This window comes from Ischnura elegans, chromosome 1 (genome assembly GCF_921293095.1).
Source record: "Ischnura elegans chromosome 1, ioIscEleg1.1, whole genome shotgun sequence".
In the NCBI taxonomy this organism is placed as follows: domain Eukaryota; kingdom Metazoa; phylum Arthropoda; class Insecta; order Odonata; family Coenagrionidae; genus Ischnura; species Ischnura elegans.
In genome coordinates, this window is record NC_060246.1 from 40,693,502 (window position 1) to 40,765,590 (window position 72,089).

At 40.6% G+C, this 72,089-nt stretch overlaps 1 protein-coding gene across 2 annotated transcripts; it reads right to left on the reverse strand.

Moving 5' to 3' along the window:
- Window positions 1–22,658: 22,658 nt before the first annotated feature.
- On the reverse strand, window positions 22,659–53,015 carry LOC124159295 (extensin-like). 2 transcript variants are annotated; one of them, XM_046535018.1, is made up of 2 exons: window positions 52,056–53,015; window positions 22,659–33,138 (listed from the first exon to the last, which is right to left on the reverse strand). In XM_046535018.1, the coding sequence occupies exons 1-2, from the start codon at window positions 52,291–52,293 to the stop codon at window positions 31,025–31,027; spliced, it is 2,352 nt and encodes a 783-aa protein (XP_046390974.1). In that variant the 5' UTR covers window positions 52,294–53,015; the 3' UTR covers window positions 22,659–31,024. The 2 variants fall into 2 exon arrangements, with proteins under 2 accessions (XP_046390974.1, XP_046390984.1); XM_046535028.1 differs by lacking the exon at window positions 52,056–53,015 and adding an exon at window positions 46,298–46,713.
- Window positions 53,016–72,089: the final 19,074 nt, after the last annotated feature.

Sequence of the window (72,089 nt, forward strand, 5' to 3'; positions counted from 1 at the left end):
ATCCGTACGTAACAATCTTTCAACCAGTCTCAATTTTTTAAGACCATTGCTTGGAATATTTTATTAAAAATCTCAAAAAACTGGCGCCTTTAGGATCAGTCTACATGATCCATTATTTCAAGCTCTCAGTCTTCAAGATTACGCTTTTACCTAGGGATGTATATCTGATCTGTTTTACAACTTTCAAACGGAAGAAAACTTACGTATATATAAAGTGGTTGTCGATTAGTAAAATGGTGTTTGTCTGCTTGATATTTTGATCTTGTATGATGATAAATCAACCTTCATAGTTGTATTATTGCCAAAAAAACGCAGCGTAAAATGTTTTTTTAATTACAAATTTTTCATTACTGGAAGGAAGATAATATGAAAAAAGTATAGAACTGTTTTTTTTGCCAATTTTTATGCTCGTACTGCAATTCTTACATTTTATCTCAGGTTTATAAATTTGAAATATGGAAAATTAAGAATCTTATGAAAGATGGCATTCATTATATATTCATTTATGAATGGCGGTTTTTAGTGGTGTTCCGTGTTCCCCTAGTATTTTTGAATAGCGTAAAGTACTCAGATATTGTCTCTTCAATGAGCGCTCAGAATTCCCTCATCACAATCTGCCTCTAGCTTCTGGGTGACTTACTTTCAAGACTTGGCGGTTACCATCAAGACCTTACATGGCGGAAGCATTTTACTACGAAGGATACGCAACAGCTTCATTTTGCTTGTCTCCGTTGGAACGTAGCCTCCAGCCTCGGGTTCCTCAGGTTCCTCAATTGTCCGTCCACAACTTTGAAATAGCATCCGTGGCTTCCTCGTAACAATTTATGCATGGTCTTTCGAGTTATTTGGTTGTGTCTTTGGGTAGACGGGTTGTGGGTCCCGAGCTGCATGAGATTGCCGTGGTGACGATTCAACTTTTGACGTCGGGAATGCATAACAGGATGAAAATACATGAGAGGGCTGTGCTGACTGATGGGAGTTTATGTAAGGAGTAAGGATGACTAAGTGAGCAATGTGCTGGAGGAAGATTGTAGCGAAAGGTTATGGGATAGTGACGGCCGGTAATACTGAGATCCTTAAAATTTTAATGCCTACCTTTACAACCCTGACCGATCTTCTCAGTCCAATGCCATGGTACCGAACGTTCGTGTCTATTTAAACGCAATGAGCTTATATAGTTTGGTGCTTCCTTGAGAAATAGAATGACTGTTGCTACCCGTAAATCTAGGAGAATTATTTCGAGCCTAATTATCTAATATAAAACGTGGGGAATATAATGTATGTAGGGAAGTAGAAGTAGTAATAATTTGCCTTTATTCTTTGGCCCTGTAATAACACTTCATACATTTATCCTTGACACTTTTGATGAATTTTCTTGAAGATTTTTTCGGGGTTTTAGTCTAAAGTAAATCAAAATGATGCTAACACATGACAATCATAAAGTTAAAAATAAGCTATAATTATTACGATTATTCAACTTGGGTTAGAAAAGTTGCATGTAATAAATGCTCAAAATTCGTCATTGTATCTCTTTCCAAGGAAGAAAACCTGGGAAAATGAATGCGCATTTAAATGCTAATTGAGGCATCGGTTACTAAGTTCAAAAGAATAATGCCTGGTATTGGAGGTTAAATTTCAGCTTAGATAACTACTAAATTCTCCTCAGGAATTAATAACATGAGCATAATCAGATTATTCAAAAGTTGGTTCCTGATTATATTGATAAATGAAGCTCATGGTCAGAGGCGGATCCAGGATTTCTTTCTGGGGGGGGCACAAGCTAGGTCGTATGCAGGATTTTATTCTGGGGGGCACAAGGATACCTCATAATACTAAACGAACGCAATGATAATGGGGCAATATTAAAAATCTTACATATTATTTGAGAGTCTGGGGGGGGGGGCACGTGCCCCCGTACCCCCCAGGTCCCCCCCACCTAGATCCGCCTATGCCCATGGTGTTTTACTGGTATTTGACTTCATTTGATAAATTTTCACTAAATTTTCAGTGTGATGCAATACCTGAAACTGGAAATGGGAATCATAGTTATATCCAAGCCTTATTGTCGCTCGTGTTATTCAATGAATGGATACACGAGTAGCAATCTCTAATAGACTTTCGAAATCATTGATTTTATGTAAAAGTTCTTCAAACGACTTAGTTATCTGAAAACTATTTGTTCTAGATCTCGATCATTCTTTGAAATAAACCGTTTCATGGGCGCGTGAGTGCTGGAAAAGACGATAAGCTCAATCCTGAGGCAGTATTGTCTTTCAGTATAGCATGCAATTTTGTTCCGTGGTTTTGTGTTTTATGGCTGATGTTAATAATTAACTTTCTTTTACCATCCGCAATAATTTTTTCATTGTATACAAGTCAATATTTTAGAAAAGGTATGATGATGGTACTAAGTGCCAACGAATCATAAAAATTTCATTTTTTTTTAATTCTAGCGCTTGAAATTGTAGACTTATCGCCGCCTGTTATCCGTTTTGGGAAGAAATTTTTCTGTCCACTTTAGTGCTACATAATTAATAAGTGGCATTGATATTATTTGCGGCCATGGGTGTATTAAAAGTACTCACTTACGAACTTGATTGTTTATTGTTATCTTATAAATAGCGGCAAATTTTTATTTATTTATTTTATGTTTTTCCAACTATATTAAAATTACTTACATTTTTGATGTTGATAAATCAAAATGGAATTGCTGATGTTGATCCAATAAATGCCAAATAGCCTGGCAGCCGAGGAGATCTGACATTGCACTATTCGGTCGAAAATTCGCAAGGTGGATTCAAAAACTATAAATAATTTGATGGGATGCTTTAAGGGTTGCGAGAATCATCGTGAAGACTGTGAACGGAGAGAGAGAAAGAAGGACGCAAAGGAAAGGTTTGCGAAAGGGTAACTCAAGGAAATGGAGGAGGATGGAAGGGAAGAGAAAAAGGTTTTGTGTACTGGAGTTTGAGAAATTGTCTTGCCCCCGGATTAGGGAGCTTCTAATGCGGCACGGACAGCTGTACGCGTTCCGTGGGGGGTTGGCCGGGAGGTTATGGAGGGGGTTGTGGCTGTAGGGTGGTGGTGGGGTACGTTGGGAGGGTGGAGGTTTTGGAGTGAGTAGAATGAGTTGGTCTCTCCTGGTAACTGGATGTGGAGTAAGAGAGTGCGTTGTGCATTTACGTGCGATGGGGAGGTGGGAAGAGAAATTCGGCCGTTTTAAGCGTGTGGCGTTTAGTTTAGAGGGGAAAAAAACGATAACGAGGGAGTATTTGCATTCTAGACGGACCAAATGTGTGAAACTGCCACTCGGTCGTGTGGGGGGGTCAGGGTGGGGTGGGGGAGGGTGGGAGCAGTCAGGGTGCAATTCCCTGCCCCACACTCCTCCCGCACGGGCTCTCCTTCATCTGCTTACCCCTCCTCATCAGCCTCTCCTCCCACCCACCCCGACGCCATCGCATGTGCTGGGGTAGCCATGGTTTTTCGGGTGTGAGGATTCTCAAATGATCGGGCGTGCAATGCGTGGTGGCTGAATGCACGGAAAGGGTTTTTCGTGAGCGTAAAAGAGGTTCTCGAGGTGGAAAAGAGGGTGTGCTGGGGCTGTTTTTTTTATACACGGCCCCGGAGGTGAGTGGTAAGGGGTGTCTGTGGGGAGAAAAAGTGCAGGGATGTTGCATTAATGTGGCAGAAGGAGAAGTTTTGGAGTTAAAGAGGGTGGTGGGTTGGTCGTAATGGGTGGAATTGTGTGGTGGAGTGGGAATTGGTACTCAGCGCGGCTGTTTTCAGAGCCTCTAATTAGGGCTAATAAGCCGGGTGTGTCCACTGGCGCACGGTTTTTCGCCTAAGCCTTTGACCTTATGCTGCTGCCACTTGTGTGTTTCCCAAATTCACCTCTTCACGCTTAATCCCTTCCCTTCCTCCCTCTCTCGCTTTATGCACACAGTCTGCTTTTTCGTCCGAAGTGCATCTTTCCCCAGCTCTACCTCGAAGTAGCCCCCAACCTGATCCCTCTCCCATGCACTCCCGAGTCGCCAGTAGTATGTGTATAAATTTAAATGATGAACTTCTAATGCTGGCGTATGATTAAATATATTTATGGCATACACTCAGTGGCGGAGGGGGGACCGGAGGGTCCGGACCCCCCCTGAGATATAAAAGCAAAATTATTTTCCTTCATAAAAGAAAAAAAATTAGAAAAACAATGAATTTACAAAATATTTCTTTAACAAGTGACGTTATTTCGACTATGAAAAGTGTTCAAATTAGTTTAAAACCCTCTACTTAGTATCCTGTTTTTCAAAAAATTTCCCCCTGGTTTTGGACCCCCCACGAACGAAATACCTGGCTAAGAACTAGCTTTAGTGCTTGGATTTATGTGAAATGCGTCTCCCTCTCGAATCCTGTTCTAGCCCAAGATAGCTTTAAAAAACATCTGTTTATGTTGATGGAGACTTTCGCGGGGTGGTGCAGCATGCGTAGCAAGGTTTTCGGGTTGACCTCCGCGTCGCTTCATCTTCATGACGACAGTTTCGCCGGCGTTGCAGCTGGCGTCTTCAGGTTCGAAGTGTTTGATGCAGGATTTTGCCCGTCTTATATAGGCCTTGGTTTGGGCTAGGTTCGTTCTGATCGGTCCGTTTGGGTAAGAGTCTCTTCCAGGTGTTTGAGAGCGAATAGCTGTCCTCCCTGTTGAATGTGGATGTTTTCGCTATTTCGATAGCCTCTCGCATGAGTTGGGGAAAGTAATGATTTTCTCTAGCGATGCTTTTTGCATTTTCAAAGTCCATATTGTGTGTTGGTCCTTCCCATACGTGCTCGGCGATGGCGGATAACCAAAACTGTCTATTTTTCGTGGTCCTTAGGTGTTCTAGCATTCAGCATTTCAGCAAACACTTCGCACCTGAAGACGCCAGCTGCAACGCCGGCGAAACTGTCGTCATGAAGATGAAGCGACACGGAGGTCAACCCGAAAACCTTGCTACGCATGCCGCAGCTGTTTATGCTGTTATTGCTTATAGTAAAGAAAAGAGTTTGAAACCGTTTTCCTATTTAACTTTGACCACTGGCTTAAATAAACATATTTTATTTATTATACTGCGTCAAATCAATATTTGTTAAGTAAAATTCGTTAGTTAACTAGAAGGAATGAAATCAAAATTAGCTATAAGATGTAGCATACATGCTGTCAAATTAAGAGTAGTCACTTGGTGCCATCGGTTGCTTTAAATTTTGTTTATGAATGCATATTCATAAAATAAATTTGTTTTAGTCCACAAAACTAAATTACAAGCACCGGCCTGAGTTTCAAAAGTTAGTGCCATCTACTGGTTCGAGACGTAGTAATTAATTGGCACTTACAATTATTGCTGAAGCCTGAGTCGGTGTCTGTAAGAATTTTGTGTGGACTAATTCGAAATTATTTTAATTACGAATATCAAAAACTTACCCAAGGTTAATCCTGAACTAATTACTCATACTTGAATGCGCTAATATTTGAGAATCCTTTCATCTATTTTTATCGTTATCCATCCCTATTTTGGGTGTATTGGTGCCATAATGGAGTTTTTAAAATGATTTAAATTGGATAGTATTTTATTTTTTAAGGCATGAGAAACCTTATTATAATTTTTTATGTCGTTTCCATGTTATCTGTGCTCATTTAATAGAAAATCAGCCAAGTATTTTATTAATTTGGTTGATATTTTCAAAACTACTACGTGAAAAGAAAGTCGAGGGCAGTGCCATGTATTTGAGTTATGAAGTATCTAGTTTGATCTCATAGGAGTAACGCCATTGCGTTTATCATTAGCGGGGAAATTCTAGAATTTAATCCTGAAATGTTACCTATAAAGAAGGGAAAATTTAAATTTGACTTAATTATTAGAAAAAATCTGTCCCCCATATAAAATACGGGCCCAGCATAATTTGTACGAAATGTGACCCTCAGCAACGCGTCGCATGGCTAATTAACGCTGTGGGCACATGCCGATCTACGCTGCTGACGAGTCCGGGTGTTCGCTGGTATGAGAGTTGGCCTCCCACCCAGGTATGGCAAGTGAAACGAAACGAAAATGTTTCGTTTTTACCCGGAGCGAAACGAAAGTGCGAGGCATGGTTTTAGTTTCGTTCCCGCACGAAATTGAAGTCACCAAGGAATTTAGTTTCGACCCGAGACGAATCCTTACTCACGGAAACGGAACTATATTAATGGAGAATCCGCTGCTCATAATTAAGTTTCGATCTCAGAAGTTGAGTGGAGGAGGATAAGAGGGAATGGTTTCGACCCATTACGTTTGACGTGCGTGTAGAGAGGTTAAATCATTGAGCGTAAAAATCGAATGGCCGGTTTGCGTTCACCATTCTCCTGCTAGCGGAAAAGTATGAGTGTCCCATGCATCTATTGGCGGCAGACCGAGCCTCTACTTCATCCAAACACACTTCGTACTCGGTGAATGGGTCGAAACTAAACTATTTGAAGGTAAAGCACGTGGTCCCTCCGGTGCGAAACTTTATCTGTGTTTCGATTTGTCCCAGAGTTTTATTTAAGTTTCGACCAGAAGTAGTTTTGACTCCGATTTCGTTTCGACCCTGAGTTTTGCTCCCCGGGTTTGAACCCATTTCGTATCGTTTCTACATTTCGCTCCCGGGAACGAAACTATTAAAATTTTACTGGTTTTGACTTGAGTTTCTATTGCCATCCCTACTCCCACCCCATTGGCCGGCCGGCAGCGGAAGACTTTTCAGGGACTCCCCTATCGAATCGATACTTGCTTCAATACTTTGTGGAGGGTACTTCGATTACAGTACTCCGTCCGCACAGTGGGGCCAAACCCCACTTTAGACGGACAAAAGTAAAATACTTTTACTAACAACCCTAAAATATTCATGTATATGTTTTAGAGACCGCTTTAATGAAATTCAATATACAGTTTTCAATATATTCGATTTTTTTGATTTTTTTCAATTTTATTACTTTTAGAATTTTAAAATTAACTTGATTAGTTGTAAAAATATGTTATATAAAAAATTGAAATAATAAAATAAAAAAGGTTCACGTCAATAATTCTAGTGGTCTGAAAAAAATCTGATATAAAATTTGCAAAATTATTTTAGCAATATCTTTGAAAAAACCTTCATGCCTTATAGAAAAATAAAGATTTGCTCTTAAGCTTGCATGTACCATTTTCCAATACACAAAGAAAGAAAATACTGCATAGAAGAGGTAGTTTTAACTTTCAAAAATAAAATACAATAGAATATGGTTATTGCGCGTAGAGAGTGAAAAAGTACTAAATTGGCATTCCGGAATCGTACACCTCAGTTGAATGGAAATAACCTTTTCGAGCACTTCATTCACGAAAGGGTGGGAGCCTCGGGAATGGCCTCTCTACATTTCAAAAATCTCAGCCCTTGTGTAGAAAACTTCACCGCTTGCATCTATGAGTAGACAAAATATATAATGCAGGCAAATTTGATTAATCACAAAATAACAATATCTTAATGAACACTGTTTACATAATAGTTTACCCGTTGCTATGCGGCCATAGCGGCCGGATGGATTCCCTTTCGGCTTGTCATGCATAGCTAATCTTTTATCATAAAACTCTTTTTGTAACTCGATGGCAGTTGATTTCTTTTATATTATTTAGTTCATTCTTCAATTAATAATATATCTAAAAATCACGTTACGATTCCGTCCGATTATATAACTTTTCTCTAATTAAATAAAACTTTTCATCGTGAAAAACCAATTACGTTCCATTCATGATAATTAATTTCTCCTCGGCTATTTTCTCCAAAATATAAATAGTAAAAGCAAACTTATATTTCCCATACTTATTCCAATTGAATGCAAGTTAAAAAAAATAAAATCAAAAGGGCCAGTGTACTGCAATCATAATTTAAAATCGACCGTCCATTGAGGCGTCTGCGACTCCGGGACGAGTGCTTCGCTCTCCTCTCACTTTGACACTTATTTCTACGCGAATGTGCACAATTACAAACCTGTAAAATACACTGTTATGCATTTCAAGCATCCTATTACCCAACCTAATATTTTAAAAAACCCATTTCAAACTTTCATTTTTGGACTTTTGTCCACATAAAGTGGGGTTTGGCCCCACTGTGGCGTCCGTCGGATGGGTGTTAAACCGTGGTCCTCATGGTGACTTTCGATTAGGGCAGGTCAATGCCGATGTCGGGTTTCTATTCACTCTTCCCTCCCTATCCTTCCCAATGGCGCAAACGATCTAATCTGCCTCACTCACTTCCAGGGCCACGTATGTCCTAGCTGACATTTAGCTGTACCAAAAATTTCCCTCCATTCCTTTCCGCCCGTTGCTTCCTGTTCCGGAGCTCCAACCTCCAACCAAATCCGATTTTAGTTGGTCCCACCATCTTTTTCTTGGCCTTCCTCACGGTCTCCGTCCATATGGATTCGCTTTTAGAACTTCCTTCATCTTTCTTCCGTCTTCTTTTCTCAGTACATGGCCAAACCATCTCACTCTTCTGCCCCTAATTTCACCAATAATATCATTACTACTATAGAGTTCTCTGATTTCCCTCTGGAATTTTCTTCTCCACCTCCCATGTTCATAAGTGGGTTCATAAATCTTTCATATAACCTTGTGTTTGAATACTATCGATGATTTATCCTCTTTCTTGCTAAGTATCAACCTCTCTAACCCATAGATGAGTATTGGGCATATTACTGTTTGTTTTATATTCTTATTTTTGCTATATAGGAGGGGGATTTCAAAGAGAACAGTATGATTTGCTTGTAGGGATTCTATTTGCCAAGTTCAGTCTATTTTGTACCTCAGTTTCTTCCCAGTTACCTAGCCACCCTAATTTCTAGTATTGCGTTCATGTTTTCAGGAGAGGAAAATTAGGGTGTTACTCCAGCTTTTCTGCCGGTTCAATGCTTACTGGCCATAATTTGATAGTACCTACGGCAGGTCGTTCAACGATATCATGAACCTTTGATATATATTGGACGGAAAATGAAAGATCAGCGACGGAAGTCGTGTTGTGACTAGAACTCCGTTTTATAAAAGCGGTAGATTTTTGGCGTATGGCGGCGTACGGGTAAGGTCCCGGTATCGGATTAGGGTCTCGTTTTCAGAGGAGCGAGGAGGGCAGGTGCTGGCAGAGTCGGCCTTTACGGACCTCAAATAGGATCAAAGCCGAATTCATGCTTTGACGGAGAAGGGGAGAGGTTGGCAAGGGAAAATTGCTTAAAACTTTGCCCTGCAGGCTTTATTGTCAGGAGATTGGAGAGATAGCCGAGTGTGAAGCTCAGCTCAGGCGTGAAGATTGTAAGACAATGGGTCGATTGAGAGTTGAGGTGACGTACTGATTGAGGTTTCCCAACGGTTTGAAAACAATTACGGAAGTGCACATGGTTTTATTTCTACCAATGGCTCGGATATGCTCATTGAGCTCTATGTAATTTATTAATTCACTTTGATTTAAATTTTTTGTGAATTTATTTAGTCGCCTTGTCACATAGTGCAGTGCTTAGGAGGAAAATGGTCCATGTGCGTTTCATTGACAAATTCATGGCATTGATTTTTCCAATTTAGTAGTTTTTATTCTTATAAATCCATGTTTACTCTGTTCGTGGTATTTTTGCGTTGTGCTTTACCTAAAGTTGGTTTAATTACTCTATTTAATTCATATGAGAGTATTTAGACTATTTTTAATGCTTTAAGATAAGATTTTGGATTGTTTCAGGGGAGTTGTGTACTTTTGATAATAAGTTAAGTGCCAAACTAATCCATTCGAGACGGAAGATAATGATGAAATTCTTGTAATAAGAAGGTTATGACCAGAACTTTTGTTGTAGTTTAGTTTGATTGAGACGGTACCAGGAATTCTCTCTTAAATTCGAACAAAATTATTTCATATACCGAAGTACACAAAAATAAATTTACGAATATCCTTAGACGCATAATAAAATAAGTTCCTACCTCTCCCGTGGAATTATTTTCAGCTTAATATATTCTTGTGCTATGAAGGAACCAGCTATCTACCAAAGAGGAAGTCATCTCGATAGCTATTTTATAATAGTGATGTCTGTCTGTGCTTCACGACTCATGCATTCGCAGTTTTCGGTCGGGTCAATAGCCTTAAAAGGCTAACTAAGAAATAAGGACTCACTGGTGATGGAGTGCAGCCGGCTATGGAAATTAAAACGCATGGAAAGCTTTGAAAACAACGGGAACACCTTTATCAGCTTCTGGCTTCGCTCAGCATCCATTCTAAAACCTTCCTAAATCGAGAGCGACGGATGTTTTGCCCCTGTAGGCCTAGACCATATCTTGGTTTCTCCTACTTCGGTAGAAAAGAGATTACTGAAGTCTGCTTCTCGTTTATCCCGGTAACATTCAGTGACAGATAAAATGTTTCTACCGACTGGAATGTGCTATTTAACGGAGAAACTTGAAGCTACCGGTAGGGGCGCATCGAAGCATTGAGAAAGAGGAATGACCAAAGTTGTTTTCTTCACATTTGTCTCCAATTGGGCGCCGTAATTGCTTATTTTTATTTTCAAAGTTACTAAAATCAAATTGGTAAAAGTTTCCCGGTAATATCTGAATGAACAAAATGTTAGTATTTTTACGTTATTTCCCTCTTGCTCACGGAAGCCTTCAATTTCCACGGGATGGCAATGGTGCCGGCCGATGAGTGGTTAACTCTCGTGAAATATTTTACATATATATAATTATGTATTGGGAAGTACCAAGTCGTCATTTATGGAAACTTTGGACGTTTAACGTGTTGACAATTCCCTGTAAAATTATAGCTGAAAAAATAATTACATCTGAGTCATTTTCTAGCACAATTGATACAATATTTTATAATTACCCGATTAATTAACATTAGTCGAGGAGCATTGCTCACTTTTACTTTCATCTGTTAAACAGTGCTCAACATATTCAAGAACCAAGGAAGCTATTAGTGTCATCAGTATTCAACGACAGTGCATAAACGCTATAGAACCGGCTCCTTTATTTTTTTGTCTTCGCGTGCTTTCCAGCATATAAGATGTAAAGAGCATTTTACCGACAATTTGACTTGTAATAACCATCATAAAACTTTGAACGACGTTTTTTTATGAGATAGTTTAGCTGTTTCGTGCAATTTATATTGATAATGATCGTGATATGATTGGTAAGAATATCTTTTTTTAATTGATCGACGAAATAGAAAACGTAGGTTTCATATCTGCGTTTCACTATCGTGATTCTACTCGGATTTCAGGTTTCTCAGTAACATCTAGAGATCTCATTCCTCTATGACGAGAGTGAAATGGTGCGATGTAAATATTCCTTCATACATTGCCTCAATTCTATTTTGAAAATTCTTCGGAAAGTTGCAATGGAAAGTTAGCCTTGCTAAACATGCTCAATGAAATTTTATGCTATTGTATTCGATTAATGGAGGTTTCACGTGTTTATGTTATACTTATGCAAAAAAAATTTACTTGATTTCTTCGTTTTATGCTTTACTTATTTGTACGTTTTTTTACCGAGGTAATGTACGTGCTGTTATTATGTAGTTCTTATTCTCAGTGGGTTTAGGCATAATATAGGCATAATATTATGGCAGTGAAATCATAGTGAAATAGTTTTATCACGGTATCTTGTCCTTTACGTCCGCAAACATCATGGCAGGGTCAGTATTTTTTGTATTTAGTGCCCGTAGTGCAATGACGTGATCATTTTCCATTGGTTATAACTGAGTTAAGTCAATCCGGATTCAATTATTTTCATACCTACCGGCCGTTACCCGCTGATAGCTGGAATTTGAGTTCTCTCCGCAACTATGCGAGAAGAATGTCATTTTTTCTCTGAGTAACATACTTCTGATGGGAGAATTCTACGGGAGAAAACAGTTTCTCTAGGGAAAGGAGCTTCAAGTGATGGACTTCATACCCTGGTCCAGAACCTTTGATCTGTTTTTCCTCCTTGTGGGTATGGCTCTTGCTTTCCTCAATTTTCTGTTGTCACCTTTCCGCACCACCTTCCTCACACTTAAAACACTTTAAAATATGATGGAAAATCTGTTTTCAATCGAGTATCCTCTTAATTTTGGGACCGTTTGTTCTTTTTGACAAATATTAATAAGTTTGATGGAGTAAAATTTTCATTTTCTGCCGTAGACTTCAAAAAGCGCGTTCGATGGCTTTAGCTAAGAGTAATTTTCATTGGTAATGTAGGGCCGAGAGGATTGTTTCTCCTAACTCCTTTAATATTTGCCAAGATTTAATGTTTTCTTGCTTTATTGATGCCAAGTGCCTCTCCGCGATTCAGAGATAATTTAATTAACGTGCTATCGAGGTGGAAAATCGAGCGGCAATTCTCTGTGATACCTTTCCATTCGAAAGGAAGATGCTGTTCCTGTAACCGTTAGGATAAAATCATCGATGCAGTTATGTTTTGTAAACGATGTCCAATCGAACAATTGATTTTTTTTCAAATGAGTTGATCTTTAAAAAAATACTTTTCTGCCTTTGATCTTTACGAGAGAGTTCGATATAGTATTCCAGAGCTGGACCGCGAATTTCTTTCCGGGGTAGGAGGACGAAGACTTTTGAAAGTCAACTTTAAATGCCGTAAGCTATCAATTTCTACTACTACTACTGTCAACAATTTTTAAATTTACGCAAAACAGTAGGGATATGTTTGTAAGAAAAACAATTTTTTCTACAAATACGCCAACTAAATTTGTGTTTAATCGGTCGCACACTTTGTTTTGAAAAAGTTTATAGATTTTTAGGGAATACATGAGATCCAACAGCTATCTCCCTGGCTGCGTGCCTGTCAGCCAGTGGATTTATTTTTTTCATCGATTTCGTTATTTTGGTCTACTTTCGGGAAGTGCTCTTCGGGATCGCTCTTCTTTCGGCACTTCCTCTGTTGCTCTTCTCCCGTTCTCCTCATTCTTTCCCCCGAGCGCATCTTCGCTGGACCTTATCTAAGCTCCCATTCTGAGCCCCGGGTATCTTTCTCAACATCCCAGAGCACTCCTATTTTTTTCCCTCCATGCACACTCCGTCTTGCCCCATCCCTCGTCCTACACCCCAGTACCCGCTGCCCTCCCGCTCCAACAATCCCTCACCCACTTCACGACCCCGCGCTCATTCCTCTCCCCCACCCCCTCCCTCCCTGCTGGCACCACCCTTTATTTCGAAGAGTTACTGTTATGGCCATCCCATCCCACGAATCCCCAGAATTCCCAACCCGCTTCTCCTCCTCCTCCCGCTCGCCATCTTTTTCCGCCCTCTCCTCCCCCCTCCCCCCGCGCTTGGCCCTTTATACCACCACCCTCCACGAAGCCTTGAAACGCCTCCGCAACTCCTCACTTTCGCATTTCCACCAATTCCTCTCCCGCCCTCTCAGCAGGACGCACATGCAGTCAGCGGTAGTCGCAGGGAGACTCGTGCGAACTTGAAGCGTAAATGCATGATGGGAAGGGTTTATACCAGTCAAGGAAGTCAGGGAAGTCACGGCAATTTTAGCAAATTAATAATCAGGACTCAATAGTAATGGAGATGTCAAAAGAACTGGGTGATTGTCAAGGAAAAGCTCCCGATGCATAGGAAAATAAAACCGTATAAGAAAGGGAAGAACGTTCGCGTGAAGCGAAGGAAGGTGCACGTTTTGCGACCCTTCTGGCGGAATGGCGGGAGTTACTTGACTTTATTTTTGCTACTGTAACCACCACTTGATTTTATTTCACTATAGACCTGGCTGCATCTGTCCGCATTAGCATACACTTCATTTATAAAAATTATATGCACACATCCCAATTGCGTCAATTAGATTCTTTGTACAACGTAATTGACTATTGCTGTTATAAAAATGTGTTAATTAATGAAATATTTATCTTGTGATTCCTCGTTGCATTATGTTCTCGACTCTTCTCGGGTTTCTACCGGTTGATATGCTTATTTATCTCAAGGCTTTGATTGCCACCTGAGCCATCTTCATGAATCTGATTGCTGCGGCATGACATTTCCCGCTTTTACGTGCATAAACGTACTGGTTATTCTCTGTTTTTCTCCTTTACTCGTATATAGATGGGGATAAAGGACTATATCAACTGGTGGGATACCCAGAAAGAGTTTACTCTTAAAATATGAATTTATGCCACTATTTCGTGATTAATTTACTAGCATCGCGCAATCAATGTAGCTCATACGATGTGCACATAGGAAATAGATTCCTATTATTGTTGCTGAAAATAATGACTTCGCAGTATGACCTAGGATTCAGATTTACTCAAAGGAGAAGGATAGCAGTATACTTTTGAGGATGTGGACAGAGAATGTGCCGTGTTTGGCTTCGCGGGTGGAGGAGGGTTTTGTGTGTAGTAAGTTGGTGGTCGGAAGGAGGGAGTGAGGAGGGGGGTGCAAGAGGAGCGGGTGGCGAAGGAACCGTCGTAAATTCTCTTCTCGTAGTATGCGAGGACATCCAAAACTGCTTCTGCGCTTATCGCTGTGTTCGAAGGGGGTGGGTGAAGGAGAGGAGGAGAAGATAGAGAAGTACAGAGGGAGGAAGAGGGCGAAGAGGTGGCAGGGCTTTGCTCCAATTTGCATCAACCCTGTAGTGTGCTATCATGCTCAGCCATGGCCATGAGTGCAGTACCTAGATATGCCTTTTTTTAGATACCTCTGCATTGAAATCTTGAACTTATTGTCTAAAATTAGCCAATGCTAATTTTTTTTGCATTCAATTGGTTTTGATTCTTAAAAACCCAATTCCGGTATTGGTATCACTACTAGCAAAGCCTTTCGTGGGTTCTAAATTTTCATGAGCTTGACTGATCTGTCTGAAATGTAATAAAGCAGCCAATAAGGTAAATTATGACTTTATTATTCCGCTTTGCATCTATATATTTGATTATTGGTATAACGCCGACTCATTTTTATGCTTTTTAAAAATAAAATATGGGCGAATTTGAAATTATTTTTTTACTGAATCACTGCAAGTTGTAGTCATTACCAGGTGTGGAAAAAATTTAAAGGTTATCATTAAATATATTTTTGAGGGCGGAATGAAAACGGAAATTATATAATATAACTCTTGGAACTTGTACTATCTTTACTATCGAATTTACTTGTACGTTGCACTATCGAGTAAGAGATAATTATCTAGTTTTTCAGTACTAGGATAACGCTGATGCAGGTATGTACTCATTATTGGTATTGGTCGCGACCAACTTCGATTTATTCCCTGAATGTAATTCCGGATTTTCTTACACATAAGCGCACCCGGGCATACAAATAGAGTACAAAATTGAATGTATTGTATATAAATGGATTTAATCGGTGAGCTGTTTCATTTCGTTGCTGAATAAGTTAATTTTATAAAACAATTTATTTCTTGTTATGAAGCTCAACTTGGCCTGAATTATCTGCGTGGTGATTATGATTTAAGTTAAAAAAAAACTCAACATAGAGCAAATATACTTTGCCAATTTTAGGTAAGTACTGAACATTTTTGTCAGAGTGAAAGGAATTTTATCTATTCGTATTTTATTTGTATATTCACATTTATATTCCAACATGCTTCTTGCATTGTTCCGTGTTTAATTTGCACTCTTTATTTATTAGCATCAAGATGCTAGTTGCTAGATCACTCATGTAAATGATTCATTGGAAAATTAATTTACCAAATTTTTCATTATTTCCTCACTATTTGAAGCAAAAAATGACGTCATCCATAAAGCGTAATTTTCATGTAATTCTCTTCTCGTAGCAACTTTCCATTATTATTATGAGTAGGTAACCCAAAATAAAAATTTCAACCCTAGAAAGTCTGGTTGGATAAAATTAATTTCTAGGTAATCATCGATTAAAACGGCCTACAACTGCCCAATGAATTAGGTTTATGCCTAAATATTTGATTTTTCCGCACACGAAATTTGCTTACCTATCTTATCCGCATGGAGAGCATGCTTGGTGCTGTACTACATGGTAAGAGCTGACGCACGAGAAACGTACTTGTGTAGCCTGTTCCATTCGTTCGCTTGTAGGCATCGGATTGATGAAAAGGGGAGCCGAAACGCCAACCGCCGGAGATGGAAATTAATAATAAACACCTTGCCGCCGCTGTTGCCAGCAATCTGCCCCTTCGGCTCCCTTCTCTCTGGAATCCTCTCGCCCAATCCCATTGCTCCCGCTGCCCCGCTACCCCCTTCCTCTCTCCTTCCCCTAGCTCTCCTCTCTATACCTCATATTGCTCTTGTTTTTATATTATCTCTGCTCACAGCGACTTTCTGCCCACCCGCTCAAAATTTCATCGATCACGGCCGTATTAATATCTTCATCTCCGCCTCTCCGTTTACCGTTTCATATTAGGTGAAACAGAACTGGAAATAGTTAATTTTCAAGTAATTTTATTTAAGGAAAATAATGTAATTCTGGCTAAATTCGTGTTCATAGTCACGGTTTGATGGCTGGATTAAAATATTAACATCAACACCTGGTATTGAAAGATATATTTATTTTTGTAAGTATCACGCGGAGAGGCGTGCTATGAGAACGGCCGTTGGAGTTGCGTCCACGAAGAGGACGAGAGTGTGTTTGGCGGCTGTAGAGTGCGGATGTGCCCAATAAACCTGCTTTGAGTAATGGAGTTTTTTCCTTTTAACTAATCCTGCCTTTCCCTGATGCTATCGATATATTGAACCTTACATTTTTAATTTATTCAGTGAAGTTTATTTTCATTATAACTTTATTTGTTATTAGATAGTTGATTCATATAAACTCCAATGCTTATGCTGCAATTATTTTGTTCCTGTAGCAGTACCCTAACACATCCTCCAGGTAATTCTTAATAACTCCATATTATCCCCTCTATGGAGTGCCACTCTCTGTTAAAGTTTCTTCCATTCCAATAGTGAAAACACCTCCACCTTACCGATTTAAGAAAAATTGCTCTTTTTACCGTTGTTTTGGGTGAAGTTTTTCTTTCGGCCAAGCGTGGCAGGAAAATAATATTTCTATTATACACATATTATACGTTTCATAATCTTAATCTTCTCCTCTTGGTAACTTGCAATTCAATACCCCAACTCTTTCCGGAATGGTATTGATGATACCTACTTGCCTCATTCACTCGCTTGCAAAACTCTGCATTATCACGTGAATATACGTGTCAAAAAAGAGTAAAACCTATCCAAATCTTGCCGTTTATAAATCTTTAATCGTATAATTAGTATTACAATAAGTCATATCATTAGTTTAGAAATTTCTTTAAGTCATTTAAGTTAGTCAGCTGACTGCTAGAAGAAATTAAAGCATATTTCAAATACTGCTTTTTTAAAGATATTCTGCCCGTGTAATTAATTACCTGTAGCAGTACCCTAACACATCCTCCAGGTAATTCTTAATAACTCCATATTATCCCCTCTATGGAGTGCCACTCTCTGTTAAAGTTTCTTCCATTCCAATAGTGAAAACACCTCCACCTTACCGATTTAAGAAAAATTGCTCTTTTTACCGTTGTTTTGGGTGAAGTTTTTCTTTCGGCTTATGCATGGGAAATGCACCGTCCGGAATTTTTTTGAGGCACGGCTTTGAAAGCGGTTAATAACAAAGTGAACTTAGAACGATGGACCGTATATCGTTCTGTTCGCAAAGGCAAGACCCATTGGAGACCACGGGTAGCCATTGGTATCCCCTTTAGGAATTTCATAAGAATTAGTTCATTTTTTTTACTAATTACGAATAGCTCAATCACTACAGCTGCTATAAGACTTAATAGCTTTCTCAATTTATGGACATGGGCTTCACTTCATGAATACCAAAAGGTTTGTGAGCAGGTCCGACCATCTTATTTGTAAGGGCATGGGTTTTGCTCTAAATTACGCAGTAACTTGTCCATGCTCATCGTGACATCCTTGTTTCTGCTTTCCAAGTCTATAGATACAAGTGTGACTCGAATTTTTCGTATGCGAGGCGTGATGGCATTTGAGCTTGCCCCGTGAGAGAAGGGCTTTGCAAAGGAAAATTTTCAACCAGTCAAAAGCCAGTCGGCTTATTGATTACCCAGATCATCCAGTTCATTCATGAAAGCAAATCCAAAAACCGATTCTGCATTCACCTTTCAACTGTTGATGCTGCTCTTTGGCGTATATCGGCGTATCCCTTTTGAATAATATCTGCACTATCGATCTACACCAGCCCGTTCCTGTTTGACCTCTCTGCTCACTTTGAATTTTACACAAGGAAGCGGCTGAAATGGGAATTACCTGAACATGTATTGAGATTTGATTATTTTGGCTTTGCTAGCTCCCTTGCTAGGATTTTATAGAGAGATTTCATTATCGATAGTGTAAATAGTATTGGCTTCCTTCTTTATGATATGATATTTTTTCATTTATTTAATGTTTATATAGTATATCTCTAGGCGTTAAGATTTGATATCTGTTACTTTAAAATAGCAAGAAAATGAGGATTTGACCTTGCAGCTGGATTATGTACGTGATTTATTGTCAGATTTTAAACCTTTAAGGGGATAAACATTCCATTTTCGTCGAGAAGTATTTATTGCTGAGCAAACTGGCAAAACAAAGGGTTTCCATACCTTTTCGTGCCTGCGAGGTGCATGCTAAATTAGAATCACTGTGTGGGACTTAAATTACTTCAGATGTCGCATGGAGGGCATGGGTTGTATCGGTATCCTCTACAAAAGGAGGTCTCCTAACTTTTACTATTTTTTATGCGTACCTATCATTTTTTTGGAAATCTATCCAAAAATATAATATTTTTGTTGCCAAAATTGGTTCATAGTGCTTTCGGTGTGACGACATATCGCCTTTGAATGTTGGAGCCATTAAATTTGGTCTATCATTTTCGCCGCTACAATAGCCTCTCAAAGCTTATGAGTGACGTACTGATACAAATACTCAATCATGTACAATTCACAATATTACTATTAAGCTTAGCTGACTACCCACTGCCTTCAACGCAGGGAATGTCAACTTTTTTTTTTGCAATCATAAATTTTTCGCGCAACTTCGTTTCCATCAACCTTCAGCTACATAATTTTCATTCATATGACAACGGATTTATATACGTAAAATGCAAATGAAATCAGAAAATGCCACAATTTGGCGAATTTTACAATTCTACTGATCTAATGGATCTTCATAATCCAGTTTGAGAATTAATATAGCGTATAGTACCTGCGCTCAATAATTTCAATTTCGCAATTCATCTACTGCTCTTAGAGCTCTTCCTCAAAATTTCAATATATACCATCCAATTATCTCGGCGTATTGCTGCTCAAAATTCCGTTCACCTGTTACCCAAGCATGACGCAATTAGATCTACGCGCCTACTCCGGACGAAAAATAAAATTACTCCTAGGAAAAAAAATATGCTAATATTAAGACCCCTCCCGCGGATCACCATTGATCTACCGCTCTCCCTTGATAGCCACTCGGTCCATTCAAACAGCTGCTCTGCCCTTATGTCTTATGCTCAATAGTTCCCTCTCGCACCGTTTCGATATTCGCCCTTTGCACAATTCCACCCCTCTCCATTTCGTGCCCCCCCCCTTTCGTGGGCCGAATGGAATCCCATGAGAGAAGCAGGGGGGGGGGGGAAGGGAAGTAGGACCGAGGGGGTCACGTTAGGAAGGGGGTGGGGAGCGGATTGGAGTTGGAGAGGCGCGACGAGCTGGAGCCGATCGAGTGCGCTAGTTTTCGGATGGCATTGAAATGGGTATCAACGGTGTAGTAGTGCTGCGACCAATCCGAGGGCAATGGTAGAGACACTATAGCGTTGAGTGTATTCCCTTGTGCGTTGAGAGTGGAGAGGTGAAGAACGGGGGGTGGAGAGAGGGGAAGGAGATAGACTGAGGAGGGGGCATGTTGGTTGGATTCGAAAAATATTAATTTGCCACTTTTTTTCTCTTTTTTGACACAAACAGTCTCCGTATCCAGGCTGATTTTATTGAAAAAATATACAAGCTGCTGCAAAAAATATGATGCTGCAAAAAATGTGATTAAATCATCGCTAGTTGTAATGTTTCTCGATCATACGAGGAGGAGCTATAGTCTCTTTTTTACGAGCCGTACTCGCTCCTCATCGGTTAAGGGGTTGTTATTGTTGCAGTGCATAACCTACGTGATAATTTGATGTTTATATAGTGAGCCTGATAACCAAGCTATTCTTTTTCGGCATAGCGAAAGGGCCACCTATTGCTGGACCTTTGGATAGCCTGTTTATTGAAAGATGTTAGTGATAGGGTGGTTTTCCCAAACTTTTTTCCACAGAAACTCTTACCATCTCTTTTATATTCGAGGGTTATCACAACAATGAGCTACGTAGTAGTAAAACTGCTGGATGGAGAAAGCGTAGTGGGGTTCATTCTCCTGTCTACATAGAGTTGTGAGGTGAAAAGCGGCGGGGGGAGGGTAGGGGGTTGGAGGGTGGGGAATGTGAGAGTTGGGTTTGGGGGTGAGTAAGAAGAAGGGGTTGGTAGAAAGGGTGGGAACGGAAAAGAATGGCATGAGTGCGCAGTAGGGGGGAGGGGAGGAGAAGAGGGGATTTCGTTGAGGCTTGTTTTATTTCGTAATGCCTTGCATCCACTTTCCCCAGTTTATATAACCAAGGCTTTTAAAATGACGAAGGGGGTAGAGGTCCGCACTCCATTCAAATTCGACAGTTGGTTTTCCCTGCTCGTTAACTGAATTCGCAGATGGATTTCACTGGCCGTGGGCATGACCCCCGCTTTCATATGCCAGTTCGATTCTTGATCAATTGATTAATCCGCTTGATAATCCCAGTGCATGTATGCGTGCTCCGAACTAGTTTTTTTCTGTTTCCGTTTCTAGTTTTTCTATACGGTTAATGTATTAGGTGTGGTATGGGTTGTGTTTAGGAATTATTGTTGAGGGTAACCCCTTTCAGAGATCTTATATTCTCTTAGGGGTGTCCTTGATACCGGCGCATAATATTCGTAGGAAACATTTTTGGAAGCAATTACTGAGCTATCGAAGGTAAGTTTTGGATATAAAATCAGTTAAACATTTTCATTTGTACAAAAAAACTTTGTTCTCTCCCAGAAGATACGTATCGCTTAAATTTATGTTTGATTTTGACGAAGTAACCAAACTTACCTGTGGCCGGATGATGAGCTTGAGGAGTTAGCTGAATCGTTGACTTGAAAATTTTCTTCACATTCTTCTCTCAAGAAAGCTATTTAATAATTTTATCTCAAGCGTATTCTGTGTAACTTTACTATCCGGTATAAAGAGCGTGGGGTATGAGAAGATATTATTTTTATTTCCAAGGGAAATTTAATTTCTTCTCCATCACAAGTAAATATGTTTTAACTAGATTTATAATTACTAGGAGCTATCTAGAATTCCCATAGGCCTTATAAGCATAATAGGCCTATAACAATAGAGGCCTAAGTTTTCAAAAACACCAGTGGGATGTCAGGGAGTTAGTCAAACAAAGGTCTATACCTAACCGAATAAAGATTTCTCCTGAGTATCCAGCTTAAACGTAGCTCTAAATTGTTGCTAAGTCCAAAAACTCTGCTTCATTAGTAATTTGTGCGTTCTGTTTTTACCAATCTCTAATATATATATTAGAAAATGCTGACAAGACGTTTATATAGCTATTTCCGACCAGAACTCTGTCTTGGTCTTCCTATGCCTTTGGTAAAGTGAGCATATACAAAACGAGTTGGAAAGTAAATTGATCCCTAATACTTACAGTCCAGTTGGTAAATATACCTCTTGGAGGCGATTCCCTTGTATGTTCCATTTATATAACTGATTTCCATGCATTATCCAATCTTATTATTTTCATTGTAACTACTCCCTAGTGCCTCCAAAATATTTCCGGAATCAAACCATAATTTAATCATGATGTATCGCCTTCATATTGAAGTCATGCATTCATTTTTCTTTGAAATACATTCATACTTGTTCTGACAATTACTTAATAGTTGACATTCTGCCTTTTTAGTATTTATACTTACCTTAGGCTTGTTTGCTCTTTGCAATGGTATTCTTTCTTTAATATGTTAGGCTTATTAATTTTATCAAAATTATCACCAATTCTCAATTAGAGGGTACTTAGTCCTTAAAGGATGTGAGGGTGAGTCGTTGATTTCTGGCCCAGGGCAGTTTATTTCAGTACCGATTTTCTTTGTCTTGTTTGTTATAGAAAGGATTTGAATGTATTTTTCACAACTTAGCCTTATATTTTCAATGTAATGTAGCAGGAAATTTTAATCTGTCTTTATCGTATTTTTTTAATGATTTAATCCAATGTTGCAATAATTGTGATCCAATCCTAAAATTTTTCATGCTATACAATTGGAATATTTTTTTCTAGTTGCTCTTGAGAGATCATCGAGTACTTACCACCTTGTAATAGTTTATGAATTTTGATGATTAATTTGAAATATTCTCTTCAGTATGGTAAATAAATGTTTTTTTACGTCATATATACTTGTAAAGACAGTAAGAAAATAATCGGTAAATATTATTGCAGGAGAAAGTGCAAATTATGATCCAGTTCTCACGTTCAGTCTCTTGTTGCCTTCGTCACCTTTGACTATGGTAGTTATCTATCATGAGATGCACTAGGGTAAAGGGTATAAATGCAGTTAATTGAAAACACATTTTATTTTTCTACACTATTTATTATGAAAATATAAATACAAAACTTACTATGTTGTGTTCTTGCAGTTACCACTCTGTGGTCACATGATAATTTCTGTAATTTTTTTGCTGGAGTGGGGATTGGATTATACAATGAAGGGAACAAATAGTGATTTTTCAGAGTGCCAATACGTATTTGAGCAAATTTCATCTCGTAGTGAAGCTGAATGAGGTGTAAAAGTTCAATTCCACCTTGGCATGTTTATTTTAGGCATGAATTTAACGAAGGAAGTTTTGTAAGGGGGCTGAAACAAAAACAACTCACTCCAAGAGGAAAATTTGCTCTCACTGCGTAAGTTCGGTGCACTTCAGTTCTGTTAACAACACAACAAACATCATTGGGTGAAAACATCGAATGACTAGTACAATATCCACCTGATAAAAATCTCCCTGACACAAAATAACGAATCAGTTCACTTTAATACAACAAATTTCCATTTTCCACCATTTGATCGTTTGTTTTTTTTGCACAACTTTTGTGGTGAGAGCATGGAATGGAATCAATAATACCAATCAGTCAATAAGGTATATGGCAGAGCACATGTGAAGAAAACATAAAAGTTTTTTGATACAAATTGTATTTACTAGGTTTGAAGTTAAATATTAAATATATATAAATAATTAAATTAGTGTTTTAACGTTGCCATAGTAATACATATAAGGGGTGCAAGATGATCATAATAAATAAAATCAGTGAAGATATATTTTCGTTTCCTTAAAAATGTGACCGTGTATTCTTGTACCACAGCTAACTGAAAACATATTCCTATCAGGATTTAATGTTTCTGTATCCTAGTCATGTATTAATATGCCTGCTCATATTGAGGGTGTCCTAAGACTTCCTGTTGAAGTTCGTTTTATTGCTCATTACAAGACTACACCAGTGAGCTCAGGGTGCTATAGCTACAGAAGACTAGATTCATTGTATTATTTGATATCTACATACGTTATGAATGAAGCTTATCATCTTCTCATATTGCTTTTATTATTAAATGGCAAGCCTTACTTCATTGTCAGGCTTTCATGTTCCTCCCCTAAGATCAATACTTTAAAATTCTTATTACCACTATTGCTCTATTTCTGGGAATATTTACTTGGTGGAATATTATTTTCCACCCTGAAATACCCATACTACGTTTTTATTGCTTTCGAATACCCGGCATTTTCCTGGGCTCGTTGTGCTTCTATCGGGTTCATCACACAGTGGTTATTGCTTTCAATTATTGCAATAGGTCCCTGCGGCCGGCGAGATTATAGGCTGTGATATGAACTTCAAAGATAAATCTCCACTCTTTCATCAGATTAAATGCTTTACATGCATAAAATTTGATGCATTACTGGCTGAAGAATAGGTGAAATTTCTTCCCAGTGGAGCTGAAATACAGAGATATCTATGAAGAGCAGATCATGGTGCCGTAACCGAAAACCAAGAAGTCTCGGACCCAGTTATTGCCAGTTGAATGTTGGAAATAATCGTTGCAAGGAAATATGACCTAGCGGAGCGTACCCTGCATAAAGATACAAATCTATATTCGTTGAAAATATTTACATACATTTACATACCAGGTTTTCAAAAACCCACTCATAGCCTCGTAAAAAATGAATCACTTGCACATACATACTCATACAAGCCATGCACGCAAATATATTTGTAAAAAACTTTACTCATCAATATTCTATCCTCCCCGTCCAGTTTAACGGGAAGAATGAAGGCAAAAGGCAAACCAAGCGTCTAATTGTACTCACTTGGACTCACAAGCCTCCGAAAAATGCACTCAGTGTGTGTTTTAAGTTATAATCCCGCCAAGCTATTATTATACGTATAATTCATCTAATATACACGTTCCAAATTATACAACAAGAGTCTTTCACGAAAATCTCAAGTCATAAATTCAATCCTTTGTGAAAAAGCGCCTTGTCACGGCTGTAATTCCTTGAACCTCAAAAAATATCTTGACGGATTTTTATCGCACCTTCGAAAATAATACCTTCCTAGCAGCAGATTGTTTTAATAAAATTTTTTATCAGTGACAATGATGTGAATCACAATGAACAATCTTTCGTTGTGAAATATTCTGCGGTTCTTATCCAATTAATGAAATTATTTATTTTGGTTTTCTGATGTCCGTTTTTATTGCATTCTAGTGTATGTCAGGAAAAAATTTCCAAATAATTGGTTGTAGCGACAATTTATTCACCGTTATATAAGTATTTTATGAATAGTTCAGATATAATTTCAATGCACTTTCGTTGAACAAAGAACAGCAAATTGAAAGGCACACGGTGCTGCTACAACTAGAGAATATTTTTTTTTCATTTTTAATTTCCTACGGATCCAGAATAACTCGTACTTTAAGCACACGACTATGCATTGGTATTTTTAAATTTCGAACGACTGCTTTTCAAAAATTACTACCTTTCCAGAAAGTCGATCGCAACGAGAAAGAAGTGTTAGGGTCAGAAGTAAATGGCTCAGGTAATGGGAGAGATCGTGTTCTCCTTTACGGGAAAATGGATTCCCCAAAGACAGCCGCCGGACCAAACGAACGCTAATGGAGGTAAGGGCGTTAGGGAAAGGGCTCTGCGGCGCTTGTCATTAGGTAGACCCTGGAAGCTGATGCATTCACCCCTCTATATCCTCGTTTACAGTAATTTAGGGCCCTGGAGGAGGGATCCTTCTGGGCACCTGACTCTTGAGGTCATTCAACCATTAATTTCCAAGATTCTGCGACAATCATGTAGTCCTTAAGGTCACTCCATGGAATTGTGAGTAAAAAAACATTGTATTTGACAACAAAGTGTAGGTTAGGTACTATAAATTGTAAAATTATATTAATTTTAACTTTATAATTGTGCTTATCATGTATGTCCCTCAAAAGTAAGGTGGTGAAGATATTTATACTTATTCTCCAAATGTGAAAATTTATTTTATGATCACCAAAAGGCACTTCCAATTATGAATATCAGTATTTAAGGTTTATCATGCTAAAATTTACCATTATATGCTGGCATCAATGGAGTATTTCAACACTTTTGTCTAGATAAGGGCTCGTGTATTTAGTTTAATTTGACGAGTTATTTTGGATCACATTTACGGTTACTATTTGTTTCCGTGGAAATTGGTATTCTTTTGTAATCTCAGCGTTTTCAAAGCCACTGAAAATGACGCAAGCATGTACTCATTCACACCGACTCATTCTCAGGTCTATATCACTTTTTCTTAAAAACTCTTGTTGAACGGGTATTAATTTGTTAACGCTTTACAAACGACTTAGAATGGCTTACGCTTAGCAAATCATATCTAAAATTATGAAATAAATTACACAGGCTATGAAGTATTAAAATTAACTATAATTTTAGAATATGTATATATTATTTTAAAAACTGCATATGCTGGTTTGACATTGCCTCCACGTGGGAGAAATGTATACAGAAATCATGTCATAAACTAACCATCCTAAAATGACTTAGATATATATTAATCCGACTTAAGTACATGGCAGCCGCTTTGGATTCTCTTTCCTCAGCTTATTTTTGACTAGAATTCACACTCGATCCATTTTGCCGGTCCGATTCTTAGATTCGTCAATTCAAACTTCATTGTGTTGCTTGCGGTAATGGTATATTTCATTTCCCGAAAAATTCTGATTTTGCTGTTACTTTGGAGGATATCAGTTACTATTTTTTCTTTAGACTATATTTTTAAACATTATAATGGAGGATATGGTTTTAACAAATAGTTTAAACAAGCAAGTGTCATTCATTCTCGCCCATCACAGTAAAAATCTACAACTACCCCATATGCTTTGCTGTTACATAGTTTTACGGCGAAATCTTCAGTTTTCTGCTGCAAGTTCTCTGAATTCTTCAACACAGAAAACATTATTATTGTTTTCTTCATCTCGGCATATTTTTAAAGATTAAAATGTGATATTCCCGGGAGTTGAGTTGGATGGAGATATTGTCGCTTGCGGACAAAATGTGGCCTGAATGGCATGGAATGGGTGGCATTGAAATTCTGAGGGAACGCGAAAGATGTACATGGAGAGAGAGTGGGAGATTCAAGGGAAATGGCCAAGTGGAGCACATGTTGGGAAGCTGCTGAGGCCCGCTCTGGAAAACACGACGGGGTGGCTGGCGTCTGGAGCGGTAGGAGGAATGGAGATAGGGAAGGGGGCGTCTAAGTCAAGAGGATGGGGGCGAGCAAGGGTGTAGGAAAGGGTGTGTGGTGGTAACAGTCGAGGGCACGAAATTAAAAACAAACAGGGTTTCTGTGGGGTGGGTTGGATTCCGGCTCAGCTGACGCATCATCCTACCCTCTCCCCTTTCTTTCGCAACCCTCCCTGCTCCCCTTTTCACTCCTGTTTCCCTCGATCCCCCTCGCACCCCCACCCGGCAAACTTTCCCATGCCCTCCATCTAGAGCAAGTGGACTTGCATTCATCCCATCTACTCCTAGGGAATAGTCAAAATATTTTCCTTTGTTGCTCATGAAAGTGTCTGCAGCTAACAGCGACCGAGGGGAGTCTCTCCCCTGAAAGAAATTGTTTTGAGAATAGGTATAGTTACTTATCCTATCCTTATTAGTATATAAAGTGTGTAGGTGATAGTTTTGAAGCCTAAAAATCCAATACACATGTACTCAAATTATTTTTTTTGTTTTCTTTTCCTAAATCACAATCATAGTATTTCATGCTTTTTGCTACGGTATTTTTTTCGAAATGAAGTTCATTTAACCCTATGTTTTCCCCCAATTTATATATTTTATCACTGCATTTTAATTTCTATTGTCTTCCTATTCCAAATTAATGTTTCCAACTCACAAATGCTCTTTCATTCAATTCTCTCCCATTCTAACCATTCTTCTTGGATTCCAAGATTTCCCCTTCTTATTTGTAAGGCGTTTTTATCCCTTCGTGCCACTGATCTCATGCGAAATCCGTCGCTCCCTCCACAGTTTTTTCCCCGGTCCTCAGGGGACTATTACGACCGTTGCCCGATGGAAAGAAAACAATCATCGTTTTCTTTTGCCCCTGTTCCAACATCCTCTAATTTTTAGTTTTTGCTGACTCGCCAAAAACGTTTTATATTTGCTTTTTTATTTTATTTCATCAATATGATTCTAACTTTGTGATTTTATCATTATAAATTTTCCTTTTTTGAAAGCAATACTTGTTTTCATAAACTGTTTAATCCAAAAATCTCTGCAGCCATTTTTTTCTCGATCCAAAGTCACTTTATCTAGCCATTAATACCTAGTAATTTATTTAATTAATGACGATAATTAAATGAATGATCGACTGAATGAAGCAGAATCTCATTGATAATGTTAGCGAGTGTCTTTTTTTTCGAATTCTCAGTAAAATCTGCGTCCGACCTATTTATATATCTCCCCTTTTCCAGAAATCTTTCCTAATTTGCTCTCTAGGTTCAATCCAGTTCCCTCCTCTGTTACAGCGACTCCATTGAGTTGCACAGGCCGCTTGAATCCGCTCAAGAGAGAATAAAGGGAGTGTTTGGGAGGATGACAGTGAATAAGAATGCGAGAAGCCGGTTCGAGAGGTAGGTTGAAGATGGAGGGATAGAAGCAAACGCAGTTCTCCCTCAACAGCCTCGTGTGTGTTTGATGAGCGTATTTGCCGAGGATGTAGTGCATCGTCAATTGGCTTGACAGCTCCTGGGAATTGATGTTCGAAAAGGACTTCCAGCAGGGGTTTCAGGTTTTTCACTTGGATTTCGTTTTTGTTTATAAGCATGGCGTGGTATTTGTATGGGCATGACAAAGGGTATCATAAAGCTGTGCATGGTTCAGAGCAGGTCAAAGTACAGCACATTGTCATATTTCTTGTGTTGAAGTAAATCGGCAATTTTCCGTTTTCGGCAAGCATATATTAAATGGGCTAGGTGTGTTAGCTGTGTATTATGTTATTTTTTTAGCTCTTGTGTAATCTCCATTTTATTCATAACTTCATGTGGATTAACCTATTCGTTTTTTTCACAGGATTGAAATTTTCAATGCTCACGTACTAATACTTTTCGTGTACTCACGCAAGAACCAATGAAGCTCTGAGTTGATCGAATCTATAATAATTGAAGGTAGCATGTAGTAAGCTTTCCAAAAAAAAGGTTGCGGAACCGGCATTGGAAAATTCGTGTTAAACAATAAATATCGTAATAATAACTTTGGATAATGTATTTACAATGAAAATATTGCACTATTTCCCTAGCTTTTAATATCTATATATAATTTCATTGTATATAGATATACCTCAATGCTTTCGCTGCTATATTAAAATGTACAATTATTTGCAAAAATACTGCATGACTATTTATCAATTTATTTTCGATAAAAAAATCAGTTTCATAATTGCTAAAGGCATGTTGACTAATATTTCATCCTTCCCGGTCTTTATTTTACATGTTCTGGGATTTACCGCACAATAGCTTACTTGAAGCTTCAAGTATCGTGCACCAGTGGAATGTTTTTCGAAGTGGAGAGAGCCGATTCCATATCTTGGACACTTGCTCAGGTAATTGAACACGGCACTTATCATTCATTATGTGTCTATATCTACACCATATTTTACATATGAAAAAATTCAACTAACAAAATGAATTTTCCTTTAGTCTCTGTTTTAATTCTATTAAGAATATAATTACCCTCAAAAATCTGTTCAACGCGTGTAAAATAGTCATCGATATCTTATAAACCATAATAATGGAATAATAAAATGCATGTATTACTCTCATCCTCTTTCTCCTGGAATGTCATAAATATATATTTACAATTTGTTGCCTATGGGTTGCTATTTGCGCTGCTAGCCAAAAAGACTCATCAATCACCGATTATGCATTATATCTATTAATTGCTCGTTGTTTTAACGTCTTTGGGCTTCAAGTGACTTCGCGCACGGGCCATTGCCATTAATTATGAATTTATTGCTAAGTGACTAGGGTTCTCACTAGATTTTGGTTATACTCATTGCCTAGAAATATATTCATATTATCGTTGTGTTCGAAACCCTGCTCGTTTGTGTTTGACGAGTCCTTGAAATGGTTGAAAATATATTAAACCTTTAAATTATGTAATAACTAAGCTACCCACTGTTAGTTATTCTTATATACACAAAATTTTATCATTCCATTCACACCGTCTCCGATATCCCAGGACGCACTTTATAAATGAAAATCAAGGAACACCCATTTTACAGCCTGTCCCATCAATGAGCGGCCCTCATATTTTCAATAATTATATAAAAATTATACTTCGTTTCTCTTTTAAAATTTATTGAAAAGTATCACTGTCGTTTTTTTTATAAATGCCGGTTGTAAAATATTGCGACAATCCCCAAGTGTTCAGTCTGGGTAATAATTATGTATTTTTGAAGACCACTTTGTTTCACAATGGATTGGGTATGTGGCAAATTTTTGTGCGCACAATTGTTGCTTTAGTTTTAATTTATTGCTCTTTGTGCTCTCATCATAAATGCACGCGACCTAATACCGGCCGAATTATTTTTCAGTAACATTCAGATCTACGATTCACTATAAATTCAGAAAGTCCATTGGTTCAGTCGAAGACGGGAATGAATGGATCGCTTTTAGTTTGTATAATGTGCCTTTTTTATCATTGCTATCAATTTTAAAATATCTACAGTGTATAAAAAAACCTCTTGGTGATTCTCGATTCTAATGCAATTGTTTAGATTGCCATGCATCACTTACAAAAGTACTTCATTCTATGTATTGAAACTATATGCCTTTACAAGGTACAAGCTTTCAATGAATATGTATAAAAATCTCTTTCCGTCTAAAATTTTAGATTAGTCGTAACTAGATTGATAAAACCTCAAATTTTCTCTAAGTACTGGAATATAATTGTAATAGGATGCTTCTTTTGCAATTAGTTATATTAACTTTTGGTGTATAGGCTCGAAAGAACCCTTGTCTGCTGCATTTAGGGCACTTCAGATAGTACAATTCAATTTGTTTGTTGATAGTTAAGAAAAACGTGCTCCCGAAAAAAATCTTTCTTGACTATCTTGAGAGAAAGTTATCAGAATTATAGTCCATCTCTTTCAAACAATCAAAATTGTCCTATCAATGTCCTTCGAAAGGTTTCATACCCTTTGGCCAAAAGATATATTTGTCATGACTGAACAAAACCAGTTGCTTTACCACAGCATTTCAAATAGCTCCATTAGGGATCACTTCAACCGTATCGTGGTTAGAACATTTCACGCGATTACAAAAGAAGAGGACGCAAAATATGCGAAAGTATTTTGAAATATCGATCACCTGCCCAAATCTTTCAGTGAGTCCACCCTTCAACCAGGGTACACGGTACCAAGAGGGGGTGGGGAGTAGTGCAGAGGTTGAGGTGAGGTCAACATTGGAGCGGCATTGCTGCAGAGTACTGAACCTTCTGGTCCCTCGATAGGCGGAGCCAGACAAATCTGGAGATGTGGAGGCGGTGGAGGTGCAGAAGTAGGGTGTTGTTGCTGCGGCTGCTGTCCGGGCCGATTCTGCTGATGATTCGGATGATGCGAGGACTGCGTTTGGTGCTGCGGCTGTTGCCTGTTCTGGGGCGGCCCGACAGGCCGCGGACTCTCCGGCCCCATTTGATGTTGATGATGACTGGACGAAGAATTCTCGCAACTGCTGTCCATGCTGTCGCCGCCTCCACCCTCAGAGCCGTCCTTGAAGCACGCCGACTCGTAGTGCTTGTTGAGGTACGACTTGAGGGCGAAGGACTTGTGGCATCGGGTGCAGCGGAAGTTCTTGGCGGCCGAGTGCGTCTGCATGTGGGCCCGGAGGTTGGAGCGGTCCGCGAACGCCTTGCCGCAGTGCGCGCACCCGTACGGCTTCTCGCCGGTGTGGGAGCGCAGATGTCCCTGCAGGAGCCAGGGCCTGGAGAAAGCCTTGCCGCACACGCCGCACACGTGGCTCAGGCTGTGCGTCAGCACGTGCATCGCCAGTGCCGGCATGCTCACGTACGCCTTGCCGCAAGTGCTGCACTTCTTGGCCGACTGCGAATCCAGACTGCGGTGCGTCTGCTTGTGCCGCGACAGGTTGGACGAGGTGGCGTACTGTTTGCCGCACTCCGGGCACGTGTACCGCGGTCTCTCGGGCTGCGCCGAGGGCGCCAAAGAAGGCAGGGGTGGAAGAGCGGATATGCCATTGGTCTTCCGTTTGGATCTGCCGTCGCTGACGAAGAAGGCCTCGTAGGTGTAGGCTATTGTCTTGCCCTGGTTTATCCTGAAGACCTGAGGCGTCGAAGGAGCAGTTGGGTGGGTCATGTTCGGGGAGAGGCTGGTAATGACGCTGGGGTTTGAGTTCTGGCTCGGGGCCCTGGGTGGCTGTTCGTTGCAGTCGGGTCTCATCTCGCGGTCCATATGGATGGATAGGGGTTGCGGATGGATGGGTTGGGGCGGAGGGGGGGAAGGCGGCAACCGCGCCGATGACTGTGGAACCGCATTGTGCTTCTGCGACGTCTCCTCCACCGAATGTTGAGGCGCGTTGTTGAGGTGGTCCGACCCCGCGGCAGCGGTGGATGCGCTGAGGTCTAAGATCGCGTGCGCCGCCGTGATGTCCGGGTGCGGCCTCTGCCTCTCCGGCTGCGATTCTGTCGAGGGTCCATCTAACGAATACGGGCGGTATATGTCCTTCTTCTTCGGCGGCAGGGACAGAGCGGCGCCGGTGCTAGTGAAACACATCGCCAGGGACTTCCTCGGCGTCGGAGCTGGTAGAGTCGCGACCGGTTCCGAGGTCGCAGTCGGGGTAGACGTATGCTCTTCTTGGGTAGACGCCTGCTGGCTCTGTTGGTAATCCTTGTTTGGTGTAGGTGGCGCTGGGGGTGAAAGTTGCGGTGGCGGGGGAGGCGTAGGCGTCCTAGACCTTGGACGGGACGGAGGCTGAGACGGTGATTGTTGTTGAAGTTGCTGGTGGTGACCGTGGTGCTGTTCTTGGACGGCGGGCGAGTGAGGGTGGTGGAGGGAGGCGAGGTGTAGCTGGTGCTGAGGGTGAACGAACGGGTGCAGGTGCGGGCTGGTCGTTGGGGGATGTAGGTGATTCGGAGGCGGCGGGGGAGGAGGGTGCTGGTAAAGGGGCGGAGGGTTGTGACTGTGGTGGTGCTCCACCCATCTCCTCCAAGCTTCTTCGTTGCTGTCCGAGCTTTGCGAGTGTGGAGGCATCGGCGGTGGAGGTAGAGGCGGTGGCGGGCCGGCGGAGTAAGAATGGTGGGGAGGGTGATGCGGCGGGTGGTGGAGGTGGTGCTGGGGGAGCGTCAGCGGGGGAGGAGGGGCGTAGGCCGGGCTCTGGAGGAGCAGCGACGAGTACGACTCCCCATGGGGCGATATTCCCATCTCATCCCTCTCGAGGACCGGGTGAATCCTTGGAAGGTAGGCGGTGTAGTTTAGTGATGAAAGCTCTTGGACGTAACCTGAAATGACAAGAAAAAGAAATTTGCCCCTAAGTAACTTTTTATCACATTTGATTTCTTTATATCATATATTATCAAGTTTCAAATTTCTGTAGGGTTAAAATAATCGTTACATTCTTATATTCAAATGGACACAAAAATCGCGCACAACCGTCGATACAAGCTCTCTTGTTGAATATGTGTTTCCATTCGAAGTTCTTTTACAGTGGTGCCATTCAGTTATTGTTCTGAAGATTTCTTGTTTTAAATTCTGCTATGAAATGCTTAGGTAGTGCAATATTAATACATAATAATATGATATTAAGTATTCTCAATAGTAAAAATAGTTGCTACGATATCTCATTTAGCTTTCACGGCATCTTGTAAAGACGAATTTCTGATGCTGTTTTAATTGGGAATATCTTGAGTCTGCTGACGTACAAAATACATTAGAATGATAGCTCTGTAATAGAATAGAGATATTTACGTACTCCTGTGCATTTTGTCGTAACTTCTGTCGCTCTCACGATACGTATCGTTATTTGCACAACAATTTCGCATTCAGCTAGCCGGAAAAGATTGTTATCCCTGTATTTAATTCCTCTCCCCACATAAAATCTATATTTTAAGCCGCATATTATTGTTTAAGGACCTTGTAGATGCGTACAAAAAAAATTACCTCCAAAATAAATTTACTTAAATTTTCTGTGAACCCTTAACTTTGCTCTTCATTTCATCCTACCCTTAAGTTGAATTCTTCCCGGGTAGACCGGCAAAACCTAAGATAACTCCGTCTCAAGATCTTTTTCTTACCCTTGAGACTTGCCTTCGCCCATAGAGAGGTACTTATGGGAAGTAACCTCTGGAGAAACCTCGTGCTGCGAATTAGCTGTTCCTTGATTCAGTTTCCCTTCTTTCCTTTTCCTCACCTCTCTCAGCATCATATATGTCACCACCCATTTCACAAAACCCCGAAGTAAGACCTCAGCTTCCATGGTTTCTCTCTGTTTCTTCTTACGATTGTTCTTCCGCGCTCACTCTGAAAAAATGCAGGCCTACTGAGGTCTTGTTCGTTTGGAGCTCAACGGTGTCATCAGCTGACCGCGTCGTCCTCTCTCTTGAGTCCAAGTTCCTCGACAGAAGAATGGATTCAGGATATACCCGCGAATCTCCTCTGCAATAGCGTTTTGCTTTCTTGCTACTAAAGCGTTATTTGGCTCAGGGAGGCCGTGTTGTCTTTCAGGCGCAACTAGAAAATTTTGTATTTTCCCGGCCTCACATTTTCTCCCACTTCAAGTGTTGGTTAGTGTTTTTTGTTGTGAATGCTGCTAGTGGATGATGGTGTAGTGCTGGAGGAGTATATTTTTGCGTATCTCTTCTGAAGGTTTCTCTCTGTAACCTAGCGTTTAAAATCGTTGAGTATCGATTTTCTTAGTATATATCTGTTATGTTTTCCTCTAATTAAAAAGTAGTATTCACGTTAAAGACATATTTATTCGGCATAAATGCTCTCGCTATGCTATTAAATTTTCGGCAGCTAAAATTTCAGCGAATTTTACCCGGTTTAATCGTCTTTTTTATTTCTTTTCAATTGTGTTCTGCACTTAGGGTAGTGTAACTTCCCAACTTCTGCTTTGTCATCTTTGTGCGAAGTTGTCATCTTTGTACCAAAATCCACGCATGAACTAACCCGTTCTGGAGACTTAGTTCCCTCTCTTCAGCTACCTCAGCACTCCCAAGGCACTTCCTCTTTACTTATCCAAGTTTGTAACGCGCTCCCCACCCCTTCTCTCTCCCTCATTCGGTTTTCCAAAGTTTTAGGCCCGCTACATGGTAGTTTCCGACCCATCTCATCCGCCTGGCTCCACAGCATCCTCAGTTACCCACTAATTCGCCGTTCATGTTTATAGGTCCGTCCTATTGAATAATTTACTCACCTAAGTACTTAAACATTGCTCTTATTAATTTGCCAACTAAACATCAGTTTGAATGGTATTTTTATGATTACTTTCATTTTAAAATTTTGCATGGTTATTTCTAATTTCTAATATTTTTTCTGGGTAATTTCTATTATAGATTACTTTACACGCAGCTCTCACATAAGGTTAACATTTGCTCTGACTGAGGCTTTTCCTTATAAACTCTATTTTAAGCCTAAGTTTGGACTCACGGGATTCATTCAAGTTGCTACTTAAAGTAAGTCAACGTCCATTTTCGCCCGTGCTGTTCCGAATTGTCAGGAAAACACGACCCATCTTCGTATCTTACACCTTTGGTTGTTGATATTTATTGTGCAGAGACCACCCTCGCTCTCTTCAACTTTCAAAATGGGTTTAGCGCGCTTAAAAGTCATTCATTTAATTTTTCCACAGTTTAATAATCTCCTCTTTTATTTTATTGCTACAATTAGTTAAATTTGTAGAAAATGGAACAAAAATTTTACTGCAGCATAAATAATACTAGTGATAAATGTAGTGAACCATGCTAGTGATAAATGAGACAATGAGCCCTAATGTGTGGTTACATCTGACGGCAATAAAATCAAAGTAGTATTTTTGTTCGAAGGGCGTGTAAATGTCATGGACGCGCCCGAACCGCCCCTCTTCTAGCCTTCGTCTGTAATTAAAACTTTCTCTTCTCTTTCCTGCTTTGGCCCTTGGGGAGCAGTAACATCGCAGTAGGAGGATGTTCTCGGAACCAACTTCTGCCTGTGTCTGTGGCAGAATCCCCCAGTTATCTGGCTGTGTGTCAGATTTCCCGAAATGACTCCCCTTTAAGTTCGAACTCGTGGGAGCGAGAGACGTATTATGGGGGAATGCTGTCAGCGTGAAGCAACTTATACCGTTGTTCTCATCCCTAGGTCTACAGTCAAGTAGAGCATTGATTTTAGTGAATCCGTTGCCATTGAATTTGCGCGAGGGCATTTCACTCAGTAAAGGAACCTATTTTTCTATATACTCCTTCGTTCCTTTTTCTTAGCCCTTCCGCTATGTTTTTTGCGTTACAACATCACTGCCTCGTTTTCAAATAAAATTGTGCTATTTGATCCTCACCGATTCCACTAATAGTTGTAAAATCTAATCATTTATTACTTTTATTGAATTACATGGCTTTACTAATATACGAATTTGACTTTTGGTGAAAGCGATTGACAATCATGCATCCATATTAATATCCCGAAACGACATTCTGGAGTTTATTTTAAAGTGATTTGATCCAAAACCGAGTTATCACACACATTGACATGCAGTAATTTTTTATTCACTGCCAACAATTATGCAGGTATTTGCTTAAATGCATGTGAATTGAATAAATCTGCTTTGAACGATGAATGATATTTTCTTAAGCTGATTTATTCAATTTAAATGTATTACATGGTTGCATTCGCATATTCAAGAGAACATACAATATTTTATCCGCGTTCTTATTTATCGTGAGGATATTTATATCTTTGACCGCAAATCAATTTCATTCAATTTAGTTATAATTTCCATTCTCAATAATAAATTAAATAAAGTTTTTCTTTAAAGTAAAACTTCGTAGTGCGTCATTTAAAATAAAATTCATGAGCTAAATTTACTACGGGAAAAACCTGAAAGCTCTCTTGAAATGATTGCAAGGTTTACGGTATTGTCATGAATATGCATTACATCATGTCCTGTAATTGTGTTCTTATGCTCATGATAAAAAAAGAATTATGTTATTGTTATTTACTGTATCATGATTATAACTAGTCTGTGCAAGATAATGGGATTAAGTGGAAAAGTTAATGCATCCACTGGTAATGTGTTTAAGGTATCACATGACAAGATTATTGCTACATGGAAAATATTAGGCATCTACTTGCAATGTGTGTGAGATATGAACTTGTTATTGAATAAACCATTCGCCAGCGTTACTTCGGGCCAATCAGAAAATAAATTAAGGAATAAGAGCAATCTTCGTGTTTTTTGGTAACTCATTCAGGACATTTCATACTAATTGTCCATGCCTCTCCCGTGATGACGTTCTATTTCAATCCTATGATCGCTTTAGAATCGAATGCAGTCGGTATTTTCACGTCGGACTTTTTTTTTGGGGGAACGAGTGTGGCCCGATCCCGTGGTTCCTTCCATTTCCACTCGGATCCCTCCTATGTGTCGGACCGTGGAATTCTCCCCGCAATTTTTTCCCTCCCTCTTTTCCCACGGCCACATGGACGTGTGTGTGGGGGGGGGGGGCGGGGGGGTTTGGAGATGTGGCCTGAGAGAGAGAGAGCCGATATGTGTTTCGAGGGTTTTCGCATTGATCCGCGGCCCTGTGTGCCCATGTGGGAGCGGGGCGAGCGTGTGCCCGCGGCTGGCGTGTGCATGTGAACCTGGAAGCGCGTATGTGTGTCTGCGGGGTGCGGGTCGGGTAGAGGTTCCCAGGATAGCCATTGCCCCGCCTCTTCAAAAACCCACCCCTCTGCACCCCCGCATCCTCCTACCACACTTTCCTTCCTCCCCATGGCCGGTGGTGTCGAGACTCTGCCAGCAGTTCCCTCTGCTGTTACTACTACCACCACCATGCACCGGAACCCGTTCCTTCTCCCTCTCTATCTATCTCCCTTCTGCTTCCTTCCCTTCCTGCACCAAACACATTCCAAATACTGCTCTCCCTCTCTCTCTTTCCCGGCAAAGAGCTTTCTCACTTCCATCCATTCCCTTCTCTCCAGTATACTGGTTTCCCATGCTCTCTGTCCTTCCCCCCTTTCTCTCCGTTCCCGCACCGAATACGCCCACTCCAACAACCAGCCAACCAAGCCTCCCACCCGCTGTATCCACTCTCTCTCTCTCCTTCTCTACTCATTTCTCTCCCTCTCTTTTCCAACCCTCCCGCCCCAGCGAAAAAATCGATTTAGTCTCGAGACTTCTATTACACAATCGCAACGAGAATAATCTCTCTGCTTTTTCGTTGGTGTGACTTTGGGAGCGGTGACGGATCATCGCGAGACGCGTGCGCTCACACTTTTTTTTCGGTTCGTTTATTTTTTTTGTAATTATATGCGCCGATCTTCGGGAAGAAACTTGACGGGTCAGGAATTCGAAAAAAAACAAACAAGTGAACGTCATGTATGTGTTCTTTCTTTCTCTGGTGGGCGTCCGCCTGCCTCGGGATTGTCCGCCGTTGACGTTTTCATTCCGTCGTGCACGGCGAGATAACCGGTTAGGTGTGCGTGCTTCGGCGTGATTAGTGAAGGCGAGTGGATTACGTGCAGATCTCCTGTCGCGGAGAAGTCGTCGTTCTCCACTTGATGCGCGACAAACTCGTCGGGATGGCGACAGTCCTATGCCCTCGCGTACCCAAGGAAAAGTCGACAGATAGAGGAAATGGATAAAAAAAAAACCTGCCCATAGCACGAGCCATCTCGATGGACGCAAAAAGCCAAGTGGTCACAAGATTGGTGGCGGTTCTCGAGGGCGAAATTTTAGCTACGAATTACAGGCACCAGACCAAAAGAATTAGATAAAACTCTCGTCCTCGTGGCGGACGCCTCAGTGGGAATTCTGAGAGAGAGAGAGAGAGTGTGTGTGTTATTTTTAAATGTTAAAGCCAACCCAGAATGTGTATTTTGTGGGTCCAAATCATGGAGGAGGACGAAGGCGAGGAGGTCTCGCCTTGTTTGGCCGAGGAGTTGCGGTTGAGGGAAGTGGCAAAAGTAATAAGGAAGGAGGGAGGGAGGGAGGGTTGGTGGGTCGGGGAAGGATAGTCGCTGGCGGACGAAAGGGTAAATTTTGAAGCGAGGCTGTTAGGAGACTGTTGGGCGGGGGTGGAGTGAGCGAGCGGCCGAGGGGATTTTGTGTCAACTGGCCTAATCTCATTGGCTCTCAGGGCAGACAGACACTTCATCGAATGGTGTGGGATGTTGCGGGTGGCTCGGAATTTATAGCCTGAGAGGGAAATTTTGGGCGGATAACCTGCGAGGAAAGAGGTTTTGTTGGGGCATGGTAAGGGATCGGCTCCAATCGACAATGAAGGGAGAAATCCTGTAGCTTGGCGGGAGGGTAGAAATTGCCTCTCTGCTTTGATTTTCTATCTGCCTGGAGGACAGGTCACCCCCGTGGTCTGCAAAAGGTGGTCATGGGAGGCATTAACGGTCTCTAAAGCGTCCACAAGCTCCTAATCACATCAATTTCAAATTAGAACAACGCCTCGATTCCCGCGTGTTGAAGTGGTATTTCCCTGCATTGTTCGACGCAGAAATCTCCCCAAAAGGTAATTGCTGTTGCTTCCCGAAAGATTTTCAGGCAGTCGTTTTTTATTTTTCTGGTAGTCATTTCATGCAGATGGATTCTTCAATTTCAAAAGTTCAATTTTGAGCACTTCAAACTAAAAACACGGTCTTTCATTGATAATACTTTATCTATTTAAGGTACTTACATATTTCAAGCTGTTGTTTCAAGCCACTAGATATGGAATTATTTTGCCTCCTACGTTGCTTTAGGGAAAAATATTATGTTCTGAAGTTATAATCGCTATTAAATATTGCCATATTTTTCTTTTTTGTCGGAAAAAATCCTCTGGAGAGTTAGTAGATGTTTTGCATGTTCATCTCGATATCTAAATCGCATTGCTTTCAATTTTAAATACTAAGCCAAATGGTAACGGAATTGAAGTTTCTTTAAAGTAATTATGAGTTCGTGTAATGAAAAACTAGGTTTTTCCAATTATAAAGATAGCTAGTTGGATTCAATTTGTATTACATTCAATGAATAAAAATTTTTAAGTCCATCCAAAGTAAAAATTTTAACATTTTAATTTAATAATTTTGAGTATTTTGTCAGTCATATTTCGATTTTGATTGTTTAAGGAAAGCAATCACTCATGTAAGTGATTGCCATCCCAAAGGTAGATCTCATAAATGTGTAGAACACCAATCTTTAACTTTAGAGTACACCAAAGATATTTGGGAGCACCTGCATTCTGTTCTATATAAATTGAAAGCCATAGTTTCATTTTGATTCTAGTTTTAGGCTGCTTACTATCTTAAGTTCCGACTTGTAGTACAAAGCTAAATGTGACCATTCGGTGTCTTAACTGAGGAAATAATATTATGGAGAACTGCTAAGAAATCAGTCCAGGAATAACACAACATTTGGATGTAAATCACGGCAAAGAAGCGTTTTTAGAAATAGTTACGCATTTGACTTCAAGATCATAGTTAAAACAGCTGAACCTTTTCACGTTTATGTTAATACCAGTGCTTTCCCGGTTTTAATCAGTTTAGGGGACACGATATTTTTTATTTATTATCTAATTGAAATGTATTTGATTATTTTATTTTTAATAGCTACGTTAAAACGTTAAGGGCTAAGGCTTTGTAACTTGGTGTAGGCCGTAGAATTGTTATTTATTTATCCCTATCTTCACTTTACTAGTTTTTGAAGTTTTGGTATTTCACTCAGATTTAAAATGCACTCCATATTTTAAAATATGCGTTCCTAAAAGTGCAATAGAAAAGTCAATTGCAGATGGGAGATAGCGAAAGAAAAAGTGACGTATGTTCCTGCAAGTAAACGAAATTTGCTCTTATTTTTTTATATTTTCAGCCTTTAAAAAAGGTGAAATGCACTAGCTGGTTGAAATGCACAAATTAGCTGAATATTTTCCAGATATATGCAAGTCCAAAATATTCATAATTTCTTGTCGAATGCTTAAAACGTATTGTAATTCATGCGATGTGCATCTGTAAATGGCGGTCGGATTGCAGTTGCAATTGAATCTATTAATTCCAATTGAGATGTGGTGAAACCTAACCATTATAATTGAGAGAGATCTTGTAAGTCCAGCTGAAAACCTTTCCTTACCATTTTCCAGTGGAACAGGCACGATATCTTTTATTTATGAAAGTTGAAAATACTTGTATTATTTTTCAAGTAGTCTATAACTAGCAGCTTCTTTCAAGAAACAATTGGAAAAGATAAAGGGGTTGGTGTTTTTTAAATCATGCGATACATTTAGTTGCAAATATGGTATTTGTAGAATGACAATTCCTTAGAATACAAGCGTATGCAACTAGTTTCTCGCTTTTTATTTTTTTTTTAATATTACCTATGTTTCAAGTAGTTCAATCTCAATAATAATTATAATTTTCTTACGTTTGCATCGCTAGATGAAGATCTTAATGCTGAATACTTCATAAAAATATATCATTTAGACAAGCACCTTTCCATGTGAAATTGCTGCTGATTATTGTGTGCAGTTAATGCTTAGTAAAAAAATGCATAAAAGTTCTTCCAATTTTTTTCGTAGACCTTGCGATAGAAGTTTGACTCGGAAGATGCAAAGATGCCAAATATCCTATGTTTGATTTCAATATTCCAATGGTACTTCTTTGTAATACAGATTCATGCGCGTCAAATGTCTCTTTTAAATGAGGGGCATAGATAATCATCAAAATTCCATAAGTGTTTCAATACAAGAATAACAGTAACCTGTCTAGGAGCAATTTGGAATGTATTGATATGCTAATTGATTTCCTAATTCAATCCGAATATAACGATAATGTTTTTTTATACTCCAGTACACACAGCTTTACATTTTCATGAAAGTAAAAAAATCACCATAATTATTCCATTGATGATATGAATAATGACGAAATCATATTTGGATATATGACTTTGCGATGCATAGAGGGGAACTCTGGCCCAGGTAGTTAACTAAGCTGTCTAGACTTTTGGCGCAGATCAAAATTTTGTGCTGAAATTTTTATCGCCACATGATGCCCTTTTTGGAACATAAAATATCAATATCGCATTTACGGAAGTTATACTCGGTGGAGTTATACTTGGATTGCAGATATGATAATCAAACAAACTATTTGACGGATTTCCAAGGATTTTGGATTATTATTGTTTTATTTGGGGATCTAATCATCTGACGTTAAATCTTTTAATTTTTTCCCAATTTTATTGATTCAAATTTACAACAGCAAGATAGGATGTATGACCTTTTACTTCCGTACGGGGGTATACGACTATTTACTTCCGCACGGTTTCAATTAGTAAAATTGTTCCGCGATTAGGCTAGAATGTTACATCATCTGCGATTGACAGCAGCTGGAAAACCTTTAGCACATTTCCGATGTTTTACCTATCATTGCATGAAATGTTTTGAATTGAGGGTTATAGCTGTGCGCAGTTTGTAGACGTATGTGTGAAAGCGTCATATCGAATCCATTTAAATGAGATATTTTTAATCTGTTCCCCAATGAATTAGTGTCCTACATAACCAAAAAAATAGTTTTACCTAAATACGCAGAATTTAAATCGTAAATACGGGAATTCAAACGTGGAACTTCATGTCATTTGTGGTAGTGAGATTAAGTAATGGCCGTTTTTCATAATGATTCTGTTACAATTACTTTAATCCATCTAAATTGTGGAACTCATTCTTACCATTTTTATTTTCATGTCACCCGTAAATTACTTTTTAAAAAAATTTATACGTTTCTAAAATTTCACGATATTTTATTCTTTTTGAAACTTTTTCGGGGTGTTTAATTTCGGATTCTTTATTTTAAACGAAATTACGCAATTCCTTCAGCATTGTTTAACGGTAGAATTACAACGCTTTCGATAAGAGCCCAGAGATCTTTCTGCCGAGCGTGGGAGCCAATGTGTGCGAAAATTTACCCTGAACCGCTGTCTCTCGCTACCCGGCATCTCCCACCACTCTTACCGGGAGTATTTCTGCTGCGCGTCGCCCGGGTTAGGAAGCCGGGACTTTTTCCGCCGTCCGGCACTGTTTTCCGTCGTCAGACAGCGTTTCCTTCTCGTTAGGGCTTCCTCCTCCCACCCACGTATATCCTCTCTCTACACCCCACCATTCATATAGTCCTCCACTCCTTCCCCACTCTGTTCACTCCTCATAGCTTCCCCGTTCCCACTAACCCTTGCGCCCCACCGCGGCCACGGACACTTGCGTGTACTTAACGAGTGGGAGAAAGACGACGGCGGTCTGTGGAAACAGAAATCGCCACCGTATCTTTTCGTCCTGAGACAACTAGGCCCAAGTTCCGTACGTGTTTCGTGGAGATAAAACTTGAAGGGCGAGGGAAGCGGGGAAAGAAATAGCCTCTCCTTCTCACTAAATATCCACCTATCCCTTTTTCCTCTCTTACTCTCTCTACTTTCCTCTTCTTCCTATGCATGAATTCTGTTACACTGATTCCATTTCTTTCTTCAACTGCTGTTTTCCCGGGCACAACGCTCTCTCTCTCCCACGTTCTTAATCCTTATCCTCCTGCTTTCATTTTTCTCCTTCATTCTATCCGCATATTTACGCTAGTCTGAGCAAATTCCTCGACCCCTTCCTCCCTCTGTTTGCAGTTATTTTCTTTTCTCTTCTCGCAACGTTTCTGTCTTTTTTTCATTCAGTTCCTCCCGTTACCACCTCAAGGAGGTTAGCGGAAGCTTGGGAAGGTTGAAAGGATTGGGGGGGGGGGAGGAGACGAGAAAGGTGCTATCCGACGAATGGGAGGGTAAAACCAGGCGCTGGGGCTCTGGAATGCAATGCCTTTAGCACCTCCGTCTAAATGTCTGCCACCCCCGATTTCGGCTCTTCCCCAGGGAAGTGCTTTTAAGATATGTTGATAGACGTGCCCTTATCTCGCTTCTTCCTAAACGGCTGTAAAACAGGTGGAAAATCCTGTTTTTTCCCGTCTAGAGGTATCTTTGTTCTCTTTATGGTGTTTACGTTCTCTGTTTTTGCCATTTTCAGGCTCTGAGTCCCAATAATGTAGGTGCATAGGATATCATTCGATTCCATCAATATCTCACTCTTATAAGCATAATTCTCCTTTTTCGGGCGTCATACCATTCATCATAAAAAAGGATTGCATATGTTAGTATGAGTTGATGTTTGATTAAAAATTTTCTTCTTATAACTGATTTCATGCAGATATGTTAATTTCTCGATAAAGAATGTTTTTTGCATTTTACAAGGCGTACCCTAAAGAATATATTTCGATAATGTCTTATAAAAGTTTTGTAACTGTACTTATTTCGTAGCCTTTAGAATATCTTACAAAACAATTGTTCAAAAATTTTAGCATTAGGAGCCCGTAGTTTGGGGTCACTACCCAGTTCTACAAACATTTTGCCATTTTTTTTCAACTTAAACGTTAGTATGATAATGAAACCATGCATCTCCCCCATCAATATACATCGATACCATTTATGCTCTCCAAGAGAGTTGGCGTTGTTAATATTGCTTTTTGAAGGTTTTTTATGCACCTTTATTTTTTAACTGGCCCACTGGGCTGTTACAGGCCCTGTATATTCATTCAAAGCATTCAGTTAGGTCCCAGATCCCACTTAAGGAAAACACTTTTTTTCAAAAATGTGGAATAGAATTTTTGATAAGGCAAGATAAATAAAGATTATAAATCTTTCAATCTATCGTATTTTAGGCTTTTCATTTGTATTCAAGTATTTTTTTGACAAAAAAGTCATCTTAAATTTTGACAAGCACATTTCCTTGAATTTCAGTGACATTTGTGAGGAATAGTGTTCGTGGCAAGGATTAATATATTAATATGAGTGAGTTTTACATCGAATACTATTTCTATTCGTATTTAATCGAGTGCCGTGCGTTTGCATGTATTCCTATTCCTCTCTCGAGTGGCGTTTTATCATATATCCTGAGGTTAAGAAATATACACGTACCGAATATTCGCCGGTTATTTTTCCTATAAAGCTGCACTGGAATTCTCATAATTTTCTTATGAAGAAGCTGTAGCAGAGGCATTGAGTATTAGTCTATCTTTCCATTTTCCTTTAAATTCTGGGCTAGTAGTGGCGTTATTGGGCTGGGTAGTGTTTTTTTAATGAATCTATTTTGTCACATAGCGGAATCATAATTCGCCAAAATATTGGGAAGTAGCATCTTGCTTATTGTATTTTATTCTCCATATTATTTAACGACTATTGATTTTATATAATAAAGTGAAGTGTTGTTACAAAAATCAAAATTAAACACACTGGATTAGCTAAAAACAAGGTTTTTGTAAAATAAGTAATTATGCTGTAAATTTTATGCTGCAGCTATAAGAAAGCATCACTTTTACGCAGTAAAAATATATTTAGGCCTATGAAATTAAAATATGCTAGAAGATTAATTTTTATTTCAAACAAGTATAACGTGTTTTATTTCTAGGTATACCAGATATTCTTTCACTGAAATCATTTGTGTGAAATTATTTGTTGGCATCTCTTCGTACCTTGCAAGTGCTGAAAAAATTCTAATTTACTAGATAATCACCTCATAAAAATCACCTCAAAATTTGTTGATTTAAAATCTAAGTATTGTACATGCATGCTTGGTGAAAAGTACTCGCACATAGTAATGGATAGGATGTAGTGGAAGAAACGAAACAATTATTCTTATTATACGTCCTGGCAAACCACTTTAGGATTAAATTTAGTTAATACTTCTTTTTTTTACTTTTTTCCCTAAAATAATTGCTCAAAGCAACCCATAGTGAGTCATTACAGATTTGCCATCTTTTCTTCGGAACTTCAAGTTATTATGAGAATGCAGGCAGATTAATCCTTGGAAATAAGATTCCGTCAAATCGTAGAGATTAAAAGCCCTATTGAATACCAGAATTTGGACTCATTGCTGCAATTATGTAGTAATTTTTCGCTAACCCGTATCTCTCCGTTGAGTTACACTTTAAATGGGGATGGCGCCACTGATAGTCGAATGCCGTCCTGTCCGAGTATCCAGCGGAAAGAGAAATGGCGGCTGTCCCAGAGTTCCGTGTGTCTAGAAATATTCACTGACACTGAATTCAGCTGAATCTTTGTGGATAGAAGGTGAATTCATGCGTACTACACATAAAAATTAGCTTTACTCTTGATTTTAATGGTGAAATGTTTGCGGAATGCACATTGGGGGCAAATGATCAATTACATAATCTTTCCTCTTTCCATGACAAGAAGTACTCGTAATTTTGAATCGATTTCGTGATTTGTGTCGAAAAGAAAGTAATATATTCTGACGAATTCCAAAAAGGCAGGTAAAATTTTAAGAAAAAAGTAGCTTAGCGAGTTGTTTCGGCGGATTTGAAGCTGAAGCAAGCGATAACGAAAATGGCCATTCTAAAATTAAAGCCAGCAGGTACTGGGAAATAAATTTTTTATTTTGACCTTACCGTATACGCCCTTCACCTCCGTCTCCACCTCCTCCTCCACTGCCAGCGATCATCTTGAGCTGCTGTTGGAAGCCTCCGAAGCCTAATTATACCCATCCTCTGCCGCTGAATATTACTATCGCCGACCGAAAGGTATTCAATTAGTCGGTTTAAACCCATGGACGAGATAAAACTTGGGGAGTTCGACGCGGTACCGGTTGAGCTCCGGTTATGGCTGAATAATATATACATATATATGGGTTAAAAAAAATTGGTTGAACGTTTCACTGGCAAGGTTTCGTAAGCAGGTCATGCGGTTGTCCAAGAAGTGGTTGTGGTAGCCCTTTGCCCTAATCTCACCTATTCCTCCGCTCCTCCCACCTCCTCCTCCCTAGGGCCTCCCTGCCCATTCCGCGGAACCCTTTCCCTCCTCCTTCGCCCGAATCCCCACTTCCTATCGAGACCGGGATCTTGGTGCGACTGAGGCCCGTCGCAATCGGACGGTGCAGAATTTGGGACCTGCGGGGAGAGAGAGAATGGGGAGGGGAGGGTGAGGAGAGGGGGTTGATGGGTAGGTTTTAGGGCCCCGGAGGAGGAGGAAAGGGAGAGAGAGAGAGAGAGGCGTGTGGAGGCTGCGTAGGTGGAGTTGGGAATGCAGAGAGGGGAGGCGCTGGGTAGGTGATGCGGTGGTGGGGTGGCGAGGATGATGATTTTTTTTTCAAACTTTTTTTTTATCCTCTCTATCCCTCCAGCCGAGGGTTAATACCGGGGCGGGGTTCAAATCCAGACTTTTTGGTTCGTGACGTCAGTGCCCGGTACCATCCGCCTCTCGCCCCGCTCTCTTCTACTGTTTTTTTCCTACATCTTTCTCCATCCTCTCTTCCCATCGTCCTATTCCATTCCCCTATATCTCTCTTCATCTCCTCCACGTTCCCACCGCTATAGCCATCCATCCCGCGTCCCTATCGCCCTATTCCTCTTTTTCCTTCCCCTAAATTTCTTTCTCTATCCCCCAGTCTCCGCGGTCGTTACGTCATCGCGACCGCCCCACTCCCGCCATCTATCTTTCTCTATGCCCCACCCGCCCGTAACCTATCTCTCTGTCTCGCTATGTGGACCGCCTTCTATGGCAGCGGCTCCTCCTCCCTCACAACATCTCCGCCTCTCCACTCCGGCCCCAACCTCTCTCTCCCTTATAACTCCTCAGAGAGAGGAGGCGACGACAAAATGGCGGATTCTCCTCTGGAACGATCGTTATGTGCAGCCGTGCTGCTCCATTCACTGTGTGTGAGTTTGCATGTGTGCGCATGTGTTTCCCCGTGTGTGCATGTTGAGTTTCACAGTTGTGTCTGTACGCGGGTTGCGAGTGCAAGTTTTTTTCTGCCGCTCCTAATGAGATAAGACAATGATCCTGCCACCATACCAGATCCCAGAGGGGCTCCCCTCGGTGCGAGTTGGCGTCTGGCGACTGTTACCTCCTCCTCCTCGTGGTTGTATACATTCCTCCCCTCCCCTTTCCTCGAGAACGTGGCGTATGTGTCATGGCACCAGAGGTTGGCGTAAAACGTGTGACAGGGGTGACCACGTGTTTCTGAAATGCTCAACAGTTACGTCGCTTCTAAATAAATTAAACCCCGATTTGCGATAAGATAAGGCTAATTACGGTTTTTTATCTAAAAGGGTGACTCACGGAATCTCCTCTTTTCACTGTGATTCCTCCCTAGCCTGTATTTCTTCGGCTGGCGTTGTAAAAATTCTTTTCTAAAAGTGGAGCATTCACTTTGGCATATGCTGGCTATTATGGTGGCAATTTGACCGTTGGGAGAGGCATTGTGTTTGGGAATGAAATAAGGCATGAGGGGAAGTTTATCATACATTTTTGGGGAAAACGGAAGTAGAATTCGTTGCCGGGAATTTGAATCGTTTTTCAAATCAACTCCAATCAATGTGCCATTAATCATGGGAGAATCAAAGATTGTGGTTCTCACTAAGCACTATGAGCTTATAGAATATCTATGCATTTCAAATTTATCTTTTTCAGTGATATTTTTCCTTAGTATTCGCCGTATTTTCTTTATTCTTGCAGAGTATTGTGTCTCATAATCCTTGGTAGTAAGGAATGTAGTATGTACTATATATATATTGCATTATATTGTTTTTTTGTAATTCACGGTTGTACCACGTGGTAATTATTTCCTTTTATAAGGATAATTAAATGCTCCTTTTCCTCTAGGGCTTGTTGGCCATTCCTTGCGCGTACTAAATAACTCATTACACGTTTTTATGAACACTGGGACTTCAGCAAGCAGTCTTCGCTCGCATTTATCCTTCTCGAATTTCAGTCGCACGAAGGAGGGTTAAAAGAAATACCCGCGACATGCTCCATTTTTCCTTATCGCCCTTATAAAGACTTGGGGGGAGGCACCGTTCTCGGCCTCGGTTGCTGAGTGTTAAAAATTGATTCCTATCATTCGCATTAGCAGGCTCTTTCCGTGTAAAAGAAAAACCTTAAGTGTAAGGTGATAGATGAGATTTCCTTTTTTACCACCCTTTCCTTCGGCATTTAAATTTCCTCCCCTCGGTAAAAACGTATATTTTGCCCAGTCAACAAGGGAATTTTGCCTAATTTTAGCTCTACATTCGCCTGCCATACGCGATTACCGGTATCTCCTCTATTCCAAACCGAAAGATCGGAACAGTTTCACTACGTGTTGCGTGGGCCAGAAAAAGAGCCCAGGTGTAAACTTAACATCGCTTTTTGACTTTAATGTTGGGAATTTTAATTTGAGTCTCTCACGAAAGGGAATGAAAGGAATGGGGTGTGACTGACGCCCGAATAGCGTGGACACTTCGATTTATTTCCGCGAATCGTTAAGTTTCCTTGTTTGCCTTGGAGCAGAAATTTCAGTTTATCTCTACGATTAGCATTTTAAACGTATTGTGCACTAATGAGGATTAACCATTAGTTTGAAACCAAGAAATGTCCTGGTCCAATGGTAATGGTTATAGATTATTTACTACATTTATGACTTGGAATTGAAAATTTAAAGCATCGGATGTAGACGAATTTTCAATGAAGGGGTTTCTGATACCATGAAATTCATAACAAAGCTACCTCATTAATATGTACGCCCGAAGAAATTATTGGTTTTTGTCAGCTTTGCTATTTGCTCTTTATTTATCTCTAGTAAATTCGTGCCTCATTGCTCAATACATTATGGAAGTAGAGCATAAAAATCCTGGTATTAAATTAGAGTCATAGTGATACCAAATACCTTGAAGTATAAAGTTGCCAACAATATATTTCGATAAAAATAGTTAATCGTTTCAGTGAGCTCCAGGTCAATAGCATGCATATAAAATGGTAATTTTCGAGGTTTATTCCTATTTTCTGGTGAACTCACTGATGAATTGACTTTATCGCTCAATTTTTGGCCATCAGTAATTCCAGTTTACATACAGGTTTCTTAATTGAGAATAGAAGGTGAGTAGTTTGTGTCACTAAGGAGGTGCGTAGAAGGTGCTTTATCGTTGAAAGTACTGTCAATTTGCTGATTATTTTTACTACCAGATAGTTTTTTGATGTAAATATTGGGGGGTTTTCGAAAGCATAAAGGAGAATATCTTATGGTTCAGAAAATGTTTTCGGTAAATTTATAAGTTGCATTCGATCATGCAGAAGCTTAGTTGCTTATATAAAGTCATATGCATTCCAATTTGTGAGAAAGATCCTTTGGAATCCAAAAAAATAGTTTCCTTAAGAAATGCATAGGATTCACGGTTAAAGTTTCGGGTTTGTTACTTTGAATAATTTTAAGGTCTTGAAATTTTAGGTTGAAGTTTTCGCTAACGTATAAAGTTATGAAATATTTTACTTTTAAATTGATTTATGTCTACTGTTATATTCAGTTTTAGTTTTCAGTGGATTCCAGTTTATCACGCCAAAGTTACCCATTTGTAAAATGACTACTTCGTTTACAGGGATGCTAATTATGTGAATTGAGACGTAGCCGATTTAATGAGAGCTAGTAAATACAGAGAATAAATTAATGGCATTTGCTCATTATGGACATATTTTTATATATAAACAAACTAAATAATCGTATGCCGACCGAGTGTTAAGGGCATGATTTTGGTGCATGATAACAATTACACCTTCTTTTGCTGCTAAGAATTCTTGTAGCGTTCTTTCTCACTCCTCTTGTAAACATCATGTATGAACTTCTGCCAGTTGGAAGAGATTAAATGAGGTGATGGAAATTATGTGCCTAAGTTATTATTTACGAGGTGAAGCACATATCTGAAAACTAATAGTTCGTTTAAAGCAGTATGTAAAGCTTAAGTAATATATTTTCAATGCCCAACTAAGTATTCCTTTTAAGCTATTTCATTTCAGAGAGCAGCAAATGTACATCATTGTACACCCTTCTGCCCTTCAAATGTATTTTAGAGTATACGATGGCAACTATTAATCAAAAGATATCCAAAATCATCTACGACTGCATGGTCAAAAAGCAATATTAACTTAATTTGTTTAAGATTTTTCAAGTCCAATTAAATTAATCATATAAATCGCTTAAAATTGTTTGAATAAAAAATTAACTGTCATCGAAATCAAAATAATATATGTAATGCATTTCGAAATACAGTTGATATTTTTAATCGCCTCTATATAATATTTACTCAGAACGGTCAAAAGCAAGCTAATGAATTATCAAACCACCCAATAATACTAAAAATAAAATGTACACACTAAATTCTATTCCACTGTCGAGAATATGTTTGTATCGTTGCAAATGGATTCGTGAAAAACATCATGATTCAATAAAGATTAATAATTCCATTACATTTCATTGTATCTCAAGATTATAACTGATCAATATCATTTTTGTGCCTGATGAGTTGTTGCCGACCAAGTCCGTTTTGCCGGCCAAGTTTTTGACAGGATGCTATGCTCAATGAATATACGGTTCTGATGTATAAAAAATTAACTACTAATTCATTTCATCAACGATCATGTTTGTTGACATGTGCAAACTTGGCGTTTTCGGTGGTAAACACTGTCAATCCCAGCATACTGTTCAGTTGGGTCGCGGTAAATAAAAAATAATTGTCCTTCGAAATGAATCATTCACAAAAATTTTAGTTTGGCCGCAGATCCTTATTTGGTTGAATTTAACTCGCGGCGGAGGTTGCTATTAAAAATGAAAACTTTTGAGTATTCTGTGATTTAACCACGCTATACAACCACTCCAACTTATGCTAATTGAATAAGTAATTATAATTATGAAAGTGAGAAAAAGGCAGCATTGACTTTGGCCAACGTCGCGGTACCGAGGAGATTGTTCGCAGAAATTGGATTGAAGATGCCCGACTTTACGGTTACTTAGGTCAACTTTCTATCAGTTTAGCCAATCACGTTAGATTTTAAGGGCAAAATTCTAATGCCAGTTATCTAATTTGCTTAGTTAGACAATTCGAAAAAAGATTTTTTCACTAGATGGAATACAGCGTAACCAAATATCATAAATCTCGGCCGTGGCTGCTTCGGTTATTGTCCCAGAGTCGCAGTTTTTGTGAACAGAAAACATTGACATGACACAGCCCTCATAATATTTTGGAGAGAAGTTAGTCCAATAATGTATTCACAAATGAATTGAATGCATATACGATAAGCATGCTACTACAATTTTGATGAATAAAACATTTGGCCTCGCATTGCATGAAAAATAATCACCGAACCGTAGGTTAACGTAATTAATGAGTTGGTAGTGCTTACCGTTGTAAAGGACAGCGACTCTGTCTGGTGTCCCCGGTGCGTTGGGGGGCGGGCTGGGAGCCGTGGCCCCCGCCGTTGGGCTGGACGGCCCCCACGGCGTCGGCGACGGCGTCCTCGCCTCTTCCTCGGCCGGCCCTGACGCCCCTTTGGTCTCCCCGGCCGCAGCCTCCGATTCCCTGGCCGCCTTCTCCCGGTCCCACGGGTACTTCCACTTCTTTGCCATCAAACAGCGCGGCATCTTGGACTAGATTTGTCTCCCTTCTTATGTTTACAAATAATCTTTGGCGTCGACTAGACACGTTGAAAGAAAAAGGCAAGTGTTTATTATTCCCTGCGTTTGGGCAGAGATCTTTGTTTTCCTTTTAAGAACAAACGAAAGGAGCGGACGGCCTCGAGTACAGTAATAATTGTTTTGAAAACCTTTTTCTTGTATACATTTATATATAATATATATACTTGGTCTCCTTTTTCCACGGAGAGATAATATTCTCTTTTTAGAAAGTTCGTACTTCCCCTTAGAAATCTCACAATTTTCTCTTTCTTTTTTAAGTGTCAGCGATACTTGTCTTCTGCCACCACTTCTTCAAGGACGGTGTTTGCGTATTTAGAAAAGAATTTAACAGCGCTCAAGTTGAAGTAACTTTTTAAATGCGGTGAACTTAAGGGCACGAGTGTCTTTCAGCTTTGCAGTTTTTATCATCCACGAAAAGGGACTTCGCGGCGGGGGAAAAAAATGTGGTTCGCAATACTGGGACAAGCGTGGCAATCAAGTGTCAAGCAGCCTTTGTTTTTGCTTCCTACCCTGTCTTCTTTTTTTCCGCCCTCCCGCGAAGGACAGCTATCCCGCGCGCCGCGGCCCGTTTCGTCTTTGGCGCTTTCCGTCACGTGTCCCGGCCGGAGGGCCGTGGGTCGCCCGTCCCCCACCGCCGCCCTCCTCCGCCGCGGCGGCGCGTCGTCGCACTACCCGCCGACGCCGCCTCCTCTGCGGGCCACGTGGACCTCAGCCGCCGGCACCTCCTCCTCTTCTCCTCCTCTCCTCTGCCCTCCGCCCTCCACCTCCTCCTCCTCCTCGGGCAAGAAGATCTCTCCCGCTGCTGTATCCCTAACGTGGCTGCACCAACACCTCTGGTCGTCTTTCCTCCGCCTCGCGAAGATTCCCAAGCACCGGCGGCGAATCTGTCCTCCTCCTCCTCTTTCCCCGCGCCTCCCGCTGACTTCCTCTCCCTGATGAACAGCGTGATCCTCAGCGGTCTGTCTGACTTCGACGTTGAGAGGAACAGGTTCGGCCTCGACTTCATCCGTCTTGAGCGTTATCCTTCGCGGACGGATGACTTGAGGCCGTCGTCGTCTTCGTGATCTTCCGCTCTTCTGTATTCCTCACGTTGTTGCCCACCCAGGTGTTGAGTCTCATTCGCCCGCTGTTAGGCTCCTCGCTGAGGTTTATCAATTTTTCAAGGTCTGCGCACGTGTTCTCCGAGGGACGATGCTGACAGGAGTGCCGATAAGGGTGAGCATTCCAAGTTACTATGAGGTCTAAAAATCTGCAAACAGCTGATGATGAAGTCTTGAAGCGATGAAGAATTTTTGAACTGACACGGCGTGATTTTTGAAATGAGAGGGATTTGCCGTAGAGAGAGAGAGATAACGCAAGGTGATTGGCTAAGCATGGGAAGGAAGGAAGTGGGGTCAGAGAGATGGGGTTACTGCGCGGCGAGAAGGGTCGAGAGAAGGGAAAATAGAGGAAAACGGAGTTGGAATCGAAAAGGGATTGTTGCCCTCGCTCTGAGGCGACGGCTGGCGAGAGAGTGAGCCTGCTTTGAGTTCCGTAAGGGCTAAAGAGGCACGTGGTGGTTTCAGGGTTAGGGAAGAGGGAGGGGGGCGGAGGGGTCCGTGGAGGGGGAAAGCGCCCCCTTTGGTAGGCGGGGCGCGCGCGCAACACAAACAGGCACTGCCTTCTTCTGTCTCTCTTCCTCTGCACCCCTCTCTCTCTCTTGCTGCTCCTCTCTCTCCCTCACACTCCGCTGCTGCTGCTCCCCTGCACCCTCCTCTCCAAAATACGAGGAAAAGGCGCGCAAAAGGAATGCAGCGTAAATCCGTTCCAACCCTTTTCTCCCTCACGGCACGCGCGATGTCTGCTTCAAACACTCCCCTATTCTCCGGCAGCCTCCCTGCAGTGCCTGACTTTTTCCTTAAGTTCCTAAAAATTTAGAACTTTCCCATAATTTAGAAACAAGAGGATCTCCGGGCCCCTCTTAAAAATTTCTGCACTGCCACCGAAGCGTAGGAAAAATCACAGTCCTTAGTACTCGTCTCGAAGATATCGCTCACTTGGTAAATTTTTTGGTTGCGGATCTCTCTCGAAGCTAGATGCAACCTCTTTTCGGGCAGCGCGCGTGAAAACTTTTGGGGAAACCCCGGGGGAGAGACGGGGAAAGCCGGCGGTGTTCCCCCGGCAGCGCGCCCGTGATCGCGGGGGAAGGATGTGTATGTGTGTGAATTTTTGGGTCCACACAACCCAGCAAAACAGCTGACCGGGCTTTGATCGTGAACCACACGGGGTTCTCTCTTTTATATCGAGGGGGAGGGGAGGGAAGCGACGGGGAAGGGGAAGTTGGAGGGGAAGGGAAACTTGTAAGAAGGGGCCCTCGCAACCACCACCACCGTCGTGCTCGGCAGAAAATAAGAGGGGTAGGTGGTTGAGGAGGGGTAGTGTGGTGGATGGTTTTTAAAGGGAGGAAAACTCTCACACCCCCGCCGTCTCCTGCAAAACCACCCTACCCCCACACCACGCTGCCCGTGACGGGGCCGTGGGGAGGGTTAGGATTTGAATCGCGCGCCCCCTTTCGCGTAAAACTTTCAGCTTTCCACCCTCCCCTTCCACCCCGTCCGGCCTTGCAGCCGCGTCCCCCACACCCTCGGCCGCCGGCGCGGCATCCGAAAACTCCCATAGTCGTGCGCGCGCACCCGCATCGATTGCGGCGGGTTTGGCGAGGGGAGGAGGGGATGAAGGAGAGGGGGGCTGGACGGGCAACGAGTGGGGGGAGACGGGGTGGTTTCCCATACGGCACAGGGTGAGGGACGGGGATTTTTCCGTGAGAGGGGGCGAGAGGGGTGGGTTGCTTCCCGCCTTCCTGCCTGCTGCCTCCCCCCTCCCCCCGCAAACTCTCGATTCCCCATTTAGCCACTTGACGCTCCCCCCCCCCCTTCCCTCCGCCGAAAACCGAAGGCGATGCAACAGTGGTGGCGGAGCCAAGCTCCACCCCCTGTGTGTGTGACGGGCTCCACCCATCGACGGGCCCCTCCCAATCTCTCTCTCTCTCTCTCCTCTTCCTCCTCCCTTCCTCTCTCGCCCCCCCACTCCATCTCGTCCCCTTCTTTCTCCTTCCTCAGTCTCTTCCCGTCGGCGGAACGTCATGAACTCCCTCACTGGACGGCAACTACGTCTCTCAATCCGCAAGGAATCTTCCCTTTTTTCTTTTTCCGATCTCATAGAAGCCCAGTCACGAGTGTTGTAGTGGATCAAGAATTTTCATTTGTGACTTAATACGCAATTTAAAAATATGCATGTCTGACAGGCGAGGACTATACCCCACCGATCTTGGTGGTGGCGGGTTACTTCCCTCGCCTGCCACAATGAAGGTCGCGGGTTTGAATCCCGCCTGTGTAGGTTACCCCAGACCAGGACATAGTTGTTTGTGGTTGTCGTATGTTAATTGTTGTGAAACCTCCAATGTAAAGGCTAAATTGTGATGCTTTCGGGGTGAAGGAAATAAATGAAGATGGATGGAATGCCGGAATCGTCGAAACATAAACACTATGCATTCGGCCTTTAATAAAAATATTTAGGAAAAAGAGTCAGATTGCTGCCCATTCGAAAAGCTCGAAAAAACCTGAGTTTCTTTCTGAGTATTCCCATTTTCAGAGGAAGGGTGGAGGAACACCGAGTAACGTCGTTACTATCCTGTGGTTAGAAGGGAGATGTTTGTTTAATTTACTTCCATCTAGGGCAGAATAGGGTAAAGAATAGCCAAGTTGAACCACAGAAATCGCGTTATTATCTGGACCCCTCATTTTTTTATTTGATAGTTATTTTTAAAAATTCTTAAAAATTACGTGAAATCCTTCATAAGAATGAAAATGTATTTTTTTTGCCATTTATAACCGGTAAAAATTCAACAATACGCATCTAAAATTCCTTAGACATTTCTTAGTATATTCTTCTGAACAGCAGGAATATTGTTGCTCAAGAGTAATTCCTAGTTTCCTTGTCCTCAAGCTTCATTTCAAAGTTATCAAGCCACGACAAATTCCGCGATTTGAATATCTCCTTCAGGCATGAAAATCAAAGTACACAGTGAGGAAACAAAGAATTACTCTGAACATGCATGTTGTTTATTTGCATCACGTTTATAGCTTTAATTCTTTTTAGGTAATAAGAATTCCGCTGATTCGGATTGTTTAGTAACTTTGCCATTTTACTAGGCCATCATCATTGGCACTCATACTCACATTTGAGTAATTTAGGTAATCAGTTAAATCCATTGTATTAGTATCGTTACATGTGTTTTCGGGATGATGTGTCAGTAGTAGCTTTTGGTGCAGCTACCTCCTTTATGTTTCATCATGTGTCGTGAAAATTGCGTCTTATTAATGTTATTTAGTTACAATTTTTTATTTTGATTTAATAGCTTTTCGGTGTCGGGTATGCCTAAGCTTTTCCCGTATGATGGAATTTTGTGCCAAAACTGTGGTATAAAAAAAAAGTTAGCCAAGAATAATAATAAAAACTGAAATAAAATAAAAACTGCTAATTGGCCGTTCTATGGCTGCATTTTTGTTCATTGAATATATCTCATGCCCATTCACACAGTAAATTACTCTTTCTCTCCTAACATGTGCGAGTCGGACCATTTGTATTTTTTTACGTTTATAACTCATCTCTTAAACGAATGGAACGGTTTCAGAGATTTTTTTAAATCTGGCGTGATGGCTTGAGGTGCGAATTCAAAGCGATTCCTAAGAGTTAAACCGTGAGTTTTACAATTAAAAGTTTACTTCACCGCGAGAGATTATATAATGAAAAAGGATACGTGCTCGAATGAATTCTGTCATGGTAATTTGGCTTAGTGAAATTTTGAAAGAGAAATCATCGAATCAATTTGTTTCGTCTCCACTGTATGATAATTATTTGTTTAACCATAAAACTTTCGCTTGTTATTAATCTTTTTATGCTTAATAATCCTGATATACGTTTTGATATTGCGTACTATCAGCATGAAAATGTCCTTTAAATCCTTATATTATATTCAAATAAAATATTTACGAACTGACTCCTATCCCATTGGTTAGTGTCGATTTTCTTTATCATCTGAGATGGACTTTTCATCAAGTGTATTTATTCGTGCGGCATTAACTATTTAGTAATTTTCATTTGAATGAGTGGAGGCTATTGAAATTACTGTATGATCAAATTGAGATAAAATATTGCCACCTATGTGGTTGTAATTCAGTGATTTCAAGTAGTACTTTTGTATCCATGAATTATACATTTTTGGTTGCAGTCAAACCAATTACCTAATACACGGAAGAGGCGAAACTATTAGTACGTTCGTATTTAACCTTAGCAGTATTATATGGAGGACCGAGCGCGATAAATGTGTTAGAAATGGAGTGACTTTAATGCCTGGAAAAGGGAAAGGGATAAAAAGAATAATAATAGTTGGTTGTGAAACCAAGGGAGTTTAACGATGAAATTTTCAATTTACTCCTTTTTTTCTCATTATTTTTAAGGAAGGAGGCTGAAAGATATAATAAAATGAGTTTTTGTGAAATGAATTTTCGGTAAGTGAGTTCAGATGAGTGGGATTGAAGATTATGTAGGCTCAAGGACAGGATGAAAGGGTGAATGGTGAAATAAAGAGACGAAAGATGAGGAGAAGTAAATAAAGATTGATGCGGAGAAAAGTGTGAGGTACCGTTCGTTCCCTTCCCTTCTTCGGCGTCATCAAGGGGAATTTTACACCCAGCAGGCGACTGGCAGTCGCCGTCGTCCAGTGTTTAAACGAGGCATTATTCTCGACCCCTTTTCTTCTTTGCCTATCCTGCAATCCTCCCATCCACTCCTCTTTCGGAGTGGGGCGACCCAGTGAAACACCTCTTGCTCCTCGAGCATGAATTATGAACGCGATTGTACATATTTTGTCCATAATTTCTTTCTTGCGGTCGCCATGAGCTGTGACGATACTGGTTATTATTGATGAGTGGGCTCTTAATTCCTTCTGTGCTTTCCATCATCTCACCTAGTTTTTTATTATTAAGTTAGCGACGTAAAAATCTGGTACATATTGCATACGGTATGGCAAAATGATTAAATAAAAATTTTATGCCAATAAATAAGAATTAAATTGGCTTTTCCTTTATCCTTATACATTTTAATGCTTTTTGTGTGCATAAATATTCTTACGGTGTATTTATCTGCTTCACTTTGCAGTGAAATCATGCGACTCCGTCGCTTCACTGTGTTAAGTTGAAAATTATGCGCATGCCATAAATTTGTGAGAAATTCAACTTCCTAGCTTCGTTATATATTCGATTTACTTCTTTTGCATATCCATATTATTAAGCTAGATAGTGCACCTATAAGTTATAATAATATATCTAATCAACCATATTAGGTGAAAACTGACAGAAATTAGAGTAATGGTGGAATAGGAAATCATGAATGCACTCCAAAAACTCGAGATAAGTACATTACGGCGCACCGCGGTAAGAAATAGTAATCAATGGGCTTCTTGGTTATTCATATTTTCACAGTGATCAATGCATCACTGACAATATGTTTAGTTTGAGTGCAGTTCTATTAGATTAATTGGTATCATTTTTCATTTCAGTTCTACTTTTACCATGCATAATCGGTTAGCAAATGCACATAAGGATGTTCCCTGAGGAAATTTTGAAATACTTGTTTTGATTACGCCTGTTACCAGTTTCGGAAGGTGATTTTTCTATTAAGTTCAACAGATACCGGCGTTATATGATGGAATTTCGAAATATTTCAATAAAAGATGGTAGCACTTTTCCAGAGTATTTTAATGCCTACGACGCGTTTCGGTTCACAGAGCCATCACCTGGTACAAGACATTGTCTTACATTTAAAAATCTCCTTTTAACTTTTGCAAGGTTTCTATATCAATGGTATAAAGGTGATGTTCAAATGTAAGACAATGTCTTGTACCAGATGATGGCTCTGTGAGCCGAAACGCGACGTAGGCATTAAAATACTGTGGAAAAATGCTTATATCTTTTATTTAAAGATTTTTCTATTATTCATCTTAACAATGCTTTACCTTCTTCTCATGACATCTTTGACATTACCCAGTCTCATTCTGTCTCTATTTTAAACATTACCCATCCAGACCGCCCCATAAATTCCGCCGGGACCCCTCCTGGCGTCCCGTGCCGGGGCACGACCGAGCAGCACCGGCCAGCAGCGGGGGGTCCCGCTCTCTCTCGAGACCTCTTGTTTGTCGGCGACTGCATTCGGCGGGCCCCGGCCTTCGCTGGTGTGGGATCTGCGATTCGGGGGCGGGTCCGTCAATGTGTATGTATGTGTAGGGCACAGGCTGGCGCGGATATTGGTGGAATGGGTTGGGGACACCGGAAGAATGGAGGATGGTGGGGAGGGGGTCAATATTCTGCATTGCTGTGCGCATCAGACGGGGGTGGTGGAGAGCCGCAAGAGGGTGAGGAAAGGGTGTTGGGGGGAAGGGGTATTTGGCGCGGGTGCAGACGTTGGGGATGGGATGGCAAGGGTGGTCATTCGGAAGTCCACCCTTCCCATCCCACCTCCTCTCTTGGAGCGATTGTCGATTGGGGGAGAAAAAAAGGGAAGCAGTTGCACTGGTGAGGATAGGGTAGGGCTGCCGCCGCTAGGACGACTGGTTGACATGTGCCATACTGTATAGAGCGGGAGAAAGAGCCGTCAGAGGGAAGGGGGTGATAGGGAACCTGCAGAATTTCGATGCTACTACTGCTGCAGGGTGGTCGAAAAAAGTGCATGTGGTCCTTTATTGTGGGAGTATGTTGTTTCCAGCAGACGCCGCACCACTCTTTTTATTCCCTTGGCACCCGATTAAATCTCTTTTGAACTAACTGCTCCTTCTTTCTTCCCGTCTCTCACGAGGTACAGCAAATTTCTTTCTTCAGGTCTCCGCCATCCCACCAGCTTGTAAGATTAATTCTACTCAGGGCATGAATGCCTATTGTTTTTCAGTCAGTCTGTCTTTTTTATTTAGTTGCTTTGAAAAAAACTTATTCTCATGAATCACACGTTCTTCCCCCTCTTTTCATCACGTTTTCGATTGTGTCCGTCCCAGTTTCTTTCGGGAGGGCGAGGGGAGGTTAAGGTTGAAACTGTTCTGTAAGATAATAGTGGACAGGAGGTGAGGAGGGTCCATTGGGACCGGGAGGACAGGCTTCTCCTGATTCCTCGACAATTACCCGAGTAATTGCTTTCGACTTACCCCAGAGAATTTCCCTGGCGACGGTCCGAACTAGCCTCAGCTGCGACATTTGAGAAAGTCGAATCTTTTGTTAAAAATGTTGTCATTTTTCTCACGTACTTTCTCTCTCTCTCTCTTTCACTTGGGTCATCCAGTGCCTTTATTTTATGATGTATAAAAAAAAAAGATCCGCATGTCCATGGGATCGTTCCAGTTGGCCGGAATGGTGGTACGTATTTGTCACGTATCCCCGTCGTGGAATACCAATACGAGGAAATGAGGAATTGTTTCCTATCGGGTGATGTGGATGGTCAGGGGAATGTCCATTTCTTTGTCCCGTTGTGTGGGCGGTCATTTTGTGTGGAAGGATTGAATTCCATTTGGTGGAAATCAAACATGCTGGAGCGGTGCCTGAATATATCTTCGGCGGAAGAGAATGAAATCCGCGGGTCGGCTGAGTTGTGACGCAAATGAATGATGGGGGCGCGAGGCGGAAATAGCTCCTCCATCGTTTTTCAGCCAATAAATATAGTCTGTACTGGCACAGTGAAGGATGGAGTTATTCTTCTAGCACCACTTGTCTAGGGGAGTAATGAGAGGTAAAATTATAAGCATAGGATGTTTAGATGCTGGTTTAATGTTAGTCCGTAGTGAAATGAACCAATCCCTTTTATGGTGCAGTGTATCGTAGAACATTATCCTTTATTTCAGTCCTGTTTGGAGTACTCCAAGCAGTCTGAAATTGACTCAAAAAGCTTCAACAACGAGTTTGGAGAAGCTGTTTACACTCCTATCTCCGCTGGTACAATTACTTGTTTACCTTTTGATCGTAGAACTTCTGATTTTGTGGCCACAGAAAGAAGTATGCACACATAGAAAAGTAGTATCTGATGTGTAATCATACTACTTTGGCTTTAAATGTTGCGGTTGGATAACATTGTGAGCTGAGGATCGATCCACATATTCTTATATTTTAAAGAGTTTAAAATAAAAAAGTTTGCTAAAAATGTTAATACTATTTCACACCGCATTTAATACCTTCGTTTGAATAGACGGTTTCACTTTTTGCATATTTTCTTATCTTCATGAATGTCATCTTTTTAAAAATATGTTGGGAAGAATTTTTTATCGAGAGAAATGTATAGCTAGGAAACTAGCTTAGGTTTTAAATAGTTAGATTTTGGAAAGGTGTTTGGGAAAATTGGTATTGCTATTAATTATAGTATTATATTATCCGGTGTGTTCTTTATTTTCCTCGTCGAAGCTCTTCAGGTAGTTGCAAATTTCAGTGGCACCATTAGCTGCTGTATGCATTGTATCCTTCTTGAGGCAGTTGTGGAGGAATAACGGAAACATTTTATTGAAAAAAACGAGTGATCTAAAAATAGTGTTTTCGGTAAACAATACCAATTCTATATCTGATTGCCCTCTGTAGATAATGTGGCACTATCGACTTATATTTTTCCCTGCATGCATACGCCATTTAGTTGTGAATGTCACTCCCGCGGGACTTTTCTCAGATGTTCATATCGCACCTTGTCCCTCGCGACCACTTGTGCTCAACGGGGAACAGCGTTCCGCCTCTCCACCACCTCCGTCTCACGTGCAGAATTTTGACTCTCTCAAGCGATCCTCTCCCTTGCACCCGCCCCCCTCCCTCCCTCACCCCCATTCAGTGCTTTGCGGACACGCGGCCCGCTCCGCCCTCGCCCTCTCTCGACCGTAACAATGCAAAGGGGTGGGTCCCCGCCTCATCGGGCACGTGGACATTCTGGGGTGGCTCGTTCCTGGATTGAGTTTAACTCGAGCACCAGAAGGCCCTGTGGCGGGGGAGGAGGGCGGGCGGTCGGGTGGTTTGCAGGGTGTTGAGGTGAGAGCGATGGATGGCGTGCCTTCCTGTCGAAGGCAGGGTTCGTGGCCGGAAGAAAATGCATGGAGCGTGTCGCTCGAAAACTATACAAACGAGGATTTTTTTTTCAGGCAAAATTTTGGACTCACCTCCCAACTTTTTATTTTGCTGGTCATAATTGTTGCACGGCAAACCCATTCAATACGGCCATTCGCGGTTTGCGAGGTAGTTTTGTCATTTTTTCCCCTACTTTTAATGCGGGAATGTTGCTTGTTGGTCGTCTCAAATTTTATAGAGGTCCTTCCAAAGTTATGTTCCTGATATAGCTTCTTTGCAGATTAAAATCTTCATTATATAACTATAGTTTGGAGGAAAGGTGGAAATATGCTTTTGATTTGCCTTATCGCTTGGCAAAAATAAGTTTCATAAAACGGAAATTTAATTCTATAAGTGTTTGTTATGGTATTGCAAGCGAATTATCAACTTCGTATTAGTTAGCGCAGATATCCATCTTTGAATATATTGCAGCATATCCTTGGTATGTGCTTACATTTATCTTATCTTGTCATTTTTGTTCTATTTTCTCCTGCGTTGCCATGATATTTACTATTATTTAGCTTTAATTTTTATTAACGGTTTTGAAGGGCAGCCGTTGTAAGACAACAAAGGGTACTCATTGTCAGTTGGAGTTATTGTGCTATTATGCTTTCAGTGATTGTACAATTTGTAAATTATAATGAAATGACTATCAAGGAAAGTTCTAAAGTGAGTATATTGCTCTAGTAGTATGCCTTTACTAAGGATAAATTGCTCACATACATAAACCACATTTTTTTTCCTTTTTTAGTATAGACAGTGTATCGCGGGCTACGTAACTGTGGAGTCCGCGGAAAGTGGAAACTGCTTGTACTCATTTTGTTCATTAAAAACTAAAACAGAAAATCGTATCTCCCGTAAAATCTGTTCATTTTATTTTCGAATAGTTGAAAATCTGCGTTCTTACTTCCGCGCAGCTGAAACTGTTGAAGAATATTGTGCGTGTATTTTCAGGAATCTTAGTGGATGTCACCTGCCACATTGTTGCGGATCCGTGCACTTCCCCTTTTCATATCGCGCGTATTGGGGAGGCCACCTTTCCTTCGGGGGGGGAAAAGGTTCTAATACGAAAAAGGCAGTAAGCTGCAGCAGCCGCGGTCTTCCTTCCCTTGGGTGGAACGAGCGACGGAGCGGCACGAGCCGCCCAGCCGGTCGTGGTCGTGGCCTTCTAATCCAGCTGTTAGTTTGCTTTTTCCGGAGGCGGAAGAGGAAAAGGGTGGAGGAGGGGGCGGCTGGGGGTGGCGGAGGTGGCCGGTGTTTGTACGAAAGGCTTCGGTGGCACTCGGGATGGGAATGAGGACTTTTTAATGCATGCTTCCCTCTAAAAGGGCACTGGCATCCGAAAAATCGAGCCGTCTTCATGTTTATGATCTCTAACATTACCTTTTATGTCCATTGTTATCATTCACAATGTCATTTGTGGCATTTTATCCGTTAGCCCTTCGCATTTTCCTGTGATGTGATCATTTCTTGGCTCTGTTTAGATTGATGCAAATATTTGATCACCAATCAGAACTTCGAAGGATGACCCTTTAGATGAAGGGCTTAGTTTGGTCATTGTTCTTAAAAAATTATTTGCTTGCAATTTTGATGCACGTGGGGTTCATTTCCATCATGCATACCGCCCTCACCGTTATTTTTGCGTTGAATATTATTTATTTGAGTACATTTTAGTTTTTTCCTGGTTTGGACACAATGATATACCACAAGTTACCCAAGGTTACACGTACGTCTCAGGCAAAGAATCTTTCCGAATGATTTCAGTAGCCGATATTTGATGCACTGTAGATGGTTCTGTTAACATTGCCTAACATTCGCCTAAAATTTTTTCGTATCTTTAGCTGGTTCATTAATTAAAGTGGCGTGTCAATCATCATGAAAAACTGATTAAAATATATTCTTATTCATTGAAATATTTATTTTTTAACCGCCGGCAATCGGAAATCGATTTTGGCATAAAAATCACCGAATATCCTTTGCTACTCTTATATAGCGAATATTTCGGAAACAATTTTACTAACAACTTTTGACCCATTCAGCACAGGAATAGAGTTTTTACTGTATTTTAATGAATAAAAATGCGCCATTCTCTCCCAGGATTTGGTATTGGTATTTACTGTCATTTTACTGCTTTTTTGCAAATTCTTCATTGAAGCTTTTAGAAATGCCTAATGAGTTGGTACATGTATTTTATAGGGTTGGTGATTTTCATAGAAGCTCTTTCTATTAGGTTAAGCTCACCCTACTCAGAATGTGATATAAAATATAATATATTTTCTTATATTAAGAGTGAATTTTGGTTCTCAACGTCTAGATATCCTTATGAACTGATTGCGATCCCAAAAAATAAATTTTTTTGGAAAAATTAAAGTAATATTCTCTAAATTTCTTCGTTTATCATGCGCGGTTATTATTCTTTTTACATTTCTTTTGTAAGCGCTGCATACTAGTTTTTGCACCGTGAGTCTTTTCTTGAAATACGACTACTACTAGGCTTCTCAATGCAGCGGTTTTTGTTTGTTTTTGATATGAATCATCCGCAAGTGAGGATCGCAAAAAATGTTACCTACGGCATATAAAAGGCCCCATAGTTTTTGTGGGAATAAGCGAAATTCATTCTTCAGTGAAGCTTGGCAGTGTAGCAGAATTCCCTTTGCGATTCTCTCTTGTTCTTAAACAATTACCTCCTTCGCTTTGACTTTTCTTTCTATGCCCACTATAGTGGCATAAATTCGTAATTTGATAATGTTAAAAATAATTAACTTGGTGAAATCTCAGACTTTCAGCGATTACGGACGTGTATTTGGCAATAGCACAGTGATAACCTTGTTAAATACATGTTGATCAAGCCACTGCACCAACGTTCCACCTTTGCCAAAAATGTCTCAAATATTGCATCAGAATTTTTGCCCGTCGAAGTAAGGCTAAGAAAGCTCCGAAATTTAGATGGTGTCCTATTATTTTAGTGCACCTGTTTTTTATTATTTTAGTGGATGCCTGTAGGCATTGGTCTGTGCCTGTAGCACTTAGCCTGTAGGGTGCCTATAGAAATCTTCAGAATTCATGGCCGATTCGAAATATTGATTGGTACGGGAGTTAAGTGTACATACTATTCCGAAAGCTTGCTCAATAGGCTTATTAGGACACCAGCCTTTCTCAAAAAGGGAATGTGCTTAAGAAGTGCTGCCTAGGATTTATTCAATTTGGGGGAAAAACGGATTCTTATGCCTATCTGCTCGGTAAAATATATTTTCGTATTATCTCCTCTTCTAATTTATCGTTTCTGTCGAACATGGAGATATAGTGAAATTCTAATAAGATTTTTTTCTAGTCGATCTGCAAGATCTATTCAAAATTGCCCAAGAAATCTTATTTGAGGCCGTTAGGTAAAGCATGAATCCTTCCTTAATGCTGACAAAGGATATTAGTTCCCACCAGTGGCCTTCCAAAGACCACTAACTAAGGCTACATCGAGAACCGGATTGAACTTCCCTTCGCGGAATAAAGTAGACATATCCGTCATTGTTCTCTCACGAGGCCTCAGGGGGGCGTGCCCGCCTCACTCGACCTCAGCCCCTTCCTCCTCTCATCCGACATGAGTGTCCGTCCCTCTCCCCTCCCCGCGCCCCCCCTCCCTCCAACCGCCATCAATGAGACCCGCATCTCGGTGTCCCATTTCATCTTCCGGTCTGTCCGCATTCACGAAGGCTTCCGAACTGCCGTCGGCACCCACGCACTCACGCACGCTGTGTAGTCAGCCATCCGCCTCTCCTCGCGCGCCGCGCTGTGGCCCTCCACTTTTTTTGTGGGCTTTTGAAGAAAGCTTCCGGCTGTGGGTGTGCGCGAGAGGTGACGGGAAGCAAAGCACTATAAGAGGGAGAGTGGGAGGAAGGGAAAGCCCTAAGAGGGTGTGGGGTGAATTCGCAGTGAGTTGGAAACGAATCGGGAGGAGGGAATTGAGTGTAATAAGCGCGTGGGTAATTGAGTTGTGGAGAACTGAGGGTCTAGTTGTAGCCGCAGAATTCTTTGGCCCGTAGCAAGCAAAATAATGCCAATGCTCAACTCTTTTTGGGAAAGATATGAGTCACAGTCATAAAAACGAATCCGTTAGGCATATTATTTCTCATGTTTCATCTTTCCTGTCGGACCTCGAAATGTGATTGGGGTTTAAAATGATGCTTTCCGTGTCAAAATCCGCTTTATCGGATATATGATCGTTTCTATGAAGCTACCTACTCGTATTTTTTAATCTCATTTGTGCTAGACGAATCTTTCATAAGTGTTTTATTATTTTGATCCTTTGTGCGAGAACATCTCATAGATACTCAATAATCCAGAAGCATAAATATGATATTTCACGTAAATTATGAAGCGAAATCATTTAAAAGATAAAATGTGCATTGATAACATGTCAAAAATACTCACTTCATGCAATTTGATCTTCGTAAAATATCCATGTGACTTTGCAAATAAAGTTAAAAGTATATATTAAAGTCATTTCTCTACTGGCTTTTAATCTTAGCTGTCGTTTTAATTTGTGATTTTGTCATTTGGGTATCACTGGTTTGATAATTTACGCTGGTGAGAAAGAGACAGTGATAAACTTTAGCTAAAAATTCCATTCCTCAGGAGCAAAACTACAAGTTTGTGGTGTATTAAATGCATTGTTATTTCGATAGCTTTTTATAATATTTTACATTTCCTGACATTAGTTCTACTTTAGGTGTCATAAGATTAACTCAAAATAATTAAATTTTATTTTTTGGATTAACTTTATGTTGCTCAGTAGCGATTCTTTTGAGCAGAGTAAGAGATCGGTGTTCTTTTTTTCAAATATAGCGTGTTAACGAATGTTGAAGTTGCTTTGGTTGCATCTTGTATTAGGAAGTATTTGGCTATTGAAGAAGCGCAAAGCTGAAAAACTATTTTGTCCGTGAAGTGAAGCATCGATATCAACGCTGGATTTTTTGAATTAAACTATTCATACTGTGGTCATCCCTATTTTTTTATACCCTCTGTTTCGAATTTTTGAAAGTGATAGTTAACGTAACAAGTTAATTATTCTAAGTTCCCAGTATACCCACCTATTTGAAATTCGGTATTTACCAGAGGTAGTTAGTCTTTTTATATTATCCTTATTTCTCCTTTGTGCATCCTACCTCAATTATGGAAATTTCACGCCTAACCCTGAAATGTTAGTCCTCAAAATGGTTTGAAAACGTAAAGTATCACCAGATATCGTTGATTTACATTGTTCATTAGGTCGTGCACTGAGCAGTTATCCTTTTCCCAATTAAAATTCCTAGATTTTAAAAATCACCAATGAAACTTTTTTTATGGAAATGCTTTGAGCTTGCCGGTGTTTTTATTCCGGCAGCGCCTTTTTGTACCTGGCATCTATTCACTTTTACTTTTAAAGTCCAGGATTTTATGCCGAACGTTTCACGTTTCCTGGTGACTAACCGCTACCCATATGTCTTGGGTGCCTTGATATCGATCCCAAAGGGTATGGCACGTGCTACTGGTGGCAAAATGTGTTTCCGATCTGGGAATTTGATACCTGGTCTTTGGCTTTTTCACCGAAGGAAGTGCGTGTGAGACCCTACAACGCCGGCGGTCGCTGTATTCCTCTGTATCTTCGTCACGTTTGCTTCTCACCCGGCCTTTTGGATCAATTGGATCCATGTCACTTGTAAATCAATCTATAACAGCTGCTCCGCTAATTAGAAATCCATTTTTGGGTTCATTGGAGTATAATTTCCTTCACCTTTTTCTCGTATTGATTGTAAGGTCATGGAATCTAGGTTAAAAATAAGGTCAATTTTACAGTTGCTGGCGTTAGATGGGGACGGTTTTGCACGGGCACTATTTATGTAATTACTCCTTACAATGGGTTTGTCTTTTTTGGAAGTAGGTCTACCACCGAAATTTGTCACGATTATTTTTATAACTTGAAATTTGAAATTATAATGTAAATATTTTAGTGCTACTTTCATTTTTAATGCCCCGTTCACATTACGTTCTTTTTACGCCGGTTAGCCCCGACCATGGTTACAAAACGAGGTGTGAACGCAAGTTCCCGTTAACCGTGGTTGGGATTCTGACCACCGTTTTCCGACCATGGTTGGCGGTAGTTCATGCGTGTATGAACGCAAGTTGGTTAAAAGCTGGTTAGAAAAAGAAGAAGGCGAAGCAGCAACGAAGTGGGATAGGAGGAAAGAAAACAGAAAATAAAGCATTCGAAGAGGAGACGGCCGATATTGTTGAATTATGTTCGTCAGAATTAATTCTAAGGAAAGTGTTATTGATTCATTCCGTAATTTGTTTTATATTATGAGATTTTAAACCTGATTTAAGTTATGCGATATACTATATAGTTCGTAGTGAATTAGCTATTAGCTCGTATTGTATTGTTACGGACATATTGATCAATCTATATAAATATTTTGCTAGAATTAAGTAAAATGTGCGAAACTACCATAATGAAAATCCGAAGGTCACAATGATTTTAATGTTTTGGTAAGAGTTCTTTGTCCCAGTTTGAAAAAGATCACTTATGTTCATCCTAGAACTAAAGTTCTTCCCATATCAATATAAAATATCAGGCTAAAACGGTAAACGGCAGTCAGATATAACTATAGAGAATAAATTTAGAAACGTCGGGTGATACTACATATCGCAAAAAATACCACGTTCTCTCTCTTATTTCATCGTCACATTTCTGCAAGTTATTCGTCCAAATTTGAAGAAGAGGTAAAAGAGTTTTAATTTACGGTATATCATCAGATTGGATCATGTCCTTTGTCAAAATCAGAAAACAATAATAACTAAGAATGTAATGCAGCGAAAAGTGTATCTCCATCCCAAATCACAAGTGTGTCTCAATTGAGGCTCAAGTCTCAAGATTAGGTCCTCGATTTTCTTCACCTACATCAATGATTTGTCAACACATCCGAATCAAGGGCAAGTAGTAGTATATGTTGTTGATATCAACCTAATTATCACTAATATTCGCTTTTATTCGTATTAAATTGAGCAGTAGAAGAATATAAGCCACACTATCGATGAAATGATTAGTTGGACGTACACACTTTTAAATTACCTTCTACGTAGCAAGGAACAATGATTGTAGACGCTGGAATGCAATTTTTAATTCATAAATAGCGCATAATATGCACATCGTTGAAAATCATTCCAATTAACACAAGAACTTTCCCCTGTGCATTTCCTTCCAACAGGTTATTCGCTCTCGTAAATTCATTTTTCACTTGCACTTACTTTACCACTCATCAGATGTCGCCAGTGTCTAACCATGGTTGAGTGTGAACGCACGTTAGTTCTGACGTCATCTTACGCTGGTTGAGAATAATGGTAATGTGAACGGGGCATAAAGCTGAACAGGGAATGTTAAAAATGAGTAGATTATATCAAAAAGGGTTTTTCTTTGCTCTAATTGTTTTTGCGATTTATTTTCATGAGACTGAAGCGGATATTTCAAACTGCAAACACCTTTGATTATTGCTTAGGGAATGAAATTTTTTAAATTTATAACGTCACAAAGGAAATCATAGGGATCACTGAACGTTTTTTCATTTCACCCCAAAACATTTGTTCATGAAAATTTCATAGTAATGTACGGTATATTTTATCATCATATTATTGGGCGAGCACCATGTATTTTTGTAGGTGAGACTTTGGCGATGACAGTTATTTTACACTTGGCAATTATAATTCACTTGAAAACGCGATGAATACGTGGTATTGAAACACGTTGCTGTAATAATATAGAATCTCTTATGGCCTTTTATTTCTTTTTTCAGGGACTATTTAGCTTCATAATCCCACGATAGCGTTGTAGTCAGGGAATGGGCTCATGTAGAAAATGAATGCTACGATTTTATCGACGGCCTCGGCAATGCTTAAATCTCTCAGCGATTGCTCATGCCTGATTCCTAACGCTTTAATGAACTCCAGGGCTCGTAAAACTATGGCGAGAATTGGTGGAAAATTGTAAAACGTCGTCTCGGTGGCATTGCTCATTCCTATTTTATTGCAGCTATAAATTAGCGATTTCCTATTTCCACCGAACTGAAACTCACTGAACTGAAAATTTCGGATTCCAACCTAATCGCAAACTCGCCCGTCCCCTAAAAATCCCATCCCGAACGTACCTGACTAACTGCGCGAGCTTTAAAATAAAAATATTAGAAAATAACTTAGTCCAATTCCGTGAATGCGCTTCAACCGCTCGGAATGGACCAAAAATATTTCCGGTCATAACCTGGTAATTGGCGTAACGGATTTGCGTCGTGCATTTATCCGGATCAAATGAGGGCCAGCATGTGCGTGTGGACTGGTGGATGCTGGCCGCCGGGATATTTATCTCACTGTTGAATGCAGTGTTGCGCTGTCCATGACGACTCTCCCCTCCCCACCCCTCTTCCATACAACTACCTCTCACCGCCCTCCCCACACTGCACTTCCCCTGCGCACCACACCCTGTAGCATCCACTGCCTCCCCTGAATCAGTTCCGGCATGAGGCGAGGGATAATGAGTGAGGATCTTAAGTTTGGAAGGGGTTAGTATGGCTATCAAGGATCCTTGTTTCCGCCGGAGTAAATCCCCTTCGAAATGAGACGCGTACGAATGTGAGGAGGATGGGAGTGTGGAAGGGGGTCGGGAGCACTCGGGGATTTTTGTACGAGAGGGCATTAATAAGTGTGCGGGATTTGGGAGTGCCCGGCGGGGAGGGGTCCCGTAAATTGGGAAAGGCACGCGGCGCTGCAGTGTGGGCCACGAATGGTGGCGAGCGCGTGTTGTTGTCTGGAAGGGGTGGGGTGGAGTGGTGCAAGAGAGTAGTGGGTATGCGGTGGTGGGAGGAAGCGGAGATGAGGTGGCGCTGGAGAGGGCGGGCGGTTGGATGCGGCCCACTGTCGGCGACGGCAGTGAGGAATGGCAGGAGGTGTGCGCCCTCTACAATGATCTGACGGCGTTGCAAGACCGGCACGCGAAACGGATTATGTGGGTGACACTGTCATCCCCTAAGAAGATACGGCAAAGCCAACGGTTTTAATGTAATTCAAACGGTTATGCAAAGTTTTTGGCATAGTCGCGCTGCGAAAATTTTACAGGATGAGGAATAGACGTGAAAAAAAAATCATTTCTATTTCACGAATTTCATAACTTGCCTCAAATAAAGGTGGTGTTCGGTTAATTTTTTGAAATTAAGATATTTAGATCATGTTAAATTTTCAAAATCGAATCTTACCGCTTGCAAATGTCGTCCTCATATCTCTTCGTATTGTTGCAAGTCTAAAATTCTCAATCTTCAGTCCCGCTAAGTCTTAACTCCCTTTTTCATTTTCTAAATCAGTCCCGTTTTATGATTCCTTGTGTCCATCTTAATCTTCTCTACTATGTGCTTTTTCTAGTGATGTAATATTTAACTCTTCCATTATATCGGTTCCTTTCTTCGTTTTTTTACCCTATTTCTCCATTTGGTATTCAGTAACCGTCCCCAGCACGAAGTCCTTAAGGATTCAAATCTCTTCTGGCCATTTATTACATAGGTCTCGTTTCCCTCTTTT

Coding starts and splice junctions, on each gene's coding strand:
- LOC124159295 (XM_046535018.1), bottom strand. CDS start 52,293: ATGCCGCGCTGTTTGATGGCAAAGAAGTGGAAGTACCCGTGGGACCGG. Junction 33,139..52,055: donor AGTCGCTGTCCTTTACAACG/GTAAGCACTACC, acceptor TTGTCATTTCAG/GTTACGTCCAAGAGCTTTCA.